This window comes from Glycine max, chromosome 14 (genome assembly GCF_000004515.6).
Source record: "Glycine max cultivar Williams 82 chromosome 14, Glycine_max_v4.0, whole genome shotgun sequence".
NCBI classification, from domain to species: domain Eukaryota; kingdom Viridiplantae; phylum Streptophyta; class Magnoliopsida; order Fabales; family Fabaceae; genus Glycine; species Glycine max.
This window is the reverse complement of record NC_038250.2, coordinates 44,292,787-44,364,875: the sequence shown is the minus strand read 5'-3', so window position 1 is coordinate 44,364,875 and position 72,089 is coordinate 44,292,787. Positions and strand designations below refer to the sequence as shown.

The following is a 72,089-nucleotide window of genomic DNA, read 5'->3' as shown; positions in this document are numbered from 1 at the left end:
TTAAATAAATTTATTTTATATTTTAGTCTCATTTTATACCGCACCATAAAAAGTTTCATTATATAGTTTTTATGGTAAAAATAATGAGAATTTTTCATCTTTTTAGATAAATATTTTATTTTTTTCACACTCTTTATTAAGAAGATAATTACATTCTTTTTTTTTAAATTACTAAAAAATTAAATGATTTTATAATAAAAATAAAATAATTTAATATAAATATAATTGAATAAATTTATCACAGTAGTAATGGATGCTCTATAATCATAACAGATAAAAAGGATACAACTACACAAGCGAATGATTAAAATTGCCTCATCATAATACTGTTAAGATTGTTGCAGGGAGCTATAGAGACCTAGCCAGAGAAACCGAACCCCTTAGATCGTGTCTTTAACAAATTACACACAAAAAACAAGACTATAATCTTAAACTTGCAATTACAACTAAACTAGTCATTGTTTTGGCCATTGTTATGTATGGGATTTAATAATATATATAATTAAAAAAATTTAATTTTTTTAAATAATACGTACTTATATAATATTACTTGTAGTAATTATTTTATCTTAAAATTATAATAAATCATACATCAAGTCTATATTTTTATAATTTTTTTGTTTCATCTCATAAGAAATTTTTTATCTCATGTTAGATAAAATAACACATTTAATAAATTAACTAAGTCTCACGTTAGTAAGTAGGGAAATTTTATTTATATTAAAAACAATAAAAGTAAATTAAAAAATATTTTCACCCGATAATTTAATTGTTAAAGTAGTTTTAGATAAAATTTTCCTTTCCGTGATGATTTAAATGTAAATTTTCCTACTTGATTTAATAAAAATGTTCATCCTAAGAGTTTGATTTAAAAAATAATTTTTATTAAGTTAAAATTTATAAAATTGTAATAGTAATAAAAAATGTTTTTTAAATTCCAAAACAATTTAGTTACTTAATGTAAAAGCTTCTTTATAAAATAATGTAAAATTTTACAATAAATTATACACGAAACCTATGTTTTCATAATTTTTCTTGATTCATTTTATAAGAAAATAGTCATCCCACTACTAAAAAAACCATTTTTAACGACGTTCAATCTACTACAGTTCTATTGACCCGATGTAAATTGGTTAGCAGTGGCAGTCCTGTAATTATTGCGAAGATGACGACGACGTTTATGGCAGACTGTCTTTATAGGTAAATACGGAGTGACAATTTGGTAAATTGGTTGTTATATTCAAAAGCGGTTCATCCAGAGGATCGTCGTTGAATGTGCATTTCATACAGTCACGAGCACGAGTCGTGCACATAATGGCAATCTCGTAAATTGGTTGGTCAACTTCAAAGGCGGTTTCTCCAAAGGACCGTCATTGTTCAGGCACTTGATAGTCACGTGCATGGGGTGTGCACGGAATCGCAGTTCATATTCAGTCGTAGCTAGTCTCTTCTGTGCATTAACCCTACCTTGCAAGCTAGCATCGCCTCCATAAGTCACACTCCCCTGCCTTGCCGCCGTGTTGCCCTGACATCGCCGCTGTCGCCTCTCGTGCGCATTGACGCGCCATTTTGATTCTTTGACGTACGATAATTGCTTCTTTTCCCCCATATAATTTTGAGCTTCCACTCTTCCAAATTTGACGGGGTTAATTTGCATGTGGCATAAAGCAGAAGACTTGCATTGTGAGCTTCTAGTCTTTTAGTGTTATAGCTACATTGCTGGGAAGGTTAATTTGGTGACCGAGAAAGCATATAATTTTTTGAAGAACTGTAGAGGTAACAATATTATCTTTATTTTTACTGAATTAGCTTCTTTTAATTTCTTAAAATTTTAGGGTTTAGTTAGTAATGTGAATTTCTGCAAGATGGGTTTATTTTTTTGTTTGTTTGGTGTGTATTTGTTAGAATAATTGATTTGGCTAGCCAGCAGATGTGCCTATTGTATAACTGTGAAACCTTGTTAGGTTTTGTGGTTGTTGGAAGCTTGTAATTGTGTAAGATTTTGTGTATTTGGGTAGACATTTTTTGCAGACCCAAATTGACAGTATGATGACAATAGAGAATGAATGAGAATCAACTTATTGGTCTGCTGTTATGATATGCAATCTACTGCATACATTGGTGTGTCAACCCACCAATGTAAGGGGAACCATAGTGAAGGCACCATGGGTGGTAATTCAGAGTTTAGCTGCTGAAATACCTAATTATAGGCTAGAGTAAGATGTAATGTATTGAATTATTATTTGAGAGTCTGCCAATGTAAGGGGAAATAGAGCGAAGCCACCATGGACATGTTTCCTAAAGGGAGTAGCAATGTTGTGAATCTTACATTGAGTAAAATAAGATGTTAATGTGGTAATTAAGCCTCGGGGTTTTTCCACATAATGAACTACTGTTATTGACCAATCCTACTGTGCTTAGCCTTAAGTCATGACAACATTCATCACAATTCACAAAAAACATCTAATTTGATATAGTAAAACCAAAAAGAACTTCTACATATACTTCTATCCTATCCTATCCTATACATCAAATCTAATTCTCTTCTTCCCTCCATTAATACAAATATGTAATAGATGAAACTTTTTAACACTTTCATTATATACTCAAACAACTACACGAGAATTTGTGTATGACAGATATGAGTATCTTAAAAATCTTACAAACAGATTGAAATACGCCCTGGAAACAAAAATGTATTACAAGTTTTTGTACACCAGATTGAGGGCTGAATTGCAAGTCCTGTGTTAGGACCTTGCCAGGCAGGTGCATTGTTTGGTAGCTGGAGTGCAAGACCCGTGTTTGGTCCTTGCCTTGGTAATGGATTTTTCTGCAAAATACAAAACCAAACCGTGTAAAGAAGCTTCAAATCCCATCCTCATTAATACTTCACACCACAACTGTTAACAGACACGATTAAGCCAAAAAAGACAATAATAAATAAGAAGAAAAAAATCAACTAAATGTAATTAGTTAAAATGAGCCCAAAGATACATGTTCTATCTATACAACTTTTTAGTAACTATTCAACTATTTAACTTATTAATCAATCCACTACCCTTAACTAAAAAAACATGTAACAAGCAATGTTAATAACAGGAAAAAGAAGCATTAAAAGTCAAAAAATTAAAGTGAGATAAAAATTTAAAACTAAAGTGTAGAAATGTGAATCTCACTTTGTTGATTTCTACTTTCTTTTATCCTCTTTTTCTCCAAACAACACACCCTAATTGACTAAAGTTGGTTGTGGTGGCAGAGAAGCCGTTCTTCACAATTTTTATTTTTTTTAACAGTCACAGCAAATGAATTAGTTGGTTAACTTCTCACAAAGTACACATGCATGTCTTACCTTCTAATTGCCTCTATTACCATTGAACAAGCTTATAGAGCTTCATATAATTGATAGAGACAAAAAAAATTATATAATTCTATGAAATATATAAATTTACGTGATGTTACATGGGCAAACCAGTGAGGATAAATTGTCAAAAGGCGATTCTGATGATGAAATGCTCAGCTCTGTTCTCAAGTAATGTTCCTTTACCTTCTCGTTTATAGGATCACCACTTTACTGATCAACGATAGGATCAATAATGATGTTCACAAATTTACTTTGATGCTGATGCTGAAGGACCTTTGTCTACTAGCCCTAATCAGTTAGACGGTGACAAAATAACAGGAGCTACCAATCATAAATCCGTGAATTTGGAGGGAAGCCTGTTGGTTCAGCACCTGTAAGTTTATACTGAACTCTTATGCTTATTAATTATTACTGGTATTTTTTTCTTCTATTAAATTTATGTTTCCTCTAGGAAATGAAATGTTGTCATTATTGTTCATCTTAATTTGACAATTTTTTTATATACATTTTGATGCATTGAATGTGTTTAAGTCTTCTCTAAGTTTGTGTTCAATTTCATATTTATAGGCAAAAAAAAAAAAAAAGAGTCTAGGCTTTCAATAAAGATCAAGAAGCTCTAACCAAAGTTCTATATGAGCAGTGAGTACCACTTGGTTGCCTTGCATTTGATCTCTTTCTGCTCTTTGCTTGATGACTGCTGAATGGATAGTTAAATAAGAAAATTCAATGTTTTTTGAATTTTCTATATTATTTTGCTCAGGATGACAAATAGCATTTCAATTTAGCTTTTGATTTTGCTATTAATAGCTAGGTTGTTATTTCTGCAGATTCAAGGACCACAGAAGATGTAGTTACATGATAGCCAATGCACTGGATAAGGATGGTAAATTCACTACTGCCCAAGTCTCTCAAAAACTTAAGCAGCTTGGTTTGTATCTTCCTCTGCCCAAGGATGGTAAATTCACTACTGCCCAAGGGGTGCTTCTCCTTAACTAACACAGCAATCGGCATTGATGTCCCTGCAAGGACTATGCAGGTATAGTTATTTAGATGTAAATATGAGTATACCAACTAAGATTTTACTACATTTTGATCCTTTTCTCTACTTTATATCTTATAAATTCAAGGTGTCTATAAATTCAGCATTGATGTCCTTACATTTTGATCCTTTTCTCTACTTGTTTGGTCAAAAAGATGCTAAAGAAAATGAAAAAGCAACCCCTCTTGTTTGTGGAACTCCTTTTCTGGAAGACTCGGATGGAATGCCATTACATCAATGCTGAATATTTGTTGAGCGAGCTTGGTCATTTGAAGAAAGAAAGTGCCAATTGGAATAACACTCAGGGAGATGAAGAAATTGGTTCATCCCCAGCAAAGGTGTGGACATAGGATATCAAAAGTAAGATAAAACCCTTAAACTTTGCTTCTAAGCTTTTATGTATGATTTTGTACTTTCTATTTCTTTTGGGAAATTTTTTTGAAGCACTGAGATGACCATTTTTAGAATGTGGGACCAATTTTCTATTTATGCTTCTTGATTGATTGGTTCATAATTATTCTTGATCACTGCAAAGAATTATCTGCAATGAATCTACTCTTATTTTTGTTTCTTTCTTCTGTAGAGACAAGCTTGATGTTATTAAAGGCTTTGCACCTACCTCTGGCAGTAACAGTGACAAAGATGATCATAAGTACGTTTACAACTTGACATCAAATTTTACTTGAGATTTTATAGTTTCTGATACTTGGTTTACTTGGACATAACAGTGGGGAGCAATTGATGGAAGATGAATCTCAAATTGCTCTAAGGAGAAGGAAGAAACTTGTTCTTGATGGTGATTTGGAAAGACAAATCAAAGATCTCCATGAGAAGTAGGTTTGAGCAGATCAAACTTTTGTCTGAACTTTGGAGCATGATTTAAATTAGAGCCTTGTCAAAAAGAAATTCAGTCTTTTTTATTTTATTTTTTTTACATCATTGGTACAAACATTCTTAAAAGGAGTGAGCAAGATAGATCAATTCATAGCTTTTCAATATTTTGTTGAATTTCATTATTTGTACTGTATTTCAATTCATAGCTTTTCTTGTACTAATTTAACCTGAGTTTATAAATTTCCAAAAATTAAAAAAAAAATCAGCATATTCTACATCGGTTCAATTATAAACGATGTAGAAAATATCTTCATTCTACATCGGTTACGCGATAAACGATGTAAAAACTCTTCAAATTCTACATCGGTTGATTGTAGACCGATGTAGAAACCTTTCCATTCGTGCCCATTCTACATCAGTTTTGGTGATAAACGATGTAGAAAATCTCCTCATACTACATCGGTTTTACAATAAACGATGTAAAAAGTTTTCATTTTCTACATCGGTTGATTGATAACCGATGTAGCAACGTTACCATATCTAGTCATTCTACATCGGTTGAATTATAACCGATGTAGAAACCTTTCATTTTCTACATCGGTTGACTGATAACCGATGTAGAAATCTACCCATTCAACATCGTTTCAGCCTTAGACCTGCTGTAGAAAGCTACCCATTCTACATCGGTTGTAGCTAGACAACCGTTTTAGAAAAGCCGGCCTTCAAAGACGGTCATAAAACCGATGTTGTGATTCAACGACCCCGGGTTACCACCACGCGTCATAACCGATGTAGAAAGGTCGTTAGAACCGATGTAGAAGACATTTTTTTTAGTAGTGTCCAACGATAGATAAAATAACATATTCAATAAGTTAATTATTATATACATTATCAATTTGTATTAAAAATATTATAACAATAAATTAAATAAATTTAATTTCATTCTAATAATTTAAATATTAATGTAACTTTAGGTAGATTCTTCCTTCATATAAGTTAAGTATAAATCCCCTTATACGATTCATAAATAAAACATTCATCCCCCAAATTTGGTTTTTATATAATAATAATAATAATAATAATAATAATATATCAATAAATTTACCTTTATAATATCAACATATAGGAGAAAAATTAAGGTATAAGAAAACTTTCAATAATTTACATAAATTGAAAGATAATAGAAAACTTTCGATAATCAGAAACACGTGTTATTAAAAAAAAGCAAATACTATTGTAATTGCCGTAATAAGAAACCACATGCTTCTTATTCACTTACAATGGGCGAAATTCTCGATAATCAGAAAGACAACACCAGCGCTTCTTACCCGCTTATGGTGCATGTACCTCTGGACTGTGACTGCTCTATTTCAAACTTGAACAGACATGACATTTAATACTCTTATTAAGTTTAACTTCTTATTAGGGTTGATCGAATGAAAATCTTAAAATGATGTTTGATTTTTTTTTTCTTTCAATTAAGTATCCTAATACATTAGGAAGGACTCATTTGATGATGTTGAAAGTATAAAATTGACAAAAAGAAAGATGAATAGGAGAAATAAGAATAATTGTCGAAAAGAAAATATTTGATAAGATGGACTGATCAACATCTTACTACTGATTAAGGTGATTCATAAGAAAGATTATCGAGAAAATTGAATCGAACAAAGCAATAATTATTGGAAGAATTAACAATGATACAATTTTTTTTAAAAAAATGTCGAACAGGTATCACCTTCTAAAACGAAGGAATAGAGTTTTAGGACCCATGTCACAATCAATTAGGAAGACAGGTTATTTTTATTTTCTATAAATAAGCAAAAATGTATTATGTTTGTTTGGTTAGAGATATTTACATACTTGTATAACAACTCCGCCACACTTATGATATTTTGGTTCTAGGAAAATATGTTTGTTCTTGTCCATTTATTTTATTTGGAATTCTATAACTCTTCTCTTGATAACACTTCTTTTATTTATTAGTCATTCTTCTTTATATAACACTTTGTTTATTACATTCAATTATATATGTTTTGTTTAGTTTTGTAACAAATATACTAATGTGTTCCTAAATATTGTCAATCCAAGTATTATTTTACACTTATTTATTAAAAATATTTACATTCATAAGTATAAATTATTATAATCTAAATACTCGTTTTATACTTATCATAAAATTTATTCTTGCAATAATTTTTAAGATATACTTTGTTAAATTAAAAATATAAGATTGCTAGTTTAAAAATAAAGAATCCAATAAAATGTTTTAGTTTATTATAATTAGTCCTAGCTATTATCAAATTGTTATTTGTTGATTTATAATATTTTAAATCTAATACCAAAATTCTCCATCAACACTTCTTAATTAATCAATATGTTTAGGGCATTCTTCATTCACGAGACTAACCCATTCGTTAGACAACCCCATTGCATTTTTATTTATTTAAAAATCTATCTAAAACTATCTCATCTCTTTCTGCCTCTTCTTTGGTACAAATACATTGTACATCATCCTTTTTGCCATTATAGTAACATCATGCTCATTGCTCAGGCATTCTTCATCTTTTCCATGTAACCATGTCTAAATTCACATTTAAAAAACATATTCACTAAAAAGCTCAGAGATGATATATCTCAAGTCGAGGCCCATATTTTTTATTCCAGTCGATTAGAATAAACCAAAACAAGTAGTTGGCAATCCATTTCCCACATGCCAGCTTTGAAAAGACAAAGTGGAAGAATTTCCCAATTAAAGTATAGTGAAAGAATTTTAATCGTCGAGTAGTAGAGGTGTCTGAAGCAAGAGAATTGAAGAAAAAAGAAAAGTGGTATGCCTATGTTGCACTTGAGAACCCAATATTATTGCCACAAAAAAGAGTGAGAGAACGCAATAGGATATGGGTATTGGGTAATGTTACAATGAGAAAATGCCAACTTTCAGTGAGATTTGGTCAAGAGCAAGCTCTTTGTCAAAGATAAAAAAGACAACTTCTTGGGACATCTTGTATTTTTATTGGGACACTCAGTAGTTTTTGAAAATGTCGAAAATACCTTTACGAGTATTTTTGGTTATAAATATATAGCATGTTCTGTTTTTCATTTCTACAACGTCTTTTTTTTCCTCAAAATTCCACTCCCTTAGTGTAAGTTGCTTCCATTAGCTTTTGTTAGCCTCCTTTTCTGAGCGTTTTTTGTCTCCAGTAGTGCATGTGCGTTGTTCACAAGTATACAGTGAAGTTGGATAGTTATTCGTCGTCGGAGAAGAAGAAGTACGTAAATTTTTTTAAAAAACATACAGATTGGCAATCCGTATGGCTTATACGGATTACTGATCCATATGTCCATACAGATTGTTGATCTGTATGCTTTTTTTAAATTGTAAATAAAATTTTTTGATTTATTTATTTAATTTGTTTTGTAATGTAATTTTTTTGTAATAGTTTTAGCAATTTTAGAAATATTTATTTGGTGATATTATTTTATAGTGGTATAAAAACAATAAAAAATGTATTTATTAATTAGATTGGTAAAAAAATGATTATATATATATATATATATAAACTTTTAAAATTTGCTAAAACTAACATTAGATTGCTTAAAAATTAATTTAGTAATTAATTAAAAATAATTTAGTAGTTAGATTGGTAAAAGTAACATTAGATTGCTAAAACAATTTTTTGTATACATTTAAAATATTTACTAAAATTGATAATTAAACAATTTTGATATTTAATTGAATTATGTATTTAGATGTTTATTACAATGATTGAAAATTAAACAAATATGACATTTAAGTGTGATGTATTTACATGTTTATTACAACAATCGATAATTAAACAAATTTGGTATTTTATTGAATGATGTATTTATTAGAATTTATATGATATTTATTGAATGATGTATTTATTAGAATTTATATGATATTTTAATGAAAATATGTAGTGAAAATGTAGTCTGTGACTATATGATGTACAATATATTTTTTTATATTTTGTATAGAGATTTGTGTTGATAACAAATGAGAGGATTGTATAATTTTTTTAAGTTGTATTTTGTTTATCATTGAATTTGTTAAATGTTTTATTAAGGTTGACGAAGAACAGTGAATGTATGATAATATTATATTTGAAGAAGTTGATATGAATGTTGAAAATGAGGAAGATGCTGATGTGAAAGTAGAACACATTGATTGTTGTGATGCCTTTAATACTTCTCAGGTATTTGTCTAATTTGTTGTTGGTACAGTAATTATATTACATAAATGTTCATTGATCTCAGACTTCTTTGAATTGTGTTATAGTTGTTTACTACCCTGATGAAGTTTTACATTGAGCTTGATCGGTGACTCATGAAATTGGATTTGTTGCGGTGATAATGAGGTCAGACACAAATGCTGGTGTTAGAGGAAGAGCCTTATTTCTATTAACAGCTTGCAAAAGGAGTGGTGAGTATAGGCTTAAGAAGAATGATTTGGGAGAAGGATGGATGGTGAAGTTAATTTGTATGGTTCACAATCATGAAATGACAAAGTCATTTGTTGAGCACCATATGCAGGTCGATTAACTAAAGATGAGAAGATTGTTGTTGCTGATATGATGAAGTCCATGGTGAAGCCAAGAAATATTCTTTTGACGTTGAAGGAGCACAATGCCAACAATTATACAACAATCAAACAAATTTAGAATGCCAAACATGCTTACCGTTCTTCTATAAGAGGGACTAACACTGAAATGCAATAACTCATGATGCTGCTTGACCGAGATCAATATATTCACTGACATAGGATGAAGGATGAGAATGTTGTACGTGACTTGTTCTAGAGTCATTCTGATGCAGTCAAATTAACCAATTCTTGTAATTTGTTTTTTTTTTTTTTTACTGTTTTTGCTTACTTGGAAGGAGAATGTCTTAATAATGTTGTTTGGGCTCTACAACGGTTTTGGGGTGTTTTCATGAAAGTTGATGCATTCCCTGTGGTTATTGTTATTGACAAAGATTTGTCTTTGATGAATGCAGTGAAAACTATATTCCCAGATGCTATGAACTTGTTGTGTCGGTTTCACATTGACAAGAATGTGAAGGCAAAGTGCAAAACCCTGGTTGCTCAAAAGAATGCATGAGATTATGTGATGGAGGCTTGGGGGAGTTTGGTTGACTGTCCATGTGAGAGTTCTTTTGATGAGTACCTTAAAAACTTTGAAATGGCTTACTTTTCGTGGCCTATGTTTTTGGACTATGTGTGTTAAACATGGGTGATTCTGCACAAAGAAAAATTTGTGAAAGCATGGACCAACAAAGTGATGCATCTAGGAAACACAACTATTAATAGGTATGAATATTATTTTTTGTTTGTGTTGATTTGTTTAAGTTTTGACTTAAATGAAAATATTTCAATTGTTTATACGTTGTTGTATATTTCATTTGTAGGGTTAAGAGTGCTTATTAGTCATTAAAGAGACTCCTACAAAACTCCCTTGGTGACATATGCAGTATTTGAGAAGCAATGAACAACATGATGATACATCAACACACCCAAATTAAAGCATCTTTTGAGATAAGCATGCACATGGTTGGGCATGTGTTTAATGTTACCTTGTACAAAAAACTACTTGGTATGATATCAATCTACGGTTTAAATGAAATTTTTGTTGAGTATGAGTGTCTTATGCAGACAAAAACCCTTCACGTTATGGATGTGTCACGAGGACCACCCACGATCTTCTATGTGCATGTGAGTTATCTAAATATGTTGTTGGCTCCATACCACTAGAGACAATCTACATTTTTTGGTGGAGACTTAGTTTTTCAAATCAAGGGTTATGTGAAGCAGAGGTGACCATAATTGAGGAGATGAAAACCATATCAAAATGATTTAAGCAGTTCGATGTTTGTGGCAAAGTACATTTGAAGACAAAGCTGCGAGAAATTGCTTATCCTAATTTGAATTCTATGTGTCATCCTCCAGAAAAGGTGAAGACCAATGGTGCTCCAAAAAAGCCATTGACCAAACAACAAAAGTCAACAAAATGTGATCCATCTTATTGAGAGTATGTTGATGCGTTATACTTTGTGCAAAATAGTAATTCTTCAGTGAAACGTAGTACATCATCATCTGAGCAACCAATATAAAGATGGAATATTCTAATGTTGGATTAATTTCATCCGTGCTTTCAGGATTCTATTGAAAACATTATTGATGTCAAAACGGATGGTAACTGTGGTTATCATGCAATAGCTGCCTTATTGGGTATGGGTGAAGAGTCATGATCATTGGTGCAAAACCATTTGCATAAAGAACTGACAAGCTGGTAGGAAGAATATATCAACCTGCTTAGTGGCATAGAGAGATTTGAGGAATTAAAGTATTCCATACTTATTGACGGATTATCTATGGTGCATAAGTTATGTCATTGTTTCTTAAAATAACATTTAAGTAACCGCTATTTGTTGTCTGTTACATGTAGGTTATCATAGACAAGTTGATGAATATTATGGATATGGGATATGTCATTGCTTCACGATACAACATGATCATCGTTTCTCTTTCATGACAACAAAGCATGACATTTTTTTCTCTTAGAAGTCAACCACCACCAGATTCTTATGTGCATCGCCTAATATGCATAGGTCATGTGTATATGAATTATTTTGTACATGTAATTGCATAATTATTATGTTAGTATAAATGTTGACATTTTTGTTGGTTATCTTACATTCAATATGTTTGTCGTTATGTAACATGTTTTTTTTACGAGACCATTGTCCTCTACCACTATTGGCGTTGTTGTGAAACATTGTCATTATCAGGCAAAGCAGTGGCCCACCCCATACATAGGTAGAATACAGTGTTACACAAATTTGTCTAGGCTGAAAACCAAGTTTGTTGATTTAGGTGATGAATGAACATAAAATATGTTATTTCCATTGATGTTTTTGTAAATAATTATTTTGTTGACATTCGTAATTTTGTTGACATTTCTGTAAATAATAATTTATTTCCACTAATTATTTTAAAAAGTTAGGACATAATTAAGTACTTTGAAAATAATAAACATACAGTTTCATTAGTTAATGGACACCAATTTAAACATTACATTAACTTACAACATAGTTGAAACAAACAGAAAATGCATCAAAAATTACAATTAACTAATACTAATTTCGCATTGAATTGTATTGCAACTGAGACATGTCGTCTTCCATTTTGATTATCGGTTTACTAAAAACAACTAAAATTTCTATTGGATCAAATTGTTTCCAGTAGTTAGACTGTACTAAGACCTTCGGTATGTCATCGTCAGTTTTTAACTCAACAATTTCAAATTTGATAACTTTTTCTGAATACTCAGAATGATCTGGTTGTCAAAAAAACAATCGCCTTATTGTTTGTGATTCATGAATACCATAAGGGGGAATCCCTAGAGGTGCAACTTATTTGATCACATCCTTCAACCCATCGATGCTACATCCTGAAGGAATATAAAATCTTTTTGGATTTTTTCATGTGAACGAGTAACCCACAAAGTCATGTTGGCTTGGCATGTTCCACCTCCTGTTATAATATAGCAGGGCATTATGAGTAGGAGTCATAGTGGTTTGAAGTAAGTTTAATATACCATCTGATGTTCTACCAATGGTACATAATATCTCAATTGGGCCAACACACAAGTATTGATCATTACACATTAACATTGTGTTAACATCATCATCATTTTTCAATTGCGTAGGTTGAAAGACAAATTGGTTACCTGCATCTATGAATGACGGCCAATAGTAAATTTCATCTAAATGTTGATCGTTGGCTAGTTGAAGGATATTGTGCATTCTACTTTGTACCGTTTCAAAACCACAATCATTAGGTAATCGAATGGGTATCGGAGTGAAACTTTGGAAATAAACACTAAATTCATTGTGTGAATAATCGATCCATTTGGAAAAATAAAAGCTTATATGGAGTTGACAATGGTTTGAATGCTTATTTCTCCCAAAAATGCCATAGTTTCTTGTAAAATTTGGTTTCTAAAGGTAGATTGGGCGAGAATGTGTGATTGTTGAGAGTGTTGGTGTGGTATATATTGATGTTGTTCAATGAGACTGCTTGTGTTATTTTTTTTAAATAGACGCGTGCCATTTCCTATGTGTTGTCAAGTACAACAATGTTGTGCCATGCTTTAATTTTGCATCAGACATGCATTGTTACTATTAGAACTAAAACAACTAAGTAGTCATTTCTATGTCAATATGTAGGTGTAGTATTCTTTTTTTTTTTAAATAGATGCATGCAATTTAGAGTGTGTTGTCAACTTTGAAAATGATTTATGATGCTTAAATGTTACAAAAAACATGCATTCGTAATTTGTTATGGACAAACTAATTTATTCCTCAAATCAATATTAACGACTAATTAACGATAAATGAATAACAAAAATTTGTATAAAATAATTAAAAAACATGTCTGTAAGTAACGCACCAAAATTATAAATTAATCAAATGTCAGTGTCAATACATAAATGTACCAAATAAATAAATTATCCAAAAATTAAAATTGACATATATAAGGCAAAAAAACAACAACTCTGTCTGTATGCTGCCTATGCCTCGATCTGTGACCTACAGTTGGTTGGCCAATGTAGCTTTTTGCGATGCTCAAACATTCTTCAACAACATTATAGACTTATGTTCCTTCGATCAGGATCCTCAGGTTCAGTAGTCTCTCCAACTTATCAGCAATTGCTACATAACCATCCTAGTATGTGAAAAAAAAACATAACAATTGTTAGTAATACCAAAAAAATATATTACCACTGCATGTCCAGGACGATGCACATCAACGTCTGCTTCATCAGGTGCCGCTGCCGCCATCGGTTGCTGATACACATCTGGTTCAACAAATGTGTCATATTGTTGAACCGATGGAACTCTAGAAGGATCCTATGGTTTTGCTGGAGTCATAAATGGATGTGAAATCATGTAGAATCACTCCATGTAATCTGACAAACACAGGCTAGGCACTACACAGATTTGCCCTACAGGTGCAACGTAGTCACTGAACTACATCCATCTAGCATCCATTTCTTAAACAGAAACCGAAGGCGCAATAGGATATGGCGGAATAGTCTGGATCTACCCAAACTGTCGTACAACCCTATTTGGTCGGTGAATGACCGTCAAGGAACCCCATCTGAGATGGTCGAAAAACAAGGAGATGATCTCAAATTCTCTAAATGAATAGTGGTCACCACAAGAAATCCAACACACAACGTCAGGGGTCAGTCTGTCCAGACCCTTGTGATACGTCGACACGGGCAGTGCCCTGCTAGAGGTCCATCGGCATGCACGCGGTCTCCTCTCGTCATAATCCTCGGCATCTAGGGCGGAACCAACAGATGAGAAATGCTCGTAGATCCAACACTACATATATTTCGCAAACATATTCATTAAAACAAACGACAACATATAATAACCAATGCCAATGAAAAAATGTTTTATTAACATTTGAACTAACATGTAATAGAGTGATATCTCCTGCAAGCTACCTTGTCGTGCTCTTTGATGCCTTATTTAAATTATCATACATATGCATAAGTGCAACAGTACCCCAAGCGTAAGTCCCAATTTGGGTCAAGTCACGCAATGTATCCAAGAATATCACGTGCACATATGTGACACTCTTGTTAGCAAAGAGTGTGCATCCAAGCAAATACAAAAAATATGCTCGCATTCCTACAATCCAGTGACATGCCTCGATTTTCATCTGATACAAGTCTCGCAGCCACGATAGTTGAACATAAAAGTCATGACATTGAATCGTCTCAGCTCTCGCCTTTGCAGCGCTGACCTCGAGTAATTCCACCAACATATCGACAATGTTGTCGACATGAAGTTGCTCGAAGCTATGGAACGTCCCTACGATAGGCAAATGTAGCAACGAAGCGACGTCATCCAAGGTGATAGTCACCTCTCCGATGGGCAAATGGAAACTACTAGTTTCCTTATGCCAATGTTCCACAAAAGCAAACATTAGTCCTCAATCGCCCGTATGTAGGGAACATGCGATCGAAGGACTTAGTCTCCTACCAATCACAAGGCCTTCAATCTCTAGAGCAGGCCTCCTGAACTTAGCCATCTTCCTTTCATGGGAAGATAGCTTCAACTCAGGACGTTCCTGCAAACAATAATATCAATCTTGTAACAAAAAAAAAATAAGTTGTAAACTACGTGTTTTATATTTTTTAAGAATTACATACCTTTCCATTCTACACTCTCAAAGCAATGTGATTTTGAAAATCTCTCAGAACTGATGTGTCATGGGGTCTTCTTGGAAAACCCTCAACATCAATAACACCTTCAACAGGTGGTTGTTGTTGCTCTTCCTTCAATTCCTCTGCAGCCGTCGGAGGATTCTCAACAATACGAGTTTGTTGTCACTGTCTACGGGTAGATGTGGTAGGCCTTCGCCACTGGGTGCATCATTATCATTGTCATTAGCCTCTCTCCTCCCCAGGGATTTTCCTATTGCTCGGCCAAAAGCCCACCAAGACCTCTAGTTCTAACCATTATCTGCACAAATAGTTTTTTTAAATATTTTAAATTTTTGTTTCAATCATTTTCTAAAACTGAATAATAATGTTAAAATATTTTGAATTTTTGTTTCAATCATTTTTTAAAACTAACTAACAATGTTAAAATATTTTGAATTTTTGTTTCAATCACTTTTTAAAAATATAAAACAATTTTAACATATTTTAAATTTTGGTTTCAATCATTTTTTTTAAAACTAACTAACAATTTTAACATATTTTAAATTTTGGTTTCAATCATTTTTTTAAAACTAACCAAAATTTTTAACAGATTTTTAATTTTGGTTTCAATCAATTTTTAAAACTAAAAAACAATTTTAACATATTTTAAATTTTGGTTTCAATCATTTTTTAAAACTAACTAATAATTTTAGTATATTTTAAATTTCCCTTTCAATCATTTTTTAAAACTAACATTTTTAAAATATTTTAAATTTTGTTTTCAATCATTTATTAAAAATAACTAACAATTTTAAAATATGGTTTCAATCATTTTTTTAACTAACTAAAAAATTTAAAAAAAAAATTTAATTTTTGATTTCCATCATTTTATAAAAATAACTAACAATTTTAAAATTGTTTAAAATATGGTTTTAATCTTTTTTTTAACTAACTAACAATTTTAAAATATTTTAAGTTTTTGTTTCAATCAATTTTTAAAATTTTTTAAGCTAACTAAAAATTATTTTATTTTTTTATAATTTTTTTCACCAATCTAATTTTTAATCTAATTTTTTTTTATTTCTATACCACTATAAAATAATATCACCAATCAATCCTTATAAAACTATTGCTAATATATAAAAAATTACTAAAACATAACAAGCAACAAATAAATCACAAAATAAATTTAGAATTAATTGTTTTAAAACTATATCAGAAAATAAATTAAAAGTTAAAAAAATCATACACATTGCCAATTCGTATGACTTTTTCACAAAAAATGGCCATGAATACCGGCATAAACAACACAAACGAAGGGGCAACAATGCACAAACAATCATCATACGGCCAAGAGAATACTTACCTCGAAGGAGAATGAAGAAGACGAAAGGTAGAAGAAACAACAACGAAGGAGCAGAAGCCACCAAGAAGAAGAACTAGGAATGGAGGAGCAGCACCCACGAAGGAAAAAGAAGAAGCACGAACAGAGGGAAACGGCGTGGCCAAGAGGAAGAAGAAAAGTTTTGTTTTTTTTAAGCAAAAGGTGAAGGGTAGGGCATTTTAGTCCTTTAACCTTCGTTGTTGGGTGTCCCAGCAAAAACGTTAGGTGCCCAAAGCAATGACCGATAAACAAATGGATTAAAGAAAAACAGAGGATTGTGTTCCAACAAAAGAGTAAACCTTTTTTTTTTAAATTAGGTTTTTGAAAAATCAGTTTCAAAAATATTAAAGTTGAACGTTTCTGAAAATTAGTCTCTGAAATATGTTAAAATTTTACTACTTTTTGAACTCAATTTCATTCAAGAATCTTATTTCTAAAAAAGAAAAAACTAATTTTGGACAGAACAATTATGAAAAAACAAAATGGGGTATATATGATTCCATTATATGCTTTATCGAGATGCACAATAAAATCGTATTTCTATTGTGTATTTTTTAAAACAAAAAAATACACAATGGAAATATGATTCTGTAGTATGTCTTAGTGAGTATCATAATAAAATTGTGATTCTGATATACAATTTTTCCATAAATCATGATGCACAACTAAATCATGTTGTGCAAGGGGTTGCAAAAAAAAAAAATACAACAAAATCAAGATTCTGCTGCTTACTATACAATGGAATTGATATTCCGTTAAACAACAGTTTTCGCACCTCCATGATGCAGTGGATACATGATTCCATTGTATATCGTGGGCGTGAGTAAATTTGGAATTTTTGAATGATGGTAGGGACCAATAACAATTTGGTTGGGACCAATAGCAACCCCCTTGCATCTCTTAATCTCTCCTCTTGGGCCTTCTCGGTTTGGGCCCAAAAACATCCACAATGACGAAGTGCCATCCAAGGACTTAGTACATGTTGAATTCCACCGGTTGATATGTAATTGAGTGAGGACAACATCATGTCTCTCACTAAGCTTTATGGAAGACATGTTGTGCAGTGTGATGCATGGATATTTGCATCAAAATCTGTTTCCTTGAATATTCTTAACTCAACATTTTCATTTTCTCCTCTCTTTTTTCTTCTACAATATGTAAACACAAAACATTGCATGCTAAGGGCTGTACGAGACACACGAAAAAATGTCATGAATTGATGGTATGAGGAGTAAAGTTGCGTGCCTCTACAATGATACACATAGCTTAGAATTGGACTGGACTGGACCTCATTTGCACGGAAAACCCAGGACTAAAAAAAGAGGTAAAAACTTTAACCTAAATCAACCAAGGGGATTGCTATTGACAGTACCCTTTTTTGAGTTTGAAGCAAAAAGACAAAACTGCCTCCTGTGGGAGTTCTTCCCACTCCACCCGCTCCCTTCTCTTTCCCACTTCCTCCAGTTCTCACCCACCCCACCTCACCTCTCTTTCCTCATGCTCTTTTCTCTCATCCGCTCCTTCTCCTTTTTGCTTACATGACTCCTCCTTTTTTTATTCTCCTTTGTCATTTGAAGCTCGCTAGACCAAGGTGAGGGTTTTCTCTGCATCCAATTCTCAAACAGAATTATGATTCCGTTGAGATTTTTACTGCAACGGAATCACGTTTTTGTTGTATATTTGTATAAGTAACACAACGAAAACACACTTCCGGTAAAGGGTATGGGTGTTTCTTCAACGGTAAATTAAAGAATTAACCAAATATTTTATTGACTAGACTAATTAGAAGTTTTGCTTTTAAGCTATTTTTCAAAATTGCTTTGTCATTTGTGTACGTATTGACTCTTATCAGTATTATATTTGTTGTCATCATTTTATTTACTAAACAAATTTTTAAATGAGGTTTCAGGGTCGGTGTTATGCATCTTTAACTTTTCTTCATGAGAGGATGACATGGTGCATAGCGGGATGACATGATCCAGAAATTACAAGAACAACAAAGTTTTGCAGACTTCCAGGTGAGTTTGAACTATTGGTGCTTTGGTCACTTAGAACCAACTATTGGACCAACATTTTAGATAAAAACAATTATGCCACTTAGGGTTATAATTCCTAAGCCAGTCAAATTTGCTCTCAAATTCCCTCTTAAGATTTAACTGAGCATGTAATCAGATTTCTAGTAATCATTATAGTCAGGGGGACAAGTTTTAACTATCCTAATACTCAACTTGATGCATTAAATTCTATATTTTATCATCTACTAAGTCTTTTTAGATTAATTAATTTAATTGCAAGTGAGTTTAATTATCACTTTTTGATCTAAGTGTGCTTGTCCTGACTTAGGTTAAATGAAGAAGTCAGTCCATTGTTTCCTTTGACGGCTACTCTTACAGCTGGATTCTTAACTTTAGTTGCTTCCCATGGTTTTGATACTACAAGAAATAAATCACAATTTATTGTGCTGCTTATTCACATGGTATCATCTTGATAGTCATCACGTTGTGTTTCCATATACTTGCATCCCAAAAGTTTAGTACTGATATCTAGTTATTTTGTATTTGAAATTTAGATTTGTGAGTTATTTGACGAATTGGTTTGCTGTATTTGTGATGTATAAATGCTTACATAACTCTTTGAGCTAAATCTCTCGCTCTCTTTCTCTCTCTCTCTATGCTTGGACTGAAAATGGATTTGACTGTGCTAAATTACTTACAGAAATTCATGTAAATGAGTGAATCAGGTTTGTGATATATAAAGAATAATAATCACATAGATAGATATCATTTATTCAAAGAAGCGTTATCTATAAATAGATATCGGCAATATACGTACATAGCTCTTCAAAATCACTATCTTGTAGGGAAAATAAGCACTATCTATAATGAATTTTGGCGTAGTGACTAAAGTGACTAATGGCGCTGATTATCCATAGCCATTATCGAAAAGTTGACACTGATCTTCAGAAATTTTCTTTTCTCCCAGTGGCCACGGTTATTTCCCAGGGTCATGATTGACATGCATGGCTGTGGATATTTACGCGGTGTCAAAAATCTTTTTTTAAAATTGCACAACTTAGTCCCTTTTCACTTTAATTCACTTGATTACCTTGATAATTGGTGTGCATAGTTTCATTTGAATTATATTTAACACAAGAATTATATGCTTTTTCCTTAATTTTTGCCTAGTTTAGTTTCAATTAGTCAGAATTTAGTGTCTTATAGAACTTTAGGCCTCTAAATAAAACTTAAGATTTTTCTTTTAGTTTTGTGCCTTTTGTAGGGTTTTTGGAACACTAAAAGAGAAAGAGGAAGTTGTCACAACAAAGAAGACTTGCTCAGTGAGTTATGCTTGCCTAGCGAGGGAGGTTGTTTTGAAGAGGACACGTGATATCTTAGAAATGAAGGAAGATGGTCTAGATCATTTTCACAGCTTGCCTACTGAGTAGAACAAACTGAAGAGTGACCTTTGGAATTCTCAAAGAATTCGTCTTACGCGTTCTCTTAAGTGACAAGACAAAGGCCTTGAACCCATTATAAGGGGGACACTCCCTTGAGATCAAAGGGAATCAACTTAGGGCACAATGAAGAATGAAGACAGAGAGCACTCTAGGCTTCTTCTTCCTTGTTTCTCATCATTTTCTCTCCTTCCACTCTTGTATTTCTTCATTTTGTAAGACCTCTCATGACAATGAGAGGCTAAATCACTCATTGTTGGAGGCTTGGTGCACTAAACACTATGATGTAATTATCTTTATTATCTATTCAATATTATTTTCAGTTTTATTGCACACTTTCTTTATTATTGTCCTGCTATGGTTTGATTATCCATATGCATGTTTATTGTCCTTGCCATAATAAATGACTATGACATAAAAACTCACATAGAAATCACTATCATAATTGAGTTTGCAAAAATAACTTAAGTCTTATTTATTTAAAACTGAGTTTTCATGCATAAACATACTTCTAGATGTAACCAAACATATCCTCAAAATGAATATACTCTTCAATTTTAATTTGGAACTTCCCCACCAAACACATAATCAAAATGAGTTTTTATGAGAGTATTTAATAGGGTAATTAGCATTTAAAATTTGTCAAAAAAAAATTTAAAATACCATTGTTTTGTGTGAGAAGTGAGTTTTTCTACTTCACAATGATTTTAAAATAAAATGTTAATCATAATACTGTTTTTTCAAACTTTAAAAATTTAAAGGAATAAAAAGAATTTTGAAAGAGTATTAAGGAAGCTATTACACCAAAAAAAAAATGCTAAAGATACACTCTAACACTTTTAGTACAATTAAATAAAATTTAATAAAAACACTAGTTTTGGTAAGTTTCACTTTTCATATAATAATTTTCTCTCTTGATTTAGATATAAAACCTATCAAAATTAGTGATTTTAAATAAATTTTAGTAAATCATGTTAAGTGTTAAAAAATAGTGTAAGAGATAGAGAGTCTCATTAATTAGCATTCCTCTTACACCAAATAATGACATATGTAAACCTATATTAATACCACCTTAAATTTATTTTCTATAGAAAAGTTATTAATGTAGTATTTATACGCATATATTAAAAAAAATTCCAATAATAATAATATATTTAATGTAGCATTTAATATAATTAGACATGACAATGGGGCGGGTCGGGTACGGGTATTGTCTCTCCAATCCCTTACTCCGACTCTTCAACATATTCTCATACCCGTACCCGATATCCGACGGGTTTGAGTTTATTGTCCCATCCCCGTACCCGTCGGGTATTGGGTATCCCCAACCCCGTTTCACACACCATTTAGAAAAATATTTTTTTTAAAAAAAAATATTAAAAGTTTGATTTTAGAAAAAAAATAAATTAATCGTTAAACATTTATTTTTAACTACTTATATATCAATAAATTTATTATAACGTGTGAGTCTACATAAATAGTTAAGAAAATAATATTAAATTATGTAAAAATTCTAAAATAAAATTAACTAGTAATAAAAATTATATGTTTTTTGATTAAATTATGCAAAAATTCTAAAGATTTTAAGTGGCGGGACGTGTTCGGGTTCGGGGTTGGAACGAGTCTAATAATCCCATACCCGTACCCGACTTTTGGTTATCGGGGAAAACCCGAACCCGAACCCATATCCGGTCAACTCGGGTATTACCCGTGAAAGTCGAGACGGATTCGGGCGGGTACCCACGGGTATGAGTTTTTTTACCATATCTAAATATAATATTTAATATGTCAGTTATTTAATATTTAATGTAGCATTTAATGTAGTATCTGACATACTATTATATGAATTTAATGCGACATTTAATTTAGTATTTGACATATAATATATATTTAATGCATCATTTAATGTAGTATTTACAAAAAAATATATTTAATACAATATTTGTTATAATATTTAATACAGCATTTGATTTATAATATTTTTTATACATTATAAATATTTAAATTTAATAAAATTATTAAACATTATATTTATAAAATACAATATATTTAACAAGCATGTTATAAAATCCTGATACCTATCGATTCTTATGAATAAAAAACATTAACAAGCACTCTTTTGTGTATGGATGGAAACATGGCAGGATGGGTATAAGTAGTAGCCTCTCGTCCCATGTGGATAAATGTTTATTTCGTGTCCACCTTCATATCTATATAGATACTTTTTCAGCGAGTACTCACAAGTTTTATAAATATTTGTGGATATGTGTGGATATACTTAAAAAGAAAAATAACTTAAAAACAATACTCCCTCAGTTTTTAATTATAAGACTCTTTATTTTTTTTTCCTTTTTTATAAGATTATTTTCTAATTTTTAAATATATTAATTATTTTTGTTCCCACATACTTTAAATTATTCTATCCGAAAAAAATTAATAAAAAACAATTAAATGAATAGAGAGATAAAAAAAAGATAATTTTATAATGACAATATAATTAATTGACAAATTTAATAAAATTAATTACTTTTATGAAGGGTGAATTAATTGAAAGATTCTTATCATTAAAGATAAAGGAAGTATAAAAAACCTACTTGACTAAAAGGAAAATGACGTGACAGAGCAAGAGATTTTTATTTGTAGCAGGTGGCATTGTTTGGTGAAAATATCTCAACTTTTATTTATAAAAGTGATATGGTTTAAAGAACAATATTAAAATCATGCACTCAAGTTGAGTAACAAAATTATAATTGAACTTAGAAGTAAATATAGTATTATTTTATAGTTGAACTAAGAAAAAAAAATATAGCATTATTCATTTTCTATTTGATATGGATTTTACTTGTCGATATTTGCGGGTGCTAATATCTTTGCCATTCCTAATTTTGTGCCTATAAATAAATGTTTCTGCCTTCAAACATTATAGCAAGAATTTAACATCTTAGAAAATTTTGAAATGAATTTATAGATTTAAAGAAGAGTTATGACAAAGAATGAGATGTGGTGATTATGATCATGATTTTGCTGGGTATTTCACAAGCTAATCACAATCATTCATTTGTGAAATTTGGGGAAAACCATGTGTGTGATGGACCCATTTGTCAATTTAGATGCAAGAATAAATGTAAAAAATACCTAGTAATTTATAATTGAATTAATTATATATTTACTTGTTTTTGTTAATTTACTACATTTGTTAGATGCTCGTGGTCTTGGGGCCGATGTGAGTGTTACAAGAAGTAATGTTTTGATACAAAAATGGTTAAGAACATGCCAGTAAGAGAAATAATACCCATATATCATTGTAATAAATAAATCTTAATCAATGAGTAATATTCATAATTTATCTTTTGTCTAATTATTTTCCTTTGTTTTTCTTAGCTTTCTTAGATATATTAGTGAATATGCTTGCAAATAATATTAATATTAATGAAGATGTTGACTCACCCATAAAGCATTTATGTCACAAGGCTCAATACTTAGAGGGTTGTGGATCGTCTTGGCCTACTCCTCGAAAGAGATCAACTCACCCATAAAGCATTTAAGCCATAAAGGACTTTTTGCTTAGACAATTGTGGACCCACCCGGCCGACTCATTTGTTGACCAACTCACTCTTGGTCGCGTGTCATAGGTTACAAGTAGCCAAGACCGGAGAGCACCATCGAAGTTGCTTCATTGTATTTTCGACTTCCATTCCCTAAGAAGTCTACATGTACCAACATGTACGAGGCTTATATTGTTGGGATGCATTGACAAGATTAGAGTGGCATCGCATCTTGGCATATTAGATGCACACAATTACCATGCACCCCATACTCTGTAGAAGAGACAACACTAAGCCCGCACAATGGCATGGTGATGAGGAACTAATGGAACCAAGACATGTGGACACGATTGTCGGGGGACACCATGCAAAAATAGAGGCGAATTGCATGGTTTACTTCATGTTCATGGTTAGGTAGAGTTAGGAGAGAGATGTCGTGCGAACTTGAGTTAAAGCTCTCGTTCTCTCTCTGGTGTTCTCTGGCGTGAGCATAAATAAAACAAAATCAATCATATAAGAAAAAATTAGCTTGGTACTAAATAAAAATCACACATATATATATATATATATATATATATATATATATATAATATCTCAAATGAGAAGAAATTTAAAATGAGAAATGAGAAGAATTAATTTTAACCATTAGATTATAATTTAGTTTACCTAGCTAAGAGAACCCTCCTTAGATTGGTTTAAAAAAGATCTTTTACATCGGTTATATGACTGATGTTTATATAAACGACTAGGGGTGGGAATAGGTCAGGTCAGACCAGGTTTTAAAGTGCCTGAGTCTAGTCTACGATGAATTTCTGAGGCCTGAGCCTGGCCTATAGCCTATCAAAGGCTTTTATTTTGGCTCGGTCTGGCCTTTTTAAAAACCTAGTCTGGCCTGATAGCCTTTTTAAAAGCCTTCTTCACATTAAATTTTAATATTCATTTGCTATGGAGTAGGAATATAATAAGAAAGTTAAAGGAAAAGGAAACGTTAACAAGAATAAGAAAGCCAATAAAAATAAAATAATTAGGAATATAAAAGGGCACATAACTCACACATAAATTATAATAATTAAAGTCTTACTTGATTATAGGAATGGAAGTTATGGAGCAGTAATATGTAATCAAAGTCTGCTAGTTTAAAAAAAAAAATTGTACCAAAAAAATAATATAAGTATATATTGGTATCCAAAAAATAATATAAGTATATAAATATATGTATATAGGTCGGTCTATTAGGTTTATAAGACTTTTTAATAAGCCTAAGCCTGATCTATTTAATTTAATAGGCTTTTAAAAAAGCCTAAGCCTAACCTTTTAATTAAATAGGTCAGTTCAGGCCAGACTTTATGTAGGTCAAGTCGTAGGTCCCTCTAAGCCGACCTGACCTATTCCCATCCCTATAAACGACATAGAACGTCAAATTTTTTGAATTAGTAGTTAACCAACATTAAAAGTTAACCTTTAGATCAATTTTTCAAGTAATCTAACTTAAAAGTTAATTTTTTAAATCAATTCTTTAAGTGATCGATCTAAAAAGTAACTATTTAAATCAATTGAAAAAAAAGAAATGTGTTGTATTAAATAATGAAATTTTAATCTCAATCATCATTTTTTTAATTATAAAATTATTCTTATTTTTCATTTTAAATTTATTTTTATTTGAAACATTATATATATATATATATATATACCCGAGCTTTCATTTTCAGAAACAAAGCTTTTCCGTTTTCTCTATTATTAGATCTGAAGCTTTTGTCCATGACCGACACACAATCTTTAAAAAACTTTTGAAATTTGTTTTCATGGCAAGATAACGTGTATAGATTATTTTATTGGCCGCGAGAATCACGTGGTTTATCTACATATTTTTAAGAGGAAAAAACAATTGTAATTTGTCATCAAATCATAGGTAACTTTGTATGATAAATTCGTCTGTTCTAGAAATAAGACGATGGTGTAAGTTTTTAACAAAAATATAAATTCATATTTATAAATTTATGAGATTTTTTTTTTAAAATATCTAAATTAAATTTTATCTCACCCTGTATTTTTTCATATATATTTCATTCACTTTCTTTATTCCTTTCCTTCCTGCACATTTTAAAAACTTAACTCACTTTCTATATATTTTATTTACTTTTCCTTTCTAGTCTATTCTATCTTATGCCAAATATATTATTAATATCTTGATCTCATATATCTTTTATCACACAAAGATGGGTGATCGAAGGCAACAGTTTCCAAAAGCTTATACTCCTGTCTTTTCCAGGCGAAAGAGATGAATAAAACTCTTGAATTAAATCAATTTCCATAATCTATTTCTAGCGGAAACACAATTGTGTATCCGTATTTCTATTATTATATTTACACTAACACAGGATAAAAAAGATTGAAATTTATCCACCAATTTTTAAAATGCATCAAACAAACACTATTAAAAAACTGTGTTTTAACAATGGTTATTTAACGCTTTAATGATGATTGACAAATTATCTTTAAAGCTCCATCATGAAAAGAGTTCAATTTTCATGATGGTTATCGAACCATGCTAGGCTATTCGTTTCTACATCGATTTTGTAAAACGTTTTAGATAGGTTTACTTGTTTAAAAATATTAAAAACATCGGTATTTGACGACAATTTTCATCCAAAAATCGTATTAAGATTGTGATATTCTAAGACAGTTTTATCCTAAAATTGTTTTAAAATATTACAATTTTTAAGACGATTTTAATTGATAACCAATGTTGATTTTTTTTACATGTTTGTTTTGTTTTTATATCAAATTAAATTAAACCTACAATTTCAGTCATACAAACCCAAATAGATGATTGTTATAAAATATTATAAAATTAATTTTGATAATGAATTTCGACTAAGCAAAACCAATAATAACTAAAGAAAAGTTATGAATTAATCAATAGTTATAAAATATTATAAAATTAATTTTGGTAATGAATTTTGACTAAGCAAAACCAATTAGTAACTAAAGAAAAATTATGAATTAAATATATAGGTTTCTAAACCTGCAAGCATTCACAAGTCCATTAAATTTACATGTAGAAACAGATCATAAACAAGTGAACAAGTGTTATTTATTGAATTCAACAATAACTTACAATGTGAAAGTTGTGAATGATATGATAAAATTTCCACTTACATAGAAAGCAATGACAATTCCAAGAGAGTCAACCTCCACAAGCTTGAGCTGGATGGTCACTTTCCAAAACATATATTTGCTATAAGATCCAAATCCAACAATTGCAGTGTTCAAAAAAAGGTCACATGTTTAGCTGAAAAATAACAAATTTTGCAGGACTATTAAATGAACTAATAAGAATTTGATTTTACAAAAAAAAGGGTGTAAAATTAGACATAACAAGCTATTAACAAATAACATTACTAAAAATGCCACACCAAAATATAACCTTTCAATGTTGTACCGTACATAGTAACACCATATTTAGGTCCTATTTGGACAAATTTTTCTATAAATACAATTTTCAAGGCAAAAATACATCACAAGAATCCAGTTTCAGCAAAATCCTGAATTATGCAATAATCACCTCTGTAATCTTATTATTTTATAAAACATTAAACAATATCATAAATTAAATTATCAAAAGCTCATATCCTCTAAGTCTAATCTAGAGAACCAACAACGGTCAATGACAAACGACCCTTATATTACACCGATAGATTAAGAATTGAAGTAGTGTATTACCGGATCTAATTGTTGCACAAAACTTACCGTAGTATGATCATGATAAACATAAGAGAAAACAGTTTTGGATTTTACATTGTCATCCAATTACAAACATGCATGTAGAGTAAGTTTGTTGACTTTAACAAGAATTACCTTAAAAGCCATAACTATCATGATTTTTTATTTAATCCTTTTCCATTATAAGTGCATATTAATTACCTTCTAAACATAAACCTATATTGAAATAGACACTTAAATTGCCAAATACATTCAACTAGCAAACAACATTTGAAAACTTACAACTCAAGAGTTAAAGAAGCTAAAAAACAACTTTTCTTTTCGCGGTCAATATACGTTTAGCTTCTTCCACCGTAGTAATGTTGGACACACCAGGTCCTATCTTCTTCTTAATCCATGTCATTATAGCGTCTCTGCATTGCAATGCAATAAAAAAGTCAAACAGTCAACTCCAATTGAAAATTCAAAAAGCAATTACACTTAATTGAGAGCGAAATTGAAAGATCCAAAACGTGCAGCGAGTTTTACTTGGTTCTTTGGCCAGTGTAGGGCTTGTGAACCCCATTGATGAAGAAGAAGACGGTGGGGAAACCATGAACATCGTACTCGCTCGCCAATTTTTTTCGACAGTAGCGTTGACCTTGGTGAGAATGACGCTGTTGGGCTTGAGCTCGGTGGTGGCGACGGTGTACTTTGGCGTGAGGGCCTGGTAGTGGCTGCACCAGGGCACGTAGAGCTTGACCATGACGAAGCAGTTGTTTTTTACGGCGATGGTGAAGTTGTGCTTCTTGAAAATGATGACGTCCTTGTCGTCCACCTTGGACTCTTTAAACGCCTCCTCTAACGAGTGGTCGAAGCCAGCGAAGTCACTGAACTTGTCCTCATCGTTGTCACCATCCTTGTCGAACTGGTTGGGATCTGGAAAATGGTTGTAGTGAGAAGTGGCAACGACGTCATCGGGTTCCTCGAGGAAGTTGAGATCTTTAATGTCATCGTTGTTGCTTTTTTGGTTGTCGTTTTTATTGCAGAGAGTGAGGGAGAGGGATGAGAAGAGAAGGAGAGTGGCGAAAGAGAAATGAATAGCTTGGTCGAGCAGGGGACGAGGAAGGCGAGGAAGTGCAGGAGAAGGCAAAGATGGTGTGAATGAGTAAAGTGAGGCAGTGCCACTAAAAGATATAAAACTTAAACACTAATTCGAAGACGGTTCTCGCGAAACCGTCTTTAAATACTACAATACGATGATGGTTTTCCTAAAATTTTCGTTGTTTTGAAGTTTCAAGGATGTTTTCATTGAAACCGTCTTTGAAATGTTAGCGATAATTACAAAATTACCACTGCTACCCAAAGGATGACGATTTTTCGACAACCGTCGTTGACCTTGCGTCATAAAACATGTATTTTTAGTAGTAAAAAACTTGTTAGCGTCGTGTAGTTGTCATGCAAATAAGATAGCATGTCACCAAGCAAGCATGATTAGAACTTTGAAATGTTGGTAGGATTGTATAATAATTAGAAAATAGTTAAATTTATGTCCTATTCATGAACGGTAAGCAAACAAAACAATATTTAATATTCATTACTGGAATAAAGGTCTTCTATAACAGTTGTAACGTAAATTCAAAGACGATTTTGAATCGTCTTTGAAGCTAATGACGATTCCGCAAAATACTGTCTTAGAAAAAGATATTTTTCAAAGATGATTGTTAGCTAAAAACCGTCTCAAAAAATGTATTTTCTAAGATGGTCTTTAGTTAAAAACTGTCTTAGAAAATATACTTTCTAAGACGATTTTTAAAAGAATCGTCTTAAAATCATTTTTTTAAAAAAATATTTGAAAATTAGTGAAGATTCTAAGACAGTGTTTTGAAAAACCATGTTAGAAAGTAATTTCTAAGATGATTTTTCAGAAAACCGTCTTAGGATGTCTTTTTTAAAAAAGAAAAAAAATGTTAAAATATTTGAGGATTCTAAGACGGTCTTAGAAGGATACCCTTCTAAGATGATTTTTCTAAGAACCGTCTTAGAATGTATTTTTTTAAAAAAATTAAAATAATAAAAATATTATCATTAAAAAATTGAACATCTTACACCAACAAGGACCTGATTAGAAATAATAAGATAAATTGAACTAAACTTTTCATATAAGCTAAAATCAACTTATATACTTAATTTTTTATAAACATAGGCTAACAAAAAAAAAAGTGAAGATAAAATATATATAAATAAAAAATTTTATAAATTTTTCTGAATAGATAAAATGACTAGCACAATAAGTACATTATATATTAAGATAAGCATGTTGGTAATATGTATACCTGTGTGATGTTGGTAAAGGTAAGCATGAGATTGAGTCTTTGAGGCCAACTCTATATACTTGGAGTGCAACTTGTAGCACATTCCAACTGAATGCCGAGAGGACCGATTAGACAAAAGTAATAATATCTGCCACAAACCACATCTAAAGCCATCCGTAATCTTCTCCTTGGATCTAAAATCTCACAAGATGCTGGCTTATGTATAAGGCGAAATAAACTGCCCCTGTCATAAATGCACCAGGAAACAATAGTGAGACACTCAAACCTTTATGAAAGAAAATTCAATAATATAGTTAACAACAAAAATAGTTGGATGGCTTACCTAGGCAAATATTCTGTTACTATAGATAGATGGGGACGTTTAGTAACTGCACCCATGAACAACACCACATTTGGATGACGTACCCCTTTAGAGAAAGGAACATAAGTGATGAGTGAATATTAGAATAGAAAAATAATAGTCTATATTAAAAATATTTATTCAAGGAGATAATACAAGATATGTCCATGAACTTGGAACAATGAAGACAATACAAAGCAATATTCATGAACTTGTATGTGCATAGAATGCAGCAAACAAGTACTAATTCAAAACTTACTGATCCATGCCATTCAGCACGATACAATATTACTAGCACCCTGATTTTCAACTTTAATTTTTACTTGCTCTTGTTCCTGTTTTGATTGACTGGATGAGCTCAGTGTAGATTGCCTATAGTTACTTTTTACCCCAGAACTTCCTTTTACAATGATCTCTATCTCTTTGTTGGAAGCTTCTAGTACTACAACTGAATCTTTACTGAGCCTGGGGTATTCATGTAATGATGCTTTAGTGGTTGGGTAAAGATCCTTAGAAACACCTTCATATACTGGAGTAAAATTTAATAAACCTAGGATCGCACATTCCTTGTCATTCCCTTTCAAGCCAAAGGTACCCACCTGGTAAAATTATTTTAGCTCCATTATAAATAAGATTGAAATGATATGCAACTGGGTGACCAAGAATATGTCAAAATTCAATGCTACATAGATTCTTAACTTGAAATAGGAATAGTTCAATACAATAGGAAGACCAAATTTCCAGGTATATATAAAGCACAACACACCTATATATAAAGCACGATACACTTTCACGGTAGTCCTCCTATTTTTTTGTTTCGCATGATGGGTGACGAGTTTGGATTCTTAACTTGAAATAGGAATAGTTCAATACAATAGGAAGACCAAATTTCCAGGTATATATAAAGCACAACACACCTATATATATATGCATGTATGTGTGTGTGCAAGTTAGCTTGCCCAATGCCCAAAACTTGTAGGGTCCTACAAGTTAGTGAGCAAACTAACGATCCTAACAAATCAATAAAGAGTTGGGTCTTCCTGACAAATTACTGCCTTTAGGGGTAGGCATGGATTTAACATCACTTATATTTACCTTACTCAATTTTTTTATATATATTTGGAATTAGAAATATGTATTCCCCAATATGTTGTGGTCACTTCAATGCCATGGAAGTAGTGGAGCTAAGTGTAGAAAGGACTTTGAGGGAAGAATTATCATTTGGGCCTAAAATTATCATTTCTCCTACTATAAATGCGATTCTTTGTTCACCACTTTCCACATTATACAAAGTGTTCTTGATCAAGTATTCTGCCACCAACATCCCAATCCCTCCTCCATAACCATATTGAAGAATAAGATAAATACAACAAAACCTAGAGATGGTATAATTAAAACTTCACTCCATAATTTTCACTTTTCTTTCTTTTACTCTTTATTATTATCTTAGTTTTTAGTATAGCACTACTTTCATTAGTTGGTTTTAACACCACTGAGAAAACTGTTATAGTAAGAAGCACAGGTGCAGGTATGGGAAGGGTATGTAGATTGGAGGAATAGGCCAGCCATAAAAGGACGTCATGGTGGCATGCTTGCTGCCTCCTTTCTTTTGGGTAAGTACTATCTGACCAAACTTTTCTTGTTTCTCTGAGTTGTTGATCACAATGTTATGACATATATATAGGTAATTGGAAACCAAGAAATCTTTTAGCTACATATAATTCTTTTAACTATATTTTTACTCTTTCACAAAATTAATTACTAGATTGTTTTTGGTATGCATGCATAACATGTTTCTAATTTTCCCCACATGGCAAATTAATCACAGCCGCTGAGGTATTGGAGAACCTTGCATTTCTTGCCAATGCAAGCAACCTTGTTTTATATCTGTCCAAGTTTATGCACTTTTCACCATCCACCTATGCCAACATTGTCACTAACTTCATGGGAACTACCTTCCTCCTTGCTATTCTTGGTGGATTTCTAGCTGATGCGTTTATCACCACTTACTCCCTCTATCTCATAAGTGCCGGAATAGAATTCAAGGTAAGTTACCATCATAGTTAAGCTTCTATCTTTCCCTTTAAGTGTCAAAGTTAGTATACTTTGCAGGAAAAAGCTTAAACACTTCCACATTAATCAGAATAAGTGCTTGAATAACACTCACGTGTCAATAATAAAAAGTGAAAAAAAGAAAAGAGAAGCTAAATTTAGGGTGAAAAATAAAACCAACCAGGGTAATAGTTTTCTATTTTGTAAGAAGTTTTCATCCATAATTATGAGTTTAATACCAATATCAATCATTTGGTAAAGAACCATTAAAGGGGATGAAATTGCTAATAAACTAACTTGATGCGTCGAATCTACACTCCACTTTGAGCTATCTCCCCTAGTAATGCACTAGCAATCCCCACACCATTATCATTTGGAGGCATCAAGTCTCTTCTCGCATCATCTGCAAGGCCACAAGTATCGTTATCCCTTACTTGAGAAACAACAGTGTCTATAAAAATGAAACAACCAGACGTAGTTTCCACAACCAGTGAAATCCCATATCTAGGAGAGTTGCAACAACAAATGACGAATAAAAGGAATTACATTGTAATACAATACAATATGGCTTCACTTTTCTACCAACTATAATTCCAAAATTCAAATTTAAATATTCAACATTTTCCACTGAATGAAAGGAATCATACTTACTTTCCAGCCTCAGGACCTGATCTGTGATCAGAGAAAATGTGCACATCAGAAACTAGCGGATTTATGATTCCACGGGCAACTTTAATCATGCCATATTCAAACTGAACAGACATTCTTGTTGAAAAAGAAGTTCCCCTAATTTTCCTCACAAAACCCTCATCAATCCAACTAACTGCATGTTAGAAAGAACATACATATATAAGGCATTAAAAAAAATTCAATTAACCATCAAATCAAATTATCAAAAATTCATAAACTTACCGTTAGACTCTGAACAACAGGAACAGACAAAAGAACTTCACTACCACCATTGGGAGGTAATCCATGACTCTCTACTTTAATCTCCAAGCCTTCAGATGGAACTCCAAAGCGCTTTAATATAGGTAAAGTTGTTGACTTGAAGGTATCAACAGATGGATCTTTAGAATCATTTGTAATTCCTGTGCAAATAGTTTTTTTAGATTTAAAGTTTAAACCACCACAATATCTTCGTTTTTCTATATAAATAGGAAGTAGAAAACAATTACTATTATACCTTTGAGCCTGATAGTAAGGGGCTGTTTGGCAAACAAACACAACATAATGCGTGGCTCCAAAAAATAACCAATGGACCATGAGACGCCACAATCGTGTGCACTGTGTTGTCTGCCACCCATGATAGTTCCCGGTTTGTACTTTAATTTGGTACCTGGCCAACCCAAACAAAATGAATAATCAAACGGTAGTTGGTTCGAATCCCCTCGCTAACATTCTAATATAAAACTGAGTAACAAGAAACATAAGATTTGGCGATAAAATTGATTAATAATTAAGAAAATGGTTACTGGTTTCGTTGATTTTGACGTGGCAATCGTCGCAGACGATTTCGAAGAGTCAGAGGAGAGAAATGTCGTGTTTGTGGAGGCCAGGCCATGTCTCATCGGCGCGAATGTCCTCGATGAGAATGGGAGTGGAGGAGAGAGTAGAGAGAAGGAGTTGACTGAAGCTCTGGCTTCCCTTTAGCCTCTTGTAAGTCATTTTCCCCATTTTCTGTCGGCAGAGCTGGGAAGCTGCTGTAGATGGTGGAAGTCAGGGTGGTGGCGGTGGTGGTCGCCCTGCGCGAAGATCATGGTTTTGGCTCAGAGAGGTGCGGCAAGAAAGAACTCGCGCAACGTTTTGGGAACCCTATAGCTACGAATACAAAAAAAACCTATTAAAAAAAGAGAATATAAATAAAGTGGGAGCTATATATTAAAACAAGAGAAAAACATTCTAAAACGGTTTTGTGAAAATCGTCTTAGAACGTCTTCGTTGAAAAACCCGTATTTACAAAAGTGTCACCGCCTTATATACTAAGACGGTTCTTGATGAACCGTTGTCGTTTAGCTGTTGTAAAAAATGCTTTTTCTAGTAGTGATTTTAAAAATAGAAAAATCTATAACAATTTATATATATATATATATATATATATATATATATATATATATATATATATATATATATATATATATATATATATAATAACCTTATGATTGTACACTTCCCTCAATTTGCACATGATATTTTCTCAGGATGAAGCTATGCGCAGCATTCCTTTCATCACATCCCATCCACACCTATCACTATGATAAGAGAAATCTCATGGTATGACACAATTGCACAAATAAAGTATCAATATTAGTAGCCGAAGAACTCCACCTATTGCTATAGATAAAGAAGAATCATGGTACATATGTAGAGAAAGAGCAACCCCTGAATGTTGAACCCTTTTCTCGATCAATCAAACTATATTATCTACACATAGAAAAAACATAACATTAGTAGCTAATGATATGTACCCATGCACAAACCAACTCCCCTTGCCTCCTCTGATGAGTCACATATCTTGATTTCCTAAAGAAGATCTTAATTAAAGCTGTAAAGAGGCATAATACTAACTAGCTAATGGTCTTCATTCAACTGGGAAATGCAGAAGCGAGATACATGAGAATTGCATAATTGCAAAAAACAAAAAAAACAAAATTATTCCTAAAATATGAAATTAAAAAGAAAAAAAAAGAATATCCATCATAGAAGGTAAATCAGGCCAAAAGAAGAGACAAATTTGGAAAAGTGAATTAGAGAGAAAAGTAAAACAATGCAAATAAATAATTTGATTGAAGCATAAAGTAATTCCTTCACGCATGTAAAAACTACACAAACCCATTGTTTATCTGGATGTTTTCATGGGAAGAAAATGGGAAGAATGGGAGGTTAAAATAAAAGGAAGATAGAAATAAAGTGGTTGAATGCAAAATGGGAATGTGGAGTGGAGGGTTACGTTGTGTAGTTAAAGGCTAAAAGGGTTTAAAAAACTAATAACTTCCGTTGGTAGCACTACTAGAAAAAGTTGATTTAACATCGACGGATTAACATTGGTTTTGTCAAAAACCGATGTTAACGTAAATGCGGTGGCATAATTGTAAATAATGTGTATTTCTTAACATCGATTTTATGAAAACCAATGTTAACGAAACGAGTCTAACATCGGTTTTTAAGAAAACCGATGTTAACATATCATCAGTTAACATCGGCTTTTTGAATTAAACCGATGTTAACGTTGACATCAATTTGTTAACATCAGTGTTTTATTGAAAACCGATGTTAAACTTACATTTTAAATTATATTTGACGTGACCTATTTCGCTCGCGCTCCCTTCTTCTCCGTTTACCCTCTCGCGCTTTCTTCTTCTCTGTGTACCCTTTCGCGCTCTCTTCTCCATTGCACTGTTAACATCAAAGGTTGTTGTTCTCCATTGCACTAAAGACCGTGACTGGTACGCTTCGTCTACCTGTGTTGTTCTATTGAACTGAAGACCGTGACTGTGCTAGGTCTTTTTCTGGAACTCGTGGTTAAGCTAAGGACCTTTTTTTGGTTTCTGGTGCAAGGATTGGCAAAGTGGTGGTCACCTGAGGTACATTTGACTGGTAGTACATGGTCTTCGTGGTCAGCTGAGGTACATTTCACCTGAGGTACAATCTCGCCGGCATTGTCACTGTTGTGTTCGAGGTAAGCTTCATGTCTTCATTGTAAGTTTGTGCTTCCGCGTACGTGGTGTTTGTGCTCTTTGTTCTTATAGATTGTTAGTTAGTTTCTTAGTTAGTTACTACTACTAGCTAGGGTTTGGAATGCAGGTAGTGTTGCTTGGAAAGCTGTGTAAAAATATTGCCTTACTTTGTTGAGTTGTTGCTTGGAAGCATCTACTTTCTTCCTTCACTGTTGTTGTGTAGTCGTTTCTTTCATGCTCTAGTTTTTGTTTCCATGCTTCATATCTTATAGCTTTTTGGGATAGTGGTTGTTCAAGTTGTTTGGCCTTATTGTTCATAGCCTTCTGGCTGATGTTTAACTTCTGCCTGATGTTTTTAATATCCCCATTGATTCGTAGTATTTGGTGGGATAGGAGCTTAAAGAAACATAATTTGGTGTGATTGATTGAGGGTCAACTATCCAATGCATGTTTTTTTATATTTAATTATGTATTTTACCAAAAAGATATAGTTTTATTTTGTATTTTCTTGATTTCCTTCTATATTTTTTTTTCTTGAACTAGTCTTCTAAAGCATAAGTACTAGTTTTTTTGCAGTCACATTAACCCTTGAGCTGTATTTGTCTTCTTCTTAGATTAAGCTTGGTTGGCAGTCTGTCTTTAACCAATCTCCATGCAAAGATATCTGCTTTTGCTGGGATTTGTAATTTCCATAACTCCGTAAACACTCCATCACTATTTTCCTCAGTTGCTTCTCCTTGCATCAAAAGGTATGCACTCCTTGTTGTGTACTATCCATTAGGTTTTGCTATCCGTTTCCAACAATCTACTGAATGTGGATGAATATGAATCTTTGTTGTATCTTCTAAAAATCTGGTAGCTGCCTCAATTTCACAATCAAATAGAGGCCTTCTCCATCGAAAATTCCATTCCCATGATGTAGCTATTATTTTATACATGCAGTATTTGAATACCTAAATAGGATTAAGAAAAATAGAAAACTTAACAGAAATGTTCTAGAAATGATTACTTTATAAGCATAAGGTGTGTATGATGAATAAATCAAAACCAGCTCTAGCAGCATTTCAACATCATGTGTATCATGCGTTGATGACTTTTTTTTTTTTGCACAGCAAAATCTGATAATATTATAAATGATTCAGTACTAGCATGTTGTTGAATAATCTCCAAGAAAAAGCACTTGCTCTTGGGGGAATTTTCAGGCTCCAGATGATCTTGGAAGCCTTGTCCTCATTAGCATTATTATGAGCCTCCTGCAACACTTTGTAGGCAGACTTTGTGGAATACAGACCATTAGGGTCAGCCTTCCAACAAAGGAAATCCCTACTGGATTGATGGATGTGTTCGGACTCAATCTCTGCTAGAAAAGCAGCTACCATGTCAATTTCATGGTCAAAAAAATTCCTTCTCCAAATTAGCTTCCATTCCCATCTATCCTCCACGAAATCCCTCATGGAATTGATTGAAGAAGTCTGCTGATTGCTTATTAAATACAAAGTAAGATATTTTGCTTGAAGATTTAAATTATCCCCCAGCCACTTGTCCTTCCACAAACTGATTTTGGTACCACAGCCCACCCTCCACTTGAGGTTATCGATAAAGCAATTGTTGTGCTACTGCTGGAAGACAGCCTTTAAGTCTTGCCACCATTGAGATGAGAATTTACTCTTTCCATCAAAGATCAGCTCCTTCCACCCGCCATATTTGGAGAGTAAAATTCTAACCCAAGGTTGGTTCTGATTATTAGCCAGCTCCCACCCCCATTTGCCAAGTAAAGCCTCATTAAAATTAGATAAATCTTTAATCCCTAGGCCCCCTTTGTTTTTAGGAAGGCAAACTATGTCCCACTTCACCCAAGGAATCTTGCTGGCCTCTTGATGACCTCCCCAAAGAAAGTTTCTCTCAATGGAAACAATGTTGTGCCACCACTTTTTTGGGAATCTTAAAAAAAGATAGTAAATAGATAGGTAAGGCTGATAAAATTGAATTAATGAGAGTGATTCTGCCCCCCATAGATAGGCTTCTTTGCTTCCATTTTGCAAGTTTGGCTTCAAACTTCCTTATAATAGGCTGCCACATAATCCAGCTCTTAGAAGACACCCTTATTGGAATTCCAAGGTAAGAAAAAGGAAAATCCATATGATTGCAATTGAGGAATTGAGCTGCATCCCTACACCAACTTCCAGATTTGCCCAGATAGCCAAAATGGCTATTTGAAAAATTTATCTTGAGGCCAGAAGCCTTTTCAAAACAACTCAGAATACATTTTAAGGTTCTAACATTATGCTGAGTGGCATCTCCAAAAAACAGACATCCATTAATTAAAATGGATATGGTTGCAGTGGACAGGAAACCATTAATCCATTTCCTCCATCTTCCACAAAAGCCCATCCTCATCAACGCGTAGTCAAGAAAACCCCAAGAAACCGAATCATACGCCTTTTCAAAATCTGCTTTGAAGACCATGCAAGGTTTATTTCTAGCCTTAGCCTCAGCTATAACCTCATTGGCAATCAAAACACCATGAAGAATGTGCCTCCCCTTCATAAAAGTCGTTTGTCTTTCATCTATAAGATGAGGTAACACAAGGGCCAGCCTCTTGGCCAGAACTTTAGCCACGATTTTATAGACACACCCTATAAGGGAGATGGGTCTATAATCATTGAAAGATTGAGGGTCATTAAGCTTTGGGATGAGGGCTATGAATGAAGCATTGGTTCCTTTAGGGAAGGAGCCATTGATGTAAAATTCATCCATGAACCTGATGAAATCTGGTTTCAAAATCTCACAAAAATGGTTAATGAAATTGAAATTTAATCCATCCGGGCCAGGACTTTTGTCCCCCCCACAATCCCAAACTGCTGATTTGATCTCCAATTCAGAAAATCTAGACACAAGGCTTTCTTTATCTCTTAGGTCAAGAGAAGAAAATTGGACACCATCCAAGGTTGGTCTACTACAACATTCCTCCGAAAATCTGTCCTTGAAGTAGAGGATAGCTACATTTTTAACACTGCAAGGTTCATGCACCCACACACCATCTATGGAGATACCTTGAATAGCATTTTTTTTCTTCTTCTATGGTTGATCAATCTATGGAAATAGGTAAAGTTGTTGTCCCCTTCTTTTAACCACTTTACTCTAGTCTTTTGTCTCAACATAGATCCATATGCATAAGCTGCATCCCACAATTGGACTTGAAGGGATTTCTTAAGGATCACTTCCTCTTGAGATAGAGTTCTATCATTTAAGCCAGCCTCCAAAGCATTCAGCTCCATTTTAATATTCTGGACTTTTCTAGCATTAGCTTCACCATTTGAAAAACTCCAATGCTTTATACACTATTTAAGGAATTTTATTTTGTGATTCAGAACAAAACCTCCCCATCCAGGAAGGTGATAATTGCCCCCATTGCTGCTCCACTAGTTGTTGGAACCCCTTGTCCTTCAACCACCAGTCCATAACCTTGAAAGGTTTTGGCCCCCAATCAATGGTCTTTGACTTCAAGAGGATAGGGCAGTGATCAGAGTAGTCCCTGTCCAACACAAACTGAGTGGAACCTGGCCATTGCACCAACCACTCATCAGATAAAAGGAACCTATCCAATCTGCTCATAGCACTGCCATTAAGTCTACACCAAGTGAATCTTCTCCCAACAGACCTAACCTCCTCTAAAGCCATATATGAAATCCAAGAATTGAATTCAGAGATGCTAGGGTCAGGACCCACTGACTGAGCTGAACTCACTCTCTCATCTTGGTGCCTTATAGAGTTGAAGTCACCTAAAACACACCAAAGGCCTTCTTGAGAAGATGTCTTCAACTGCAGAATCTCATCCCATTGCTGTCTCTTCCCTTGGAGATCACAGGGAGCATAAACATTAATTATGGAGACCCTCTTATTCTCTTTAATCCACATCCCTTCCAACAAAATAAATCCTCTCCCCACTACCTTTCTGTCAACTGAAAAAGAATCATTATTCCAGATGCAAAGGAGGCCACCAACACCATTAATTGAAGGGGCACATTCCGAAGAAGCATTACAGTCAGCCCATAAATACTGACATAACCTTCTATCAATAGATTCCATTTTTGTCTCTTGGATCAGCCCTCCAGAGGAGAAGATCCCTACTTGAAGGTTGGATCTGATTTAATTTCCATTTCAGCGAATCTAGCAATAAGGCTTTCCTTCTCTCCTTGGCCAAGGGAAGGAAACTGAACCCAATCTAGGGTTGGCCTATTAGGGTTTTGCTATGAGAATCTATCTTTGAAATGATTTAAGACTGCAATCTTAACACTGCTAGGCTCGTGGACCCACACACCCTCAATGATCAGACCTTGAAAAGCATTGACCCTCCTTCTATGACTGATCAATCTGTGGAAATAATTTGAGTTTCTATCCCCTTCTCTTAACCACTTCACTCTGGATTTCTCCAAGAAAGGGTCTTCAACCTAAGTTCCATCAATCAACAATCCCCTTAAAGCATTTCTCCTCCCGCTGTAATTGATTAGTTTATGGAAATACAAGTTGTTGTTGTCCCCCTCTTTAATCCATTTTTTAGTTAGTGTTAGCTCTGCTTATTTCTGAATGTGAAGAATACAGTACACAACGTTTAAGCAAGAAAAAGCCAAATTAAGTAGGAGAAAATTAAAGACTTTCGAATTAAAGGATATGGTTGTAAAGTTTGGCTTTCCAAAATGAAATTAGTCCAGATATAGTGCTTGAATTAGAGGAAAAATCACTGATTGGAAAAGAGCTTTATATGCCTCAAAAAAATAATTAATTTGCATAAAAGACCATTACCAATTGGATATGTACTTAAATTGTGGAGTTTGTAGAGAAGACCAAGTTATCTTCATTGTAACTAATCATAAAACTAAACAGAACAATTACAAAAAAATTGAAAATTCAGTGTGCAACTGTAGGTTTCTCAAGCAAATGACACAACTCCCACTAATAGAAGTGATCATTACACACTTACACACACATGCAGTATTTGAACCAATGCTGAGAAAGTAAAGATAATACAATTATTTGCTTGATTTTGCTATCCTATACTATTAGAAAATCCTGCTCTGATATTGGATGACCATTGGTTGAAATGAATACCAAAATCCTTCTCCAAATGTGTGAGCCATGTCCATAACAAGAAAATTGCATCATCTAATATTCTGTTAGCGTTGAAACTCCCATTGGAGAATATGATGTCATTTCTTTGCTTCAAAATGGTCCAAGTCAATGCAACTCCCTGCTGATACATAAAACTTTTTAGACTATCATGTCATTTCTTGTCTTCAATATTATTTAGCTTCTGCTCCTCCTCACTGCTGATTTTATTTTTCAGAACAAATTAATTCAGTGTTATGTATGACATGGACTATAGTTTTTTTTTCCAGGTTATCATATACTACTTTTAATTGACATTGTTGTTGAAGGTCTTTCGGGTTATAGCAACTCCAGGTACGTACGTAGGAACTAGTATGTATATACTGCTGTTTCATTTAAAATATTATATACTGGTGTTTGCTTTAAAATGTTATATACTGGTGTTTCATGTAAAATGTTGCATACTGGTTTCAATGAATGAGGAATTGAGTCCCTTAGGAAATGAAGCATTCACATGAAATTCTGCAACAAACCTTAGAAACTCAGGTTTCAGCTCCTTCCAAAAATGCTTATTAAACCCTTTTTTTTATCAGCAAAGATAAATATATTATATTGAAATAAAGTACCAGAGGTACTAATTACAAAGGTATGGACTATTATATGTAGTACATAAGTAGTCAAATAGGTCTACTTGTGTGGTGTACAAGTATTGCTGAATTATGTGCACTCCCTCTACATAAACAAAAAACCTTGTCTAATATTGCTTGATCACTGATTATAGTGGACTGTGAAGTCCTTCTCAAATTGTCTAAGCCAAGTCCAAACTATAAAGATAGCATCTTCAAAAAGCCGATTAGTATCAAATTCTGCATTTGCAAACAAAATTCTGTTTCTAAGCTTCCATATAGACCATGTTACTGCCAACCACCAATACCTCCATCGCTTAGCCCTTAATCCTTCGATCTGGATAGAGCTATGCTGCATAAAGTGCTGTTTCGGGCTGAAAGGGAAAGCGCCTTTGATATTCATCCATGACATCAATTCCCACCAAATTGGTTGGATTTTGATGCAATGAATAAATAGGTGAGATTCATCTTCCATAGCTCCACTGTAGAAAGGGCAAAGCATATTGTTGATCTGCATGTGCCTTTTATGCAGATTCTCTTTTATGGGCAATCTGCCCCTGCATAATCTCCAAGCGAATACCGCAATTTTGCTAGGTATCTTTGTCTTCCATAGTTCCATACTCCAATCCTCCTTCTGACCACCAGCAATTTCCTCCTATATCAGATTGTAAGCGCTGGGAGTTGAGTAATTCCCTGATGGATCTCCTAGCCACTCCCAAATGTCAGTTTGTTGTTGCTGTATGCTTTGTCCTTCTACCTCCCTAAGAAAATTGATGGTTGTATCAATTTCATTGTCAAAAAGCAGTCTTCTCCATGAAAATTTCCATTCCCAGCCCTTGTCATTGTGAATTCCCATCTGCCTAATGGTGTGATTCTGCTGTGAGGATATGATAAACAGCCTGGGGTACCTTTCTGCTAGTGATTCCTGTTGATTAATCCATTTGTCTTTCCAGAATCTAATTTTCTCTCTATCCCCCACCTTCCACCTCATGTTATTTTGAATAACCACTCCCTGTTGTAATTAAACCTTATCTCCTATATGTTAAAACCAACTTATATACTTCAATTGTAATTAATAAAGATGCTTCCATTTTAACTTCTCTAAAAGCTGCAGTGAATTTTTTTTAAAAAACATAAAACCTCCTGTCAAAGCTTATTAATTTGAACTCATGCTTGTACATAAGTTCAATTAATTTAATTTTAAAAGTTGCAGTGCTTATTTTTCCACCCACATACTGCAAATGCTGCAGAATTTCTTCCTTAAATAAGCTGCAATGCTTATTTTTCTAAAAGCTGTAGTGCTTGTAAATCTGGAAATTTGATATAAATCTGGAAATTGGTCTTTGAGGGGAATCCCATCCTCAGCCCATGCATCTTCCCAGAACAGGATTTGGTCACCCCTACCCATCTTCCAGCAGAATTGTTTAGAAGCAGCAGTCATACTTTGGTGTTGATTAATTGCCTTTAGGTCACCAGGTAGAGAAATAATGTTTTTGAGGCCCCTGATCCAATCCTCTCCACCCTTTATATTTAGAGATCAAAATCCTTTTCCACAGCTGGTGTGGTTGGTGAAACATCAGCCATTTCCACTTGATTAGTAGAGAATTATTTAGAATTCTAAGGTCTTTGATCCCCAGACCTCCCACATCTCTAGAAGCACAACATTGTGTCCAAGATACCCATGCAATCTTCTTCCCTTCTTGGTTACCTCCCCAAAGAAATTGTCTTTGAATGGCAGATAACCTATTGATCACTGCTTTAGGGGCCCTGAAAAAAGACAAGTAGAACAAAGGTAATGTTGTTAAGACAGCATTAATAAGAGTGAGTCTACCAGCCATGGATATATTTCTCTGATTCCACCTGTTCAGCCTATCCTCAAATTTCCTAAGTATAGGATCCCACACCACCTTTCTTTTGGGATTGGCACCAATCAGAATACCTAAATAGCAGAAAGGAAATTGGAGCAAAGCATAACTGAGGTAGTTTGCAGCATGAAGACACCACTCCTCAGATTGACCAATAGCTCCAAATTTGCTCTTAGCAAAATTAATTCTCAATCCAGAAACTAGCTCAAAACTTCTGAGAATAACCTTCACAGTTTTGACATTTGCCATAGATGTTTCTCCAAAGAATATCGTATCGTCAGCGTATTGAAGAACATCTATAGGCACCTTATTGCTCCCCACCAAAAAGCTTGTAAAGCATTGATTTGATACTGCTTCCCTCATCATGTGGCTGATGATGTTTACAATTTAATGATCCTTTGCTACCCTGCAATGAGACACAAACAGATACACAAACACACACACATAGAGACAAACACACGCAGACACAAACACAAACACAAACACACACACACACACATAAAGATACAGACACACACACACACACAGAGTCACACACACATAAAGAGACAGACAAACACAAACACACTGAGCCACGGACACACACACAAAGACACACACACTGAGTCACAGACACACACATACATAAACACACTCATACACATAGACAAACACACACACACACACACACAGATAAAGAGACAAACACAAACACACACACACACACACACACACACACATACACACAGAGTCACACACACATAAAGACATAGACAAACACACAAACACACTGAGCCACAGACACACACACAAAGACACACACACACTGAGTCACAGACACACACATACACAAACACACTCACACACATAGACAAACACACACACACACACATACACACAGATAAAGAGACAAACACAAACACACACACACACAACTGTTGATGTCCTTGTATGTTCTTGTACGCCATGAATGTTCTTGTATGTCATGAATGTTGTTATACGTGCTAAATGTAATTTCCTATATAAATAACTGTTGTTCATTCTGAGTGAAACGTAGATTCCCGTTTGAGACTAAATGCAATGATTCTTGCGGATAGTTTGCATTAGTCATTGTATTTAGTCTTGAATTGTCCGTTTGGACAGTTTGGGGAGACTGGTATTTTTATGTTAGACTCATTCGTTCAGGTTATTATTATTTTGATTAATTTGATGAAATTTCGGTTGAATGCATTTCAAGTTGTTCTCTGAGTGCATACTTGATTATCGTGAAATTCATTTCACCGATGTCATGTCGTGTACTTGGAGACCAATGCGAAATGCTGCCAAAATTTACTCAAATTGTTCAAAATAATGCTAAGCATGACGTTTGAGGCTAACATAAAAGACAGTCTTCCTAAATGGGATAGGGCCACACCTATAAATAAAAAAGCGAGATTTGCATGCATGGATTTGCTTGGATGGATCAAAGTTGGATCAATCAAAGTCGCGTGAGCCCAGAATATGAGGATGGTGTGGAGTAGTTCTTGCAATTTTCTTTAGAAAGAGGTCGACCGAATGAAGAAGGAAAATATTATTGTCCTTGCATCAACTGTTTGAATGGAAGACGACAACTACTTGACGACATACGGGACCATCTATTGTGTGATGGGATGAAGAAGAATTACACGACGTGGATATGGCATGGTGAAGTGACTGACATGCAGAGTGGGTCCCAATCTGAACCGTTTGATGTAGAAATGAGAGATCGCTTGGAGGACATGATTTGTGACCATGGACAAGAGTCTTTTCAGGAAGCACACGCCCCTGTGTATGAAGGATTGCAGAGTGATTCAAAGAAGCCTTTGTATACAGGGTGCAAGAATTCCTTAACCCTGTTGTCTGCGGTGTTAAGTCTGGTTAATGTGAAGGCCAGGTATGGGTGGAGTGACAAAAGTTGCACCTCACTGCTTAAGGTAGTGCACAATCTGCTTCCAGAGGACAACACGCTGCCTAAAAGTTACTATAAGGCAAAGAAGATATTGTGTCCCATGGGTATGGAGTATCAGAAGATTCATGCTTGCCCCAATGATTGCATACTCTACAGGCATGAATTCTAAGAAATGTCCAAATGCCCTATGTGTGGGACTTCATGGTACAAAGTGAAGGATGAAGAGGAAAATAGTTATGATGAAAAGTCAAAGAAGGGCCCGCCAGCAAAGGTTTTGTGGTATCTTCCAATCATTCCAAGGTTTAAGCGTCTTTTTGCTAACGAGGACGACGCAAAAGACCTTACATGGCATGCAAATGGAAGGATTTTTTGTGGACTGGTCCGTCATCCGGTTGATTGCTCACAGTGGAAGAAGATTGATGGTTTGTATCCGGATTTCGGGAAAGAGCCCAGACGAAAGATGGTTATGCATGTGGAGAAAAATGTTTGTGACAGTGTGATTGGGATGCTCCTTAACATTCAAGGCAAGATGAAAGATGGCTTGAATACCCGTCAAGATCTAGCTGATATGGGTATACGATCACAGTTGCATCCAAGGTTTGATGGGAAGAAAATTTACTTGCCCCCAGCCTGTCATACTTTGTCCAAGAAGGAGAAGATAAGTTTTTGTCAGTGTCTTCGTCGGGTGAAGGTTCCACAAGGATACTCTTCAAATATTAAGAGGCTTGTGCAGTTGAAGGAGCTTAAGCTTGTAGGGTTAAAGTCTCACGATTGTCACGTGCTCTTGCAACAATTGTTAGCCGTGGCTATACGAGACATCTTGCCAAACAAAGTCAGGTTAGCGATAACTCGCCTGTGCTTTTTCTTCCATGCTATATGTAGCAAAGTCATTGATCTAGTCAAATTTGATGAGTTGGAAAATGAGGCCGCAATTATACTGTGCCAGTTGGAGATGTATTTTCCCCCCGCTTTCTTTGACATCATGATTCACTTGATTGTGCATCTGGTTAGAGAAATCAAATGTTGTGGTCCTGTTTATCTACGGTGGATGTACCCGGTTGAGCGATACATGAAGATCTTAAAAGGGTATACAAAGAATCTATATAATCCAGAAGCATCTATTGTTGAGAGGTACATTGCAGAAGAAGCCATTGAATTTTGTTCAGAATACTTAGAGAAGGCTAAATCTGTTGGGCTTCTTGAGTGTCAGCATGATGACAGAGTGGGTGGTAAGGGTTCAAGAGGATTGCATGTGATTACTCCAAGTGTAGAAGATTTGTTACATGCTCACTTGTATGTCTTGAACAACAGTAATGAAGTTTTGCCATACATAGTTAAGCATGAAGCTTTAGTAAAACAGAATAATCCGAAAATGTCAAAGAATTGGGTGTTGAAAAAGCATAACAAGACTTTCTGTGATTGGTTTAAAGATACAATCTTTGCAGATGAGAATGCTTCAGAAACATTAAGAAAGCTAGCAGATGGGCCTAAAAGAAATGTTATAACCTGGCAAGGATACGACATAAACAGGTATTCATTTTACACAAAAGCACAAGATGACAAAAGTACAATGCAGAACAGCAGGGTCACCCTAAGGGCTGAATCTCAACACTTTGCAAGTGTCAATGACGCCAATCCCTGTGTAGCTTCCATCCCTTACTTTGGGTTCATTGATGAAATTTGGGAGCTTAACTATGTGAAATTTACGATATGTGTTTTCAAATGTAAATGGGTTGATAGCAACACCGGTGTGCGCACCGATGATATAGGATTTACGTTGGTAGACTTAAAGAAACTTGGTTATCACAATGACCCTTTCATCATGGCAGAACAGGCTAGACAAGTATTTTACGTGCAAGACCCTTCTGATGAAAGGTGGTGCGTGGTTCTGCAGGGCAAAACAATTGGTGTTAATGTAGAAGATGATGATTCATACATGGACACCTATGTTAGTCCTTTGACCGCTCTAATCACTCCTAACGTTGTCGGAGAAGAAGAAGCTGACGACGTTCATGCTAATCGAAATGATCATGATGAAAGAGAATTGATTAACATCGTCTAATGTAATTTTCTGCAGAGACAGAGGCCACCAAAGCAAGTAAGTGACAACTACATTTTTCTCTGATTGAGGCATCGATATTTTGTTTTAGATGGTATCCTTAGGACTTCATACAGCTCATGTTTGTCGCCAGTTTCATCATCCACCACCTTTTCTTCTCTGTCTTCTCACGTTTATTGTTGTTAAACCCATATTTATGCTTTCTTCCCTTCATGTCTTGTTTTATCACAACTTGAGCCGAATCTCCTATCTTCAGCACAGTTGAATCTCCTTTCTTATTCTCCAATGACACAATTTGATGTCCTATATCTCTTTTCTTCGTAAGTTCTAGTGCTTCAGCTTCAAAATGCATAAAGCAATCTAAATTTTCCAGTGAACACCAAAGGCTTCTGCATCAGCATTGACACTCTCCACCCTCTTTGGTTTATGCTTCTGTGCTGCATTCCGTGCTTCCTCCTTATAAATCTCAGATTTATTAGAGGTTGCACTAGAACGATCAGCACCAATCTGTGCTTCTTCCTCTTCTACCAACTCAATATCTTTCCTTTCCACTAGACCACCTGGTGCTGAGAGACCAGTGGTGCATGTTGATCCTGTTACCGGGAAGGCCGATGGTCCCCACAGGAAGAAATTAAGAACATATTTGGGGATTGTGGCGCGTGATAAGATGGACGTCACCTACGAGTACTGGAAGGAGGTCCCTACTGCTTAGAAGGACCTGATTTGGGAGGATATTCAGGTATTTTTCTTTGCTTATTTGATTTTGTTTCATTAATAGCCAAAAAATACATTATTGTAACAAATAAACTTTATTTCATGTTGTCAGGTGGAATTTGATATCGCAGAGGCTTCTGACAGTAGGACGAAAAGGAAGTTACTGCAGACCGTGGGGAAGAGATGGAGGCAGTTTAAATCAGACCTCACGAGGAAATGGGCCCTTGCAACCGATCAGGACGGTGTCGAGGACACTGTCTGTGAGAAATACGACATCAGCAAGGAAAAGTGGGCCCAGTTTTGCCAATCTTGTAGAGACCCTTCTTGAGAGGTATGTTCCTTGTCATTTAAGTTGTTTTTCAAAAAACATGATGTTGTTATACTTCATTTTACCAATTTCAAACATTATTGTTTAATTTTTTCAGGATATGCGCAAGAAGGCACAGGCCATCCAGAAGCAGAATACTGCCCCCACGTTTTGTCTCGTGGGGGTTATGATTATTTGGAGCAGAAGCTCTTGGCTGAAAAGACGAAGAAGAAGATGGAGGAAGCTGCACAGTCAGGAAGCGTTGATGGCGTCATCGACCCTCCATCCCCGTTCAGACGCCATGTGAAGTGGAAGATGGCCCGCACGAAGAAAACAGGGGAGATGACGACTGAGGCCGCAAAGGAAATCGCTGAGAAGATTGTAAGTCATTTTCAACTAACCATTACAATTACATTTCAATATTTTGTGAATGTCATGTACCACTGTGTGTTTTCTATGCAGGATTCCTTTGAGGACCAGGCCACACAGGGATCCTTCGTCCCCCATGGACGTCAGGATGTTCTCGCCGCTGCTATTGGATGTCCAGAGCACCCTGGACGTGTCCATGCTGCTAGAGCCGGTGTCACCATCAAGCAATACTTTGGATCGGCTCCACGGACATCCCGCAACGCTTCTTCCCTGCCTCTTGACGAATTGCAGCAGCTGACCCAACAAATTAGGGACCAGCTAGAGGAGTCCATCACAGAGAAAGTGACGCGGTAGGTCATGGCATCCTTCAGCCACATGCAGTCCCAGCTTCAGTCACAGATGCAATTTCAGGGAATTGCAGTGCCTCCTGACCCTCTGGTTGGTCCCTCCGGTCCTCGACTGAGCACAAAGGGGAGTTGTGTTGATCCCTCAAGAAATGATCCTGAGACGGGTGACTTTGACAGGTGCAGCTTGTACATAGAAGCAGATCCTGCCCGCTTGGTTTCCATGGGGAGAGTTTATGAGGGATCCACTGTTGTTCATAACACTCCTTTGTTGCCTAGTCAAGTAAAGGTGAGTGTGGAGGAGGTTACAGATACAGATGCTCCTGTTCCTGTACCCAGTGATGAGGTTTCCTTAGTGGGGCAAGCACTTCACACTTTCCTTGCTTGGCCGACACATCTGATCAAGTCTTTATCACAGCAGGTACTTATTGTCCTTACTATATGTTTCTTCTTTTTAAATTAATTCATTAAGCGTGCCTCAAATTAGGCTATTTAACTTTGTTTCATGAACAGGTAGCTGTGTCTCCGGCAAAACCACCTCCAAAGCCCGATCCGGAGGTCGATGATCCGCTTTATCTGATGACATTGACCATCCAGAGCTTTTCTTGAGGCCTTATCAGGTTAGATGGGATGCCACCGTGTTCGGGGTCTTTAATCTAGATTTCCCCCTCTACATAAAGCACGAAGACCTCTCCGAAATCGCACACGGTGGTCAATGTCTCAGCATATCAGTGCTACAGTTGTAGATTCTGTAAGTCATTTTATATTACTTTTAATTACCTAAGTTATTGCTTTCAATTCATAAATATTTAACTTTGAATTAACATAAACAGGCATCTCACTGAAACATGTATGCGAGTGGGGAATTCTGATATCTGTGGATTCCTCGAGCCACAGTCCATTCAGAGGTCTGGGCAATCGCAATTTGAGTCTGAAAGTTACATAAAGAGTTGGATGTAGAGTTCACAACGCGATGTCTATTTTGGAGCCTACCTAAATGGGTAAGTCACAAAATAACTAAATTTAATTAATGTTTACTAATGTACTAACCCATTTTAGGTTCCACTGCAGCGGACACTGGCAGATGGTGGTCATCCTACCCAAGGAACACCTAGTTGTCTGGTTTTGTTCATTGCATAATAGGCCAGACAACTACCTTAAGGGGATTATTAATAGGTTAGTGTTCTTTTCAATACATTTGCATTGTAATACCTCAACGTACAACACCAGTTGTTAATTGTTACTCATCTGGAACAGTGCTTTAAAAGGTCTTGATGATGCTCCACAGCCTAAATCAAAGACTTCTACTAGGTGGATTGTCGTCAAGGTACGTTATTTACATAAAACTTCCACTTATATATATATATATATATATATATTTCTTTGTGTCTGTACACTAGTTGTTTAATTAATATCCAAATTTCATTATGTATTTAGCGTAATAGACAAAAAGGAAGTATTGAGTGTGGCTACTATGTGATGCACTGAATGCCCACCATCATTTTAGAAACTTTTAGGAATAATTGGGAAGCGGTAAGTTTATTTCAAACAAAATCGATTTATTTATAATTTGTATTACATTATTAACTTATTATGATTTATTTCATCATGCAGTATTTTAACGATCCTAGACCATTGGAGCCAGAGAGATTAAAGGCATTGCGGATCCAGTGGGTACAGTTTTATCTCTGAGTTAGAGATCAGACCTAGGATTTAGGGACATTGGTTTTTTCCTTAATTTACTTTGGTTTAACATTCTTGACATTTTCTATGTAATATGAACATTGAATTCATTTTATGATTGTTCTTTATGATAAATCAATTATTTGATGTTTATTATCATTAAAACTGCTTGAAAGCAGAATAAAATGTTTATTTGTTGTGAATTGGCCTTGAAATTGCATTTGGCAGGTACAATTTTGGGTTTATTGTAAAAACAGAAAGTATATATAAAAAAAATACTTGAAAACAACATCGGTTATTAACAAAAATCGATGTTAATATGATAAACAACATCGGCTATTTACAAAAACCGATGTCGACATGAACCTTAACATCGGTTGTAATAGACAATCGATGTTAACGTTTATATATTAACATCGGTTATTTGTATATAACCGATGTCAGCATTTGTATTTTAACATCGGTCATCTGTAGATAACCGATGTCAACTCTTGTATATTAACATCGGTTATTTATAAATAACCGATGTGAACATTTGAATATTAACATCGGTTATCTACACATAACCGATGTTATACACAAAGAACTACACCAAATAAGTGTATGCATCATCAACGTTGACATCGGTTTTCTAGAAAAACCGATGTTAATGGAATATATTAACATCGGTTATCGTAGGAAACCGATGTTAATATATTACATTAACATCGGTTTTTCTAGAAAATCGATGTTAATATAACATATTAACATCGATTGTACTGCAAAACCGATGTCAACGTTTATCATGCGTACACTTTTTTTGTTATTGTTCATTGTGTTTAACATCGGTTTTACAAAACCGATGTTAACATATATACATTCAACATCGGCACTTTCAACATCGATTTTAGAACCGATGTAGAATGTTCTAAATAACCGATGTTGAAAGTGTATTTTCTAATAGTGTAGAAGTGGCCAGCAAACTGTAAAGGGTGCCAAAAAGATATTCATAAAAAAGGGTTAATTGTTTGAATTAAAATATTAACAAAGTTTTGAAGTATAAAATTATCCTAATAATAATGAAAACCAAACAATTTGCATGGATGAAAAGCGTGCAATTCTAATTTTATGAAGGTAAAAAGCCTAAAATATAATATGAACCCAACTAATTATGACATATTTTATTTATTCTATTTAAAAAAATGATACTTTATTTATTCTATTTAAAATGAGTTATGCAATATTATACTAAATCTTATCCATAATCATTTTTACATAAAAATTAAATTAAATAGATTTTAAAAATATATTAATATAATTTATTTAATAAATCATGAAATTAAGTTAGACCCAATGTTTTATAATAAGTATTATATTTGAATTCTTTTTAATTAAGGTTTTATAATAATCTTAATCAAAGACCCCCACTTATTTTATTAAGTTTAAATATTTTTAGTTCTTATAAATATATCTTCATGTATTTTTTTGGTTTTATAAAATATTTTTTATTTTAATTTTCAAATTTTAATTTTCTTAACATAATTTATATTATTGCTTAGAAATAACATGGTATATATTTAATAATATTAATTTAACAATTATTATATATAAGATGACATAGATAATGACAAAATTATTTTAAAAACATTTATATATAATTTACCAAAATATTTAAATTAAAATAATATAATAAAGGTGTGGAATCCATAAATAGTTTAAAAATTTATCTTTTCCTCTCCTATTTCTTTACCACCAAACACAAATTAGGAAAAATCTTTTGAAATTTCAAAATAATCGATAGGTATTTACATTGTAATATTAAATTTCTAAAAATATCATACAAAAAATAAAGTCCCAACAATGTTTCTATAACAAATATTGTTACTTAAACAGGGTTCGATTCATGTTATAAGTGTGGAAAAATTTATACAAATAGTTTCGCTCCCCGACTAAGAGATAGACATTTTTCACCAAAAAAATATATTAAATGTTGAATGAAAATAAAGGTTTGTCCTCTCTCTCAAGTCCCTTATAAATTATGGTGTCAGGAAGAAGATAGCACCATCAACCACACCCATCAATTCCTTCCACACCCTTGAGAAAGAAAAAGGAAATGGGTTCTCTGGAAGCAATCAAGAAGCCCCATGCCGTGTGCGTTCCATTCCCTGCACAAGGCCATATAAACCCAATGCTGAAACTAGCAAAACTCCTTCACTTCAAAGGCTTTCACATAACCTTTGTCAACACTGAGTACAACCACAAACGCCTTCTCAAAGCGAGAGGCCCTGATTCCCTTAATGGTCTCTCTTCATTTCGTTTTGAGACCCTCGCCGACGGGCTTCCCCAGCCTGACATTGAAGGCACACAGCACGTGCCTTCGCTCTGTGACTACACCAAAAGAACTTGCTTGCCGCACTTCAGGAACCTCCTTTCCAAGCTCAATGATTCCCCGGATGTCCCTTCTGTGAGTTGTGTTGTTTCTGATGGCATCATGAGCTTCACTTTGGATGCTGCCCAAGAACTTGGCGTACCAAACGTCTTGTTTTGGACCACCAGTGCTTGTGGATTCATGTGCTACGTACAATACCAGCAACTTGTTGAAAGGGACCTTACACCGCTCAAAGGTTAGTGATTATTTTCTTTTACAATGTATAGGAGGTTAATATTATTTTACAATGTAGTTTTTTACATTTGAGAGTAATTATTGACGAATATATTTTTTTTATATGTAATGTGATTATTTTCACTTTTTTATCTTTTAATTTTTTTCATCACGTCTATTATCATACTTGATTGGTCAATTAATAACTTTAAAAAAAAATACTCACAGAAAATCACGGTGTTTGTTCTGTTTAAGTATTTTTTTTTTAAAAAACTGAAAATCTAACTTATTAAATAAAACTAGCCGATGATTTTAAAAATATTACTTCAAAAGTAGTGTACGTTTCAAAATCTGGATATGTGGTTCTAAAAAATTTTATTTAACAAACCGTGAAACAAGCTTTTTAACTAGTAAAAAAAATTAAAAGTTAGTCGGAATGCCTTACTCAACATAGTCTTTCTTATTTTTAATATATTTATTCAATTTACTAGTTGTCATTTTAAAATAAATTATGGTTTTATTTTTTTTTATCATTTTACACTTTCCAATTATTTCAATAATTAATTTACGGAACATTTATAATTTAATAAACTAACTTTTCAATTACCAATTAATTTTTTAACTTTTAATTAACTTTTGGATTTCTAGTTAATTTTTTAACTAGTTTTATAAAAAATAACCGTACACTTAACTTTGGATTTTTGGGTATTCTAGAATAAAAAAAAAGAGAGAGATAGCAAACTAGATACTTTCTCAATCTCTAATCTAAAACAATAAACAAATATAGTGGAGAGAGAAAAATAAATAAAAAGTAAAGAGAATAGAGGGAGCTATTGCGACTAGAGAGTGCTAGCCGAAGAAGATTTGGGTCTAGGGAACAGAGAGAAAAATAAATAATAATATAAAAATTGGGAAGAAAAAAAATAAGACAAAGAAAATGAACGTACCATGATGATGATCAGTTTTTTTTTTTTTTTTTGTATCATATGATAATAATTATATAACTAATTAGATTATTCTTAGATTCATATATAAGGATCGTTCACTTAGAGCGGAATTTATGAAAGTTTTCTTAGTTAATTGATTGTTGTGTTTGACATGCAGATGCTAGTTATCTCACAAATGGGTATTTGGAGACTAGCATTGATTGGATACCCGGCATCAAGGAAATTCGACTGAAGGATATCCCTACCTTCATTAGAACCACAGATCCAGATGATATCATGCTTAATTTCGCACGTGGCGAGTGCATAAGAGCTCAGAAAGCTTCTGCAATAATTTTGAACACATTTGATGCCTTAGAGCACGATATCTTGGAAGCTTTCTCAACCATTTTGCCACCTGTGTATTCCATCGGCCCTTTAAATTTTCTCTTGAATGAGGTCAAGGATAAGGACTTGAATGCAATCGGGTCCAACTTATGGAAGGAGGAGCCAGGGTGTTTGGAATGGCTCGACACAAAAGAAGTCAACACAGTGGTTTATGTGAACTTTGGAAGCGTCACGGTTATGACAAATGACCAATTGATTGAGTTTGCATGGGGACTTGCCGCCAGCAACAAAACCTTCGTGTGGGTTATAAGACCAGATCTTGTGATTGGTGAAAACGCTATTTTACCTAAAGAGTTTGTGGCACAAACGAAAAATAGAGGCCTATTGTCTAGTTGGTGTCCCCAAGAGCAAGTGTTGGCTCATCCAGCAATTGGGGGGTTTTTGACACACAACGGCTGGAATTCAACGTTGGAAAGTGTGTGTGGAGGTGTTCCAATGATATGTTGGCCTTTTTTTGCAGAGCAACATACCAATTGTCGGTTCTGTTGCAAGGAGTGGGGGATTGGGTTGGAGATTGAGGATATTGAGAGGGGCAAAATAGAGAGCCTTGTGAGGGAGTTGATGGATGGTGAAAAGGGTAAAGAGATGAAAAAGAAAGCTTTGGAGTGGAAAAGATTGGCAAAAGTGGCAGCTTCTAGTCCAAGTGGGTACTCGTTGGTTCAATTTGAGAAAATGATTCGTGAAGTTCTTATAGCATTTTGAACGGGTTTTTCCAAGGATTTCTTAAGAAAAAAAATGTTTCTTTTTAGGTTTTTTTTTCCCATTGAAACATATCTATGTGATAAAGAAAAATTTCTTAAAAATAAAATTTATATCTTTGGTAAGAAACTGTTTCTTAACGATATAAAATAATATTTATGTGACACATAACAGGACTATAATTAAGTAAAAATAAAAAAATATAAAAATGTAAGTTTCTTAAATTTTTTTAAAGTTTTTATCATTGAAGTAAAATTATATATGAATTTTTTGTCATAACATGACATTATGCAGATTACAAAAAATATTATAGACATCACAAAAAATAATTTAAAAAACTTAAATTTTTTTCATTAAAAATGCTCTAATGAGCAAACTTGTTAGGATTAATGTTTAAAAATGGATGATATATTTTTTATAAGCAAATAAACCTTGTATATCAAAAAAATAAAATAATGTACTAAAATTAGTGTTTAGTGTAAAATTGGCATGGTAGAATATAATTTTTTTATTTATTTTTGAGCATATGTTTTACAGCGAGAGTAGAGAAATATATACATGTAAAACCACCTATTTCCGGCTATTGACAAATTAAGGTAATTTCCCCACTTAAAGAACATCTTTCTTAATATTCTCCTAAGATTTTCCAAAGATCATACTGTCCAAGATTACAAACATCAAATCTGCCCATAATTAAAGAAATCAACTTTGTCCACGCAACTCATATCAACATTTAGAAATTGGCGATATCTGTTAACCAATTTCTCATTGGAGATACATTTTAGTAATTTTGCAGATACTTTATGTATGGATTTTGAATTTTAAAATTTTAAGGAATTTGAAATGCCTAGAATTTGAATTGCTTTGATTTTAATTTCCTTCGTTTTTCAAATGCTTTGTTTGGATAAATCAATTCAAATTTTTTTCATTTTAAATTCTTTGTTTGGATAGGACAATTCAATTTCCTCCACATGCAAAATTTCAATTTTATATTTTAAATAGATGAAATTTTAATATTAAACTTTATAGAAAATAAACACAATCTAATTTTGAAATATTAATCAAAAAATATTTTCAATTTTTAATAATATATAAATACAAAATATTGATAATTTTAACTAGAGTTGTTTTTCCTGACCACAACCGGTGATATTTTTAAATCGACATCAACCAATGCTATTTTTTGGTCGATATCAAATAAGATTTTTTTTTTGTCAAAGTATGCCGGGAATATTTGTTAGTTGACGTCAACCGGAGCTATTTTTTGGTTAACATTGGTTGAGTCTATTTTTCAGTCGATGTTGGCTAGATTTTTTTACCAACGTCGACTAGGATTTTTTTTGTCGACACTGGCTAGGGTCTTTTCGAACGACATTGACCAAGGTTATTTTTAGCCAACGTTGGCCTAAAAAATCCTAGTAGGTGTTGACAAAAAAATCTATCCAATATCGGCTAAAAAATAGCTTGGTCGATGCTGACCAATAGAACCTATCCTATGTCGGCCGAAAAATCCCTAGTCTAAGTTGGCTAAAAAAAATAGCCCTGACCAATGTCGGACAAAAAACCTACCCAACATCGGATATAAAATAGCCTTGGTTGATGTTGACTAAAAAATAGCTCTGATCGATGTCGACCGAAAAAACTCTAGTGGATGTCGACTGTAAGAACCTAGTTGATGTCGACTATAAATAGTCATGTCCGATGATGGTAAAAAATACTTAGCTGGTGTTAGCAGAAAAAACCCTAGCCAACATCAACCAAAAAACCTAGCTAATGTGGTTAAAAAATAGCTTTGGCTGATGTCAGGCAGAAAACCGTAGTCGATGTCAGCAAAAAAATCCTAACCGACGTCAGGTAAGAAAATTTAGTTGACATAAGCCAAAACACCCTGGCTAACATCGGCTAAAAAATAACCTTAACCGATATTGGCTAAAAATAGCTTTGGTTGATGTTGGCTGGAAAATCTAGCTGACGTCAGCTAAAAAATCCTAACAGGTGTTTACTCAAAACTTAGTCATGACCGATGTCAGTAGAAAAAATCTAGCCAACGTTGGCAAAAAAAATCATTGGTCAACATCAACTAAAAAAACCTGGATGACAAAGGCAAAAAAAAATCCTTGGCCGACATTTGTAAAAATTTCCCATGAGTGACGTCAGTGAGAAAATAATCCTAACTAAAAAAATAGCTTTGATTGACATCCTACAAAAAAATTATGACCGAAAAAACCTCGACTAACGTCAATAAAAAACAACTTATGTCGATATCGGCCGTAAAAACTTTGGTCATCCGTAGTTGTGAGTGTTGAGCGAAAAAGAGTCGCGAGCAAGAACGTGAGTTAGAGTGAGCATTTCCGAAAAAAGAATTTCAAATTCTATATTTTTTGAGAGAATTTAAAATCCCACTATTTTAGTCAATCAAAATGATTCATAAAAATACCAAAAATTTAATCTTCTTTCAAATACTCTATCCAAACAAGCTATTTTATTATAAATCATTTTAAATTTCTTGAAAAAATAAATTCCCCTGCTAAATTGCCCCATCCAAACACCGGGTAAGTGCCTAATGATTTGTTACTAAATTAAATAATGCCAATTTGAGTGAATTATTGCATCCCAACTTTCAATTAGTGTTGTTTAACACATTTTTTTAATACATTTGTTGATTGAACGTAAATTTGTTTAAAATTAAGAAGGAAGTGTTTATCAAAAAGTATTTTTAAGAAGCAATTAATATGATTTGTTTATTAAAAAATCAAAAAACTATTTTTTAAGCAAAAGTATTTTAAAATGAGCTTTTAAGATACGTTTGCATACAACCAACCTAAAAATTGATTTAAAAAGTCAAGATCAATTTTAAAGTCACACCTTTTAGATCAAGTTTGTCTTATAACAAATGTAAAATGTTTACTTTTTTCATCGGCAATTACATTAACTAATGTAAAAAGTTTTTTTTTTTAAATCGGTCTTTGCACAAAAGTAAACTTTTTATATCTGTTATAATCATAACCAATCTTAAAAGTATTCTCTTATATAAGCTACATTTTTATTTATTTTCTCCTGTAAATAATCCTGACGACCACATGTATATATACCACAACACAAACAAACAAGTTGATCACAAGTTATAAATTATAATGTATTTTCTTAACAATAAAAACATTAAATACATTCTAAACAAATTATAGTTAAATATTTTAAAAATGTACTACTCATTGAACCTTATATAATATAAACAACACAACTAAGTTCATCACAACCTTATATATGTCTTAACATATTAAAATAAAAAGGACTTAAATTGTAAATTCATCTCCCTACTTTGACTAAACTAAAAAGTTAACTAACATGTTCTTAAAAAATAAGAACTTTAAGAATGTTTGAAGAAGTACTAGAACCATAATCCTTGGAGTGAGGAACACAATCATTTACCACTACACCCAAATGCTCATTTGAATATTTGGTGAAAAATATAGTATTAATATAAGTTTAATGTTATGTGAAAATAGTTCAAAATTCAAATTTTATTCTTTTTTAATTTATTATATTTTTATAATCTCATACATTATTTTTTAAAATATAATATATAAGATTAAATTCTATTTTCACATAAATTAGAATATGTATATTCATATAAGTTTTATTTTTTATATATTAAATTTATCTTTTAAAATAATGCTTGTGAATTTGTGACAACATTTTTTTTATCTATATTAAGATATTCATGCACTACTGAAAAAGGTCTTTTACGACGGTTGTAACATACATTCAAAGACGATTTTGAACCGTCTTTGAAGCCAACGTCGTTGAAAGTCTTGACTTTCTAAGATGGTTCTTAGAAAAATCGTCTTAGAAGAATATTCTTATTTCTAAGACGGTTTTAAAACAGCCGTTTTAAAATTATTTTTTTTAAAAAAATAAATTTAAAAATTAGTGAGAATTCTAAGATGGTTCTTTGTAAAACCATCTTAGAAAACTTTCTAAGAATGTCTTTTTTTTTTTAAAAAATAAAACATTTGAAGATTCTAAAACAATTTTCTCAAAAACCGTTTTAGAAGGGTATCATTCTAAGATGATTTTTCTAAGAACCGTCTTGAAATGTATTTTTTTAAAAATAAAAATTTAAAATAATAAAAATATTATCATTAAAAAATTGAGCATCTTACTTTTATTCATAACACCAGCAAAGACCTTAAAGCCTAATTAAAGGTTAATTAATGCACCAAATCGCGCATATACATAGGCTAACAACAAAAAAGTGGAACCACTAATAAGGTTAACACAATCAATTAATTAGGCATAAATATATGCTAACAACAAAAAAACGAAACCACTAATAAGATTAACACAATCAATTAATCAGGCTTAAGGCACGAAAGAACCATTCCATTTCAAGCTTAAGCACAAATTAAAAATAACTAAATAAATTAAAACAAGCTAGTATATATAGAAATAACAATTTTATTTTTCTAAATCAATAATTACAAAAAAAAAAAAACAACTACTCCTACATCAGACAATAAACAAAATAACAAGAGGTTCAAATTGGAAACATCATTAATATAAATATTATTTTTAAATAAATATATATTTTTTAAATAATATTACCTTTTAAAGAAATATGTATTTTTTTAAACATCATTAATTTCGCCATTTTGATAGCGAATAAGTATTGGGGAAATTTTTAAAATTTATGTGGGGGCCTCTATGTAAAAACATTCCAGTGTAAAAAGGGAAGCATAAATAATGAATAAATGAGAGAAATTGTAGTTTTTCAAGCATTGTTATGTGACCATTAAATTAAATATATGAACAAAATGATTCTATGAAAGCAAATATACATATGATACAATTTTTTTATTGAGAAGAATTAAAATAACACCCTTAACAAACACTCGCTAATGAACATTATAAGGACAAAATAGATAAGCACAAGTTACCTACAATGTACAGGGAGTAGCAGATAACCATATGATACTTAATAAGATTGCTCACTAGCCGATATAAAACCATGTCTGAAGTTATTGTGTTAACTAGGCGTTGAATTAGAATCCATCCATAAACAAATGACATTGTCGTGAAGAAAAAAGGCCTGAAATGATATATGTCAAATTCATTTATGAAGACACGAGCATCAAGAAGGAACCTAATAGTAGTAAAAATAAAAAGACAATCTTAGATTAAAAAAGAAAAGGAAAAAATAGAATTTAACCATGCTTCCAATTATCTGTTGTCCGATAGTTTTGACAGTTTTTTCATGTTCTCTTCAAATTTCAAGATCAATTCCTACATGAAATTATGACTATTACTATTTTTCTTTTAATAGACAAGAGCAAAAGATGATCAACCGATAAATTAACCTTTTAAAAAATAACCTCATTTAAGTGTTTTTGGTGCCTAACCTGACCACTTGTAGTTGATGGGGCAGTGGTACTGGTGTCCTTCTGCATTGCTATTCAATCAGACTTCACCCAATTGGAAGACAATATAAACAACACATATACACATTACCTCAAAGAAGGAATTCAGATTTAACCGCAAGAGAAAACGTCTCAAAAAGGGTGCCCGCTGACTTCCAGCAAGCCTACTACTACGCAGTATAGTGGACAAGAAATTTGATTTCTTGTTGAATTCCTATAGATGCTTGGTTAGAGAAAACAAACATAATAAATGAAAAGTCAAAACAAGAGATTTCAGTAAAGGACAAAGATCTTATCTAAATCTAAAATATAGAGATGTAACGAGTAATTTGAAAAGGTCCAATCAGGTGAGACAAAGAGGAAAAAATACGTGCCTTTATTCATTAGACACACATATTGCATTTAAATATAAATTTGCCCCAGGTAAAGTTAATTTCTATGAATACATCTAAAGTGAAGAGAGAAAGTTCAACTTTTGACAATATAGATTTAAGAATAAATGACATAACTCGTATTTTTTTTCATTTCTTGTTCATTGAGTCAAAGGAGGTACTACTTTTGATATTTGAAGGGAAATAGAAACTCTCAAGCATATATTTCCATATAAATTTATGCCAGCTTCCACTAAAAAAGGAGGCTTGTGGGAAACAAAACCATAAAGAAGCAACTATATTGTACTTTTTTCTGACTACTACTAGACTAATTTTAATATATGAAGTTGAATGAGGAAAATATTGGCTTTATTGAGATACTTATTCGTGTACAATTATTTGGCAAACAAAACCAACAATGCATATCACGTCAACTATATGCTTCAGTTCATAAGTATTTGAAAAATTATCTTGGTTCTCAATATTCCAGCAAAATTGCAAGCAAAGCTTCATGATACTTTCCAGTATCCTCGACCCAGAACCAATGTCCAAGAAAGTTTGTGAAATCAAGGCTGACTGATACCTGTAGGAGACATTAAAGTCAAATAGTATGGTGTACTAATTAGCAATATTTAGGTAAAATAGCCACCAAAAGGCATACAACAAACCACACTAACTAGTTTTTAATTCACAAAGCAATAAACAGTTTAAACAATGTGGCACCTGACAAATGCTTCCCTATTTCTCATTAAACTGCTACTTCTTGATTTACTGTTACTATCCATACTCAATAACAAAAAAGTGAAAAACTAAGTTATTGACCACAAAAGTAAAAATAGGATACTTGTAGGTGATAGCAATAGGATAAAAGTTGGCCTATTGAGTCACTGGTCACTAAGAGCTGAATTTAATTTGGATAAATATGATCATGCTGGTATTGATAGTATGCATGTGAAATAGTTTAGCAAGAAAAACAATTTTACGCCACTATAAAATGTAAAAACTAAACATGCAATAGAGAAATTATTACTCTTGATGAAAGCCCACAAGTTCTGTAAAATCATGAGACTCTTGAATATGAGATTGCAAAATATTCCATTGAAACTCTATCACATAAATCTGCAAAGGAAAGCACAATTTTAAATGTTAAACATGAATTTTATTCATCATGAAAAGGTACAGTACACACCAAAAAATTGTAATTAGGATACCATTATTGTGCTTTTGCTCAAACCAAACTCAAATTGAATTATTTTTTTTGCTAAAAATATTGATGATGATAATTTATAATAACAGTATAATAAATTTAAAATCAAAGACAAGATATGAATGAAATGACAACCTGACTATAAAATTGGAGATTTCTGACCAAGAATGCCATATGTTCTCTAAGTCGCCACATCGGTTGAAAATAACCTATCTGCATCAGACAAAGAACTGAAAGCCTCTCAACAAAAAAAGAGAAAAAAAAAAAGAAATATTATTAATAAGCAATGGGTATAAGGGATACCCAACCACTTACAAACTCTCTGATAAGAAAAAAGAAATATCCACAAATTGGTTACTAAGGATTAAATGTACAAGCTACATTAAATACTAAATAAACAATCACAACATGTTAACCAACATCAATGATACATTACTTGCTGAAAAACTGCATGTAAATGCATACATATAGCTCCACAATTGTTGCTACTATGTGGGTTAGATTTCCCAACAATTATTTCACCTTCATGTAGTATCCATTTCCCAACAACTATTTCACCTTCATGTAGTATTCACTGCAATGGTTATGATATATATTTATACCAATGAGGATAAAATATTAAATAACTCCAATGCATGAAACTTCATACTACCCGATAATGGAGAGCACACCAGCTAGAATCAGAACAATAATACCTGACCAAGCAACTTCTCTTCCTTACATTATATATCCTTCACTTTCTCCCCTGTTACATCGTCTACCAATGAAAATATCAGTTAATTTAATCTATTCTGGTGGAGGAATAGGTCATGGTGGTGGTGGTGCTTTACCAGCTTCTGAGCATGAGACTGAGGTCTCCAATTTTTGCTTCCCAAACCATTTCTTCTTAGATTGACTTGATTTCTGCAAAAACAAATGATAAAAATATAAGAAACAACACAAAAACCTATTCTTTCTTCTCCTTTGAGTCAGGGCTGAGAGCTTTCTTCACAACAACGAAGGAAACTTTGAAGATCTAAAACCTCACAGACCAAAACAATTTAATTTTCTAACAAAAATCCAATGGCATCGGGTGATATTATTAAATGTCATCATTTTATTTTTTATTATTTATAAAATTTCATAATTAGCACTACCAAATTTGATAGCGAAAAGGGAAGAGTCTCAATAATTATGTAATACAACATAATTATTCCTTCTTTTAAAGAAATATAAAGTGGAAAAGAACAATAGGCTTTTGCAAGACAAATTTTCCGTGAACATAATAAGGAAATAGAGGTAAAAAAGAAAAAGTTTTATGCTAAAAATCCATTCAAGTCCCTAATAATCCTAGTTGTATATCACCTCTGCATTAATTCTGTATGGGTACCTCGTAAATGAAAGTAAATCACGTTTTGGAAAAACAAACACAGTGAAATAATTTCCCCCTTTGCATTTGCACATAGAATTGACACACGAAAATTCATATTCAAGTGGTTTAATCGTTGGAACAAGACTTTTAGCCAAAGTTGAAGTTACAACCAAATGAAAAAAAAAAAGATAAGAAATTGAAGAGGTAACTCAAGAGGATAAAAGAGCGAATTCCAGAGAAAAAAGAATGAGTGACAGTGTGAGATAGGATATCATATAATAAATAGAAGAAAGATGAAGTTAAAAAATTGTAGAGTCCAATGAAGATGTAAAATGAGAGAGGTTCCTGAACTGAAACAAAGTGCAGATCTCAAATATGTTGTTCTTCTATTGGTATAGACCTATTTTATAAGAAAAATTTTATTAAGAAGCATAGTACTAGGATTTAGGGATTAGAAGTATTTTAACTTAAATAAAAAATTCTTACAAAAAATTTCTACCATGGCTGCCACACTTCTTCCTCTTCCATAGCGCCATTCGAGTTCCAGTTCAGCTACTCTAAGACGTCGAAGGTGAAGCCGACCGCCATCCATGAGCCGCTGTTCCCACCCTTCACACCACCTGCGATGCTACGACCGTGGACCGAGAAGGCACCACTGAAGGGTCGCCACTGCCTTCCTCCTCGTCGACCCCGTTGAGGGCGTCCACATCCACCCATCCGCCAGAGAGAGGAAAGCGATAAAGAGAAAGGGAGATGCAGAAGGCAACAATGAGAGAGAAATGAAGGGTCAGTGTAATATCCAAGAAGATAAGAGAGAGAAAAAAGCATAACAATTCAAAGATGGGTTTTTAAATAAACTTCCTTGAACCTACAATTTTAAGACGGTTATTTCGCTATTAATGAACTTAATTACAATTTTATCACCGTATTATATATTCTAAGAGGGTCTGCTGATCGTCCTTGTTGGTGTGTTGTAATAAATGACTTTGTAGTAGTGATGTTATCTATTGTAATATAGATAAACAAATACGGGCAATAAATCACACACATAAATGTTTTTAAAAATAGAAATTATTGTCATTTTATTTAATTACATACCTAATTAAATAAATTTAAATATAAATAAAAATACTATTATAATAGATAACAAAAATATCTTAATATAGGTAAAAAAAATATTGTCATTAAATCACATATATAAATATTTTAAAAGATAAAAAATACCATCATTTTATGAAATTATAATTTATATAAAAATACACATTAAAGATAAAATTTATATTATATTTTTACTGTATAAAATAAGTTTTGAATAATGTGATGAAAAAATATATAAGATTATAAATATATAATATAAAAATAAAAATAAAACTTATATAAGTATACATATTCTAATTTATGTAAAAATAAAATTTAATCTTATATATTACATTTTAAAAGATAATAATAAGATATAAAAATATAATAAATTAAAAAAGAATAAAGTTTGAATTTTGAACTATTTTTTTATAAAACTTATATTAATACTATATTTTGTACAAAATATTCAAATGAATACTTGGGTGTAATATTAAAAGAGTGTGTAACATACAAAAAATTCCTAAGAAATAAGTCTAAAAATTGTCCAATATTAGCAATATCCTCATCATGCATTGGACCCGAATTGTCGATGATCTACAATTTCAAAAACATATGATAAAATATTATTTCATGAACTAAAACCAAGAACATAATTACTTAATTTGTTGAGAAGTTCATTAATTACATATTTCCATGAAGCAACCATATTGATGATTTTGAGCATATGTGTCTTGACATAATATCTACACTCATAACTCTCAAGTTGCGTTTCACACTACAAATGACACTACTACACAAAAACTTTCCATGATGCTTAATTCACGTAAGTTTTAAATAAAAATCGATGTTAAAGATCACGCAGTGACAATTTTGAAAATATGTTGCACAAATCAACATCAGTTTTGTAAAAACCATCGTTGAATATGAGTTTCAATGATGGTTTTCTTAAAAACTATCATGAAATTCACATCATCTTTTAAAGAAACTATCTTGGAAGTGTTTTTATGACGAATATCTAAAAAACCGTCTTGGAATCTACAATGATTTTTCATAAAACCATCATGGAAAGGTTCCTCATTTTTTAACCAAGTCCGCTCCTTCTTCCCTCTCACTCTTGAACCTTTTTCCTTTGGCTCTCTTTCTTTGCTCTCCCTCGCCATTTCCATTTTCAGTCTTCATTGTTGTCGTTTTTGCTCTCCGTCGTCGCCGTCATTATGGCCATATAGACATTGTACTATCCTTATTCCTTCTTCTCAGATCTCCATTGTTGTTATTCTCTTCCTTCATTCCTTCCAATGGAATCTTCGGTCTCTCACTTCAGAGCCTCCGCAAATTCGTTCCTCTCCCAAGACGAACCTCTCCTGCTGCTTCTCACTCCTCTCTTATCTCTCGTCTTCGCCCATGCTCTCCGCTTCTTCTTCCACCTCCTCTCCGAGAACGGACTGAAAGCCATGCTCCTAGGGTTTCTCATTAACTTCGTCAAGTACAACACATCACTCCATGCAATGTTATTATATGCCAATTGCTCTTTTCAGTATCATTTCTTAATTAATTTGTGATCCTTGTTTCGATTCTCAAATTGGTCCCAGGTGTGAAGCGATACATAGATGCCAAAAAACAAAAGGTCAAAGGTGTATTGTAATTCTTTGTTGAATAAGATTCGATTGAAATTTGCTTTTCTTGTCTTATAAATGAAGTCAACTTCTCATGCATGCCTTTGTTTCTTTCATCAAGCTCTGGTTTTTTTTTTGTGATCTTTTTACTAATGGCAATCAGTTTAATTTGATTCTCGGAGATGGTATATGACTTTGCATGTTCCTTTATTAAATTAGCGGTTGGTTCAGTTTTTGGAATTGCAAACCTTTTCAGATGAGAGAATTTGAGCCAATCTATGCTTTTTTGGTTTCAACGCCCAATTATCTAGAATTGTATTATTTTATTACAATTAGTCAATCATTAAATGGAAGAGACAAGGTAACATTATACAAGAACATGATAGATATGAAAAACAAGTTTTTGAAAGGATTCAACACTCAATATCTTCCTGCGATGGAATGTCACCTCATAATTTAGTTTGGTATCCTCTTAAAAATGGAGGTAAAATAAATTCATGAATAAGATTCATTAGCAAAATTATATTGAGAACTAATTAGTGAATTAAGGGTTCATGAGGTAAAGAAACCTCTTGGATTCCTTAGTTGTTTGCCATTTTGGTATCATTTTTGCAGTGTGACTACAAATACTTATGGTCTGACTGCTTCAAATTAGTTGTTGGTAGTAATCTTGAGAAGACTATTCAACAAATTATGGACATGGGTGGTGGTAGTTGGGACAGAGATACAGTTAGTCATGCTCTTCGAGCAGCTTAGAATAACCCAGAGCATGTTGTAGATTACTTGTATTCTATAAGCCTTAAGTGCTCATTGTAGAATCTAACTGCTTAAATTTTCAACTGTATCTTTTGCAATTTATCAATTATTTATGTAATTTTTTTTGTAGGGAATTCCTGAAGTAGTAGAAATTTTTATGTCAATTGGTCCTTACCCAATCAATCAGACGACAAAAATAGGTGGGGCCACTGCCAGGGCTGTTTTTGGGGTCCATAACTCATCTCCCTTGAATATGTTTCCAAAGGCAATACTTATAGTTCAAATGGATCATCAAAAGTTTTTGTACCTTGTCATTTACAACTTTTTGCTATTAGTTTTTTTAGCTTTATTTCAATTTGAAACTCTTTCAGGAAATAATTTGTGGTGTTGGAGCTGGAATTGGATTGCTTGACTTTCATAGAAATAATCTCCAGGTGGGTTTTTGTTCCATAAATTTCTGTGCTCTCAATGTTAGAAAGCATTCATGTTTTTCATATCCTTGTTACAAGAAACAGTTTTAGTATCTTGCACTTTTTATATTAATAAAACCTGAGATGTGGTTCTCATCTACCATTGAATTTTATAGGTTATTGGCAATTTGTTTACACCATGAATAATAAGTCAAGTGAATATTGAAATATAAATTTGGACCATCAGGTGAGCTTATCCCCTATCCCCAATTGGTAATATCATCATAATATGTTGAAAAGAAAATATGAAGTAGAATGAAATTTCTGAAAGTAAACAATAATTTTAATGTTATTTTTCTATTTTATTTCTTCATTTTAGCTTATAAGAAATGCCAAGATATAAAGCAAAAATATTTTTTGTTAGTGCATTCTCATCTCTTACAATTAATTTATGGTTTATATGATTGTTTTGAGCTATTTAGAAATGTATGATGAATTTGCTTTGCCTAGTCAATATACTGCAAGGTTAGCACATAAAACAATTGACAATTTAGTAATGCAATTGATTTTTTATTCTTCTCTTGCTTCAAACTTTAATAGTTTTTAAGTAACTATTTTTAACTGCTTTAATATTCTTGATCACCCAATACCCGACATATGGCCACTTGTCAATGTCTTGTGGACATTTCTATTGCAGCCCGTACTTTAGGAACTTGGAAAGCAAAATCTTAGTCTCTTAAGACTTATTTCAGAGCATCATGTTGAATTTCTTTAGTTGACTAACGAACCTGTTGAAGGTTCTGAAGGGTGAGTGTACTGCTTGCCATATATGTTATATGCTAGACAATTTTATTATATCATTGTGTTTTACTAACATTGATCATGTATTTGTTTCATCATTTGCTATTTCAATTGGTTTTTAGTCTTTGGCCATGGCTGTAACATGAAAATAACCTTTTGACTACCAGCTTGATGCCTTATCTTAGAGAAATTTTTATTTAGAAACATAACCCTCTTTCTTTTACTTGTGATATATTTGATCAACCTGAGCAAGATATGCCTCATTCCATCAATGTGACGCCAGCGGAGCAACATGCAATTAAAAGGGTATGTCTCTTATATTTTTAAGACTGATATTTGGTCATTTCATTTCCAGTGACTTATCCATTAGCTTCATATGTGCATATTGATAAGCTTCTTAGTTTTCAATTCCTAATATCTAATTGTTAACTGCTCAAATTAAATGAATTTCAAAGCTAGGACTATGTTAGTTTTCTTAGTTGTTAATGTTAGGTAGTGAGAAAGTGAGTGACTTAGTTGTTGATATTTGTTAGTTTATTGGGTTGAGATGGAGAAGAATTAAGGCATATTGCCTGTAAATTTGAGGGAAGGTTGAAAGACAACTTCTCAATCGTCTTTAAATTGTCATATTTTTAACAAAAAAATAACACTTTCCAAGAATACAATTTTTCCAAAGAACCATCTTAGAATCTTTATTTTTTTTAATTTGTAAAACAAGAAAAAGAAATTTTAAGACGATTTAAAAATCGTCATGGAAAGTCAATATTTTCCATGACAACAGTTTCAAAGACGGTTGAAAACCATTGTGAAAAGTGTTAAAGAACCGATGTAGAAAGCTTTTTTTTATAGTAGTGTGAATATCAAATTTATTTAAGTAACTATTATAATTTTTAATTGATTTTCAATTTGTAAACTACTTACCTGGGAAAAATCCATATAGGCTTTTTTCTATTTGCTGACCTAAACCTTCCATCCTCTAATATTCATCCATATCTCTAACAGAAACAAATAATCATGTGAATTGCATTATAGATTTTAGAGTTATAAACATGCGAGGAAACAAATGTTTTAGGAAAATAAAAAAGCTTATGATTCCACTATGCTTTTCATTTCTTGGTTAACCGTATTCTTGGGTAACAACACAATACCAGAAAAACATATCTTGAGTGTTCAAAACAAGCTCGAAGCTTATAGAAATAAAGGACAAACATAAAAAAAAATCAACATTTCAACACATTAAAGTCACAACAAACCACTATTTGTTGCAACAACGGTGTACAAAATTTAAAAGAGAGGAAAAACAAGATTAGACCATAACAAGGGCAAAGAGACTCCTTCCATACCTCTTGAAGATTCAAAACCTAAATGAGGAAGTCTTGCTCTAGCACTAATTAAGATACCTCAAAACCTAATCATGTTAATAGAGTGAGAGAGACACACTAACATTTTGGTTGAAGTCCTTCTTTAGGTTGTTGATGGTGTCAAGTGGTGATGATTTGGTTGGTGTTGTTGTCATCAATGGCCAACAATGCCATAATTGGTCATGGCTATTAAGAATGGGATCAGATGGAGAAGGCTGTTGGCGCAAATATATAGACAAATGAGATATGCTAGAGGCCAACAACGTGGAAAGTGGTTGGTCTATGCTGCATTCTAAATCTAATGAAAATTTGGGGAAGGCTAAGGATGTTACTAAGCATGTGGAGATTGAGAGCTCTACAATAAAAAACATTAGTGATCAGAAGCAGTTTAAAGCACCTAAAGAGACTAATAATGATCTTCAAATGCACCCTTAACATTAGAATTCAACACCAATTAAGGGGACTAACTAGACAAGTCAAAATCATCCGAAGCAGCCTAAAACCACAACATCCAGAAAGTCACAAAAGAAAATCAAAGCTCTTGAAAGATATGGCTTTGATATAGTGTCTTATGCATTTTAGGTAGCAAAATAAATCAATTCATTCGAACCAACCACTTATTAGTAAGCAATTTCTTGTTATGAAGTTGAATAGTGGATGATGGCTATAAATAAAGAGATGGAATCCCTTCAGAAGAACCAAACTTTGGATTTAGTTTATGTACCTACAAGCATACGAGTAGTGGGGTGCAAGTGGATCTTTAAGAAGAAATCCGGATCATTGATAATTGATGTGCATAAGTAGATTATGTAATTAAAACATATAAGGATTAACAATATCCTCCCAATTTTATTGTTTCTTTTTGTGTGAATCATTGGAATTTTGACATCTTAGTTTTTGTGCAGTAGGTGCCTTAAACTACTAATTCATACTATTTTGATGGTTTTATTTTGCAGAGATACATGTAATGGATAAAGAGAGAAGTTGAAGCCTGATGGTTCGTGCTCAGCGCACCAGGCTCGCTTAGCAAGTTGTTGTCGCTTAGTGGGAGGGTGTCCACTCAGCGTGAAGAAGCAACATAGAGAACCTATAGCCTGGCGAAATGGCACTTAGCACACATGGCTTGCTTAGCACCCAGACACTTACTTGCGCTTAGTGCGCATACGCGCTCAGCGCATAGTCGCAAAATTTCAAACTCAGGAAAGGTTTTTAAGCGAAAAAGGGGGAGAGAATAGGTAGTTAGTTGAGAGACGAGAAAAAACCCTAAAGCTTGAGCTAGAGGAAGAAGACAATCATTGGGAATCCATTCTTTTTCCCCGATTCACCTTCATTCCTTATCCCTTCACTTTTTACATCCTTTGTACATTTGAGCCCTTCATGACCATGAAGGGCTAAACAACCCTTGGTTGAGGAGCTTTCCACTAAACTCTCTTGATGTAAAAACTCTTACTATCTATTTAATGTTATTGCTAGTTTCATTGTTCCTTCCTGTGTTTATTTATATGTACTTGGTTTGATCATCCATTTATATGTTATGTTAGGGTTTAAGCATTGGAAAATATGGTAAATCCTTAGAACTTGAAAGAGCATCTAAAATGATTCATTGCTAGGGATAATGTGCGCTACTTTGTCTCGTTAAGCGGGCAGGTGCTTGCTAATCGAAAGTTATAGACCAATCCCAGCTGTAGAACTCGCTAAGCTTGCCAATCAAACGCGGAGCCTAAAACCCTATTGAGTTGGGTATTTCACAAATTAGGCTTAGCGAGCACACCGCGCTAAGCACAAGTTAAAAAAAAAGAAAAAAAAAAGGTATGATGGGGGGAAGACCAAAGGACTTCGTCCTCGGGTTGCTAAGCGAGATGCCCTCTCTAAGCGCGTAACCTTTTAATGTTATTACTGCTGTTAGACTACGCGCTAAGCACACAATCCATAACTGCAAGCAATTCCATAAACTTCCCTAAGCCACCAACCCTCCTCATTCTATCCACTTCACTCTTTCTTCCCCACTCCTTCTACTTCTTTCTTTCTCTCCTGCACCACCTCATCTTCGTGCATTCTTCTTTCCATATCTTCTCCTTTTCATGGCATGCTATCTATGTAAGCATAGTTCTTAGGATATTTTGTTTCTCTTGAGTTTAGCATTCATGTTTGCATTTGTGCATTG

At 33.2% G+C, this 72,089-nt stretch overlaps 2 protein-coding genes, 1 long non-coding RNA gene and 1 pseudogene across 4 annotated transcripts; 2 read left to right on the top strand and 2 right to left on the bottom strand.

The window, feature by feature from the left end:
- The first annotated feature begins 18,324 nt into the window (after positions 1 to 18,324).
- LOC102661595 (uncharacterized) lies at positions 18,325 to 20,594 on the top strand. Of its 2 annotated transcripts, XR_005888263.1 has the most exons (4): positions 18,325 to 18,453; positions 18,772 to 18,880; positions 19,206 to 19,338; positions 20,125 to 20,594. It is a non-coding gene; the product is annotated as an uncharacterized lncRNA (long non-coding RNA). The 2 variants fall into 2 exon arrangements; XR_418139.3 differs by lacking the exon at positions 19,206 to 19,338.
- Positions 20,595 to 27,885: 7,291 nt separating this feature from the next.
- On the bottom strand, positions 27,886 to 34,255 carry LOC100808481 (probable RNA 3'-terminal phosphate cyclase-like protein; annotated as a pseudogene).
- A 7,587-nt stretch (positions 34,256 to 41,842) lies between these two features.
- Positions 41,843 to 43,931, bottom strand: LOC102659467 (uncharacterized). The gene is made up of 4 exons (XM_006596821.1): positions 43,561 to 43,931; positions 43,380 to 43,467; positions 42,458 to 42,712; positions 41,843 to 42,355 (listed from the first exon to the last, which is right to left on the bottom strand). Exons 1-4 carry the CDS (start codon positions 43,929 to 43,931, stop codon positions 41,843 to 41,845), a joined length of 1,227 nt encoding a protein of 408 aa, XP_006596884.1.
- Positions 43,932 to 52,697: 8,766 nt separating this feature from the next.
- Positions 52,698 to 55,667, top strand: LOC100790638 (7-deoxyloganetin glucosyltransferase). The gene is made up of 2 exons (XM_003544753.5): positions 52,698 to 53,550; positions 54,633 to 55,667. Exons 1-2 carry the CDS (start codon positions 53,040 to 53,042, stop codon positions 55,559 to 55,561), a joined length of 1,440 nt encoding a protein of 479 aa, XP_003544801.1. The 5' UTR covers positions 52,698 to 53,039; the 3' UTR covers positions 55,562 to 55,667.
- Positions 55,668 to 72,089: the final 16,422 nt, after the last annotated feature.

What these genes read in the sequence shown, in the direction of transcription:
- LOC102659467 (XM_006596821.1), bottom strand. Translation starts at nt 43,931, where the DNA reads ATGATGAGGGAAGCAGTATCAAATCAATGCTTTACAAGCTTTTTGGTG. An exon ending in TTTGAGGATAGGCTGAACAG is followed by an intron (nt 43,468 to 43,560) that starts GTGGAATCAGAG and finishes GTCTTTTTTCAG; the next exon opens with GGCCCCTAAAGCAGTGATCA. An exon ending in CCATCAATTTTCTTAGGGAG is followed by an intron (nt 42,356 to 42,457) that starts GTAGAAGGACAA and finishes AATCTGATATAG; the next exon opens with GAGGAAATTGCTGGTGGTCA.
- LOC100790638 (XM_003544753.5), top strand. Translation starts at nt 53,040, where the DNA reads ATGGGTTCTCTGGAAGCAATCAAGAAGCCCCATGCCGTGTGCGTTCCA. An exon ending in GGACCTTACACCGCTCAAAG is followed by an intron (nt 53,551 to 54,632) that starts GTTAGTGATTAT and finishes TTTGACATGCAG; the next exon opens with ATGCTAGTTATCTCACAAAT.